Source organism: Gastrolobium bilobum, unplaced genomic scaffold, assembly GCF_033153095.1.
Source record: "Gastrolobium bilobum isolate Gb01-03AN ecotype WA unplaced genomic scaffold, APGP_CSIRO_Gbil_v1 utg4445, whole genome shotgun sequence".
Taxonomy (NCBI): Eukaryota; Viridiplantae; Streptophyta; class Magnoliopsida; order Fabales; family Fabaceae; genus Gastrolobium; species Gastrolobium bilobum.
This window is the reverse complement of record NW_026895940.1, coordinates 32,545-103,527: the sequence shown is the minus strand read 5'-3', so window position 1 is coordinate 103,527 and position 70,983 is coordinate 32,545. Positions and strand designations below refer to the sequence as shown.

At 35.5% G+C, this 70,983-nt stretch overlaps 5 protein-coding genes and 1 non-coding gene across 7 annotated transcripts; 4 read left to right on the top strand and 2 right to left on the bottom strand.

Moving 5' to 3' along the window:
- Nucleotides 1–19: 19 nt before the first annotated feature.
- Nucleotides 20–3,028, top strand: LOC133296888 (uncharacterized). The gene is made up of 4 exons (XM_061495937.1): nt 20–761; nt 857–1,288; nt 1,382–2,053; nt 2,141–3,028. The coding sequence occupies exons 3-4, from the start codon at nt 2,038–2,040 to the stop codon at nt 2,944–2,946; spliced, it is 822 nt and encodes a 273-aa protein (XP_061351921.1). The 5' UTR covers nt 20–761; nt 857–1,288; nt 1,382–2,037; the 3' UTR covers nt 2,947–3,028.
- A 23,651-nt stretch (nt 3,029–26,679) lies between these two features.
- LOC133296889 (uncharacterized) lies at nt 26,680–29,312 on the top strand. Its single transcript, XM_061495938.1, has 3 exons — nt 26,680–26,898; nt 27,392–27,736; nt 28,785–29,312. Exons 1-3 carry the CDS (start codon nt 26,680–26,682, stop codon nt 29,310–29,312), a joined length of 1,092 nt encoding a protein of 363 aa, XP_061351922.1.
- A 1,283-nt stretch (nt 29,313–30,595) lies between these two features.
- Nucleotides 30,596–34,750, top strand: LOC133296891 (histone-lysine N-methyltransferase ATXR4). Its single transcript, XM_061495941.1, has 7 exons — nt 30,596–30,970; nt 31,264–31,319; nt 31,878–32,004; nt 32,462–32,531; nt 32,643–32,822; nt 33,143–33,214; nt 34,407–34,750. Exons 1-7 carry the CDS (start codon nt 30,608–30,610, stop codon nt 34,523–34,525), a joined length of 987 nt encoding a protein of 328 aa, XP_061351925.1. The 5' UTR covers nt 30,596–30,607; the 3' UTR covers nt 34,526–34,750.
- A 5,489-nt stretch (nt 34,751–40,239) lies between these two features.
- Nucleotides 40,240–40,311, bottom strand: TRNAG-UCC (transfer RNA glycine (anticodon UCC)). Its single transcript has one exon. It is a non-coding gene; the product is annotated as a tRNA-Gly (tRNA).
- Nucleotides 40,312–41,287: 976 nt separating this feature from the next.
- On the top strand, nt 41,288–44,708 carry LOC133296893 (fatty acyl-CoA reductase 2, chloroplastic-like). The gene is made up of 9 exons (XM_061495942.1): nt 41,288–41,596; nt 41,913–42,016; nt 42,123–42,322; nt 42,426–42,526; nt 42,631–42,841; nt 43,499–43,660; nt 43,742–43,823; nt 43,964–44,361; nt 44,507–44,708. Exons 1-9 carry the CDS (start codon nt 41,347–41,349, stop codon nt 44,673–44,675), a joined length of 1,677 nt encoding a protein of 558 aa, XP_061351926.1. The 5' UTR covers nt 41,288–41,346; the 3' UTR covers nt 44,676–44,708.
- Nucleotides 44,709–53,118: 8,410 nt separating this feature from the next.
- On the bottom strand, nt 53,119–63,805 carry LOC133296890 (serine/threonine-protein phosphatase PP2A-4 catalytic subunit-like). Of its 2 annotated transcripts, XM_061495939.1 has the most exons (11): nt 63,568–63,805; nt 60,018–60,074; nt 59,238–59,321; nt 58,851–58,922; nt 57,958–58,029; nt 57,675–57,715; nt 56,121–56,187; nt 54,177–54,368; nt 53,975–54,064; nt 53,771–53,878; nt 53,122–53,664 (listed from the first exon to the last, which is right to left on the bottom strand). In XM_061495939.1, the coding sequence occupies exons 1-11, from the start codon at nt 63,661–63,663 to the stop codon at nt 53,599–53,601; spliced, it is 945 nt and encodes a 314-aa protein (XP_061351923.1). In that variant the 5' UTR covers nt 63,664–63,805; the 3' UTR covers nt 53,122–53,598. The 2 variants fall into 2 exon arrangements, with proteins under 2 accessions (XP_061351924.1, XP_061351923.1); XM_061495940.1 differs by lacking the exons at nt 59,238–59,321; nt 60,018–60,074 and having other exon boundaries at nt 53,119–53,664.
- Nucleotides 63,806–70,983: the final 7,178 nt, after the last annotated feature.

Genomic DNA, 70,983 nt, shown 5'->3' with positions numbered 1-70,983 from the left:
TTCAATTCACACCTCTTCTCTCACTCTTCATATCTCTCTTCTCCACCAATATTCCTTTATCTTTAATTTAGTATTTGAATTTTAGTTCTAATTCTATTTAAAAATGAGCTCAAATCCTGATTATGTTCGTGTTGTGTTATATTACAATGGTAGGAAGGTAGAAGGTCGACGAGGTGTCATATTCGAAGGTGAAAAAAGGCCGACACGTATCCAATGCAACACAACCATTGGCGAACTGCATCAGAGAATTCGGCAGAAGTTAAGTCTTCAAGACAACCAATGTATCACTGAGATCACGACAACGGTGTGGCAAGGTGATAAATACATTAGTTTGAAAGTGCTTGACGATGAAGACTTGGAGATGACAATGGAAGAATTTTGCAACCAGTCAAGGACAGATTTTCTAGAGTTGTATGTCGACATCGTCGCAACGGAGAATGCTCCCATACCGGTGAGGTCAGTTTATTTAAATTCTCCCCGTCTTCCAGCTTCTCCTGCCGCTCATGCGTCTCCAGTTGGTAACTTTTCTGAGGGAGATGAAAATGATCCGACTTGAGAAATGCACGACGAAGATGACAATGACGACGATGAAAATATGGCAATGGAAGAACATCTTCTGGCGGAGGATGCTAGTGCTTCAGAAGGAGATGAATCTCGTGAGATGGGTGCGTCTGAAATCCCAATATTCCATCAACCAGTCGTCGCGCAAATGCCGCAGTTGAATGACGTTGCGTCTGCTCCGTTTGGTATTCCACAAGAAGGTAATTGTTCCCATTTGTATACTGCGTGAATAAATTACTGATTTAATACCTGAATTAGTAAGTTCGTATTACAAAATTATACTCTGCAATTGCAGGTGACACAGATTTATTCCTTTTTGGGAAGGAATTCCGCATTATTGTTACATTGATTGGAGTTATCAGAGCGAACAAGAATCATGTACTGATGGTTCGGTGTCTGGATCGGCTTCAATACAAGGTCCGTGGCAATTGGGTGACACGTTATTTGTCGATCAAGAATTTGCGACAAAAAAAGATGTCCAAATGGCACTTAAGCACAACCTTATTAGGGAGCATCAAGAAGCCATTGTAATTGAGAGCACGCCTGCAAAGTTGTCCATGAAATGTTGTGCGTACGATCAAGGTTGTCTGTGGCGCGTAAGGGCGACCAAACCGGTGTTTCGTGAAAATTGGAAAATAACGAGATGGGGTGGAAAACACGAATGTGTGAATGAGCACATTTCCCAGGGTCATGCTCGATGTGGACGTTATTGCAGATCTCGTGATAGGTACCTTTTTGTATTTTGGAAGTGTGAATGAACACGAATGTGTAATTAAATTTGTTTGATGTTATCGAGGCACTGATATCCTCTTCAATGCAGGGATGATAAAGTCTGAACCATCTGTGTCAATCTCTTTGGTGCAAGAAAGGATAACTGCTAAATATGGCTTTCAAGTTTCCTACAGAAAGGCGTGGTATGCGAAGCAGAAAGCGATGGCAATTCTGTACGGTGATTGGGAGGAATCGTATGCTTTTTTACCAAGGTGGTGCAAATACATGCTTCGCTTTTCTCCAGGTTCATTTTATCATATACAAACTAATGATCTTTATGCCGAGGAGAGCTTAGTTTCTGGAAAAAGGGTTTTTCATCGCATTTTTTGGACGTTTAGACAGTGTTGTGAGGCGTTCAAATTTGCCAAACCCGTCATACAAATTGATGGAACACATTTATATGGAAAGTACAAAGGGAAATTGTTGGTGGCCACAGCCCAAGATGGTAATAATGAATGTTTACCGATCGCATTTGCCATCGTAGAAGGCGAAACCTTGGAAGCATGGGATTATTTTCTCGTTAATATTCGTGTTCATGTGACTACGATGTCAAACATATGTTTGATATCCGATCGACATCGAAGCATAATATCTGCTGTGGAAAATAACCCTACTTGGCAGCCGCCAAATGCGTATCACGTATTCTGTAATCGTCATATTGCAAGCAACTTCAATCAAAAGTTTTGAAATGAAGATTTGAAGCGGATGTTAAAGAATTTAGGTATACGATATTGACTGAATGCGTAATTATTTCTTTCCATTATAACTGTCAATTTATGTTTAATTCATTCATGTCCAATTTGTGCAGGTTATACTCCAGCAATGGTTGATTTTGAAAGGAATCTTGCGAGTTTCCGTGAAAGTAGTCCTCAAATTGTTGAGTGGATTGATGCGATTCCTAAGGAAAAGTGGTCGCGTGCCTACGATATTGAAGGACGGAGGTACGGTCATATGACAACAAATTTGGCTGAATCTGTCAATAGGGTTTTGAAGGGGGCCAGAAATATGCCTATAACAGCATTGGTTAAGCATATATATAGTAGATTGGTTGCATATTTTGTTGAGAAAGGAACAAATGCTCTTGCACAACTTCAATCAGCTCATCATCACTCCAAACATGTTGTTGAATTGGTCAAGAAGAACCAGGTAGATGCAACAGGCCACCACGTTCGTGCATACAATGTTGAACATACTGTATTCGAGGTTGACGCAGGTTGGGAGCGTTCATATTCTGTCAACCTCCCACAGAGATACTGTCAGTGTGGAAAGTTTAAGGCCTTTAAGTATCTGTGTAGTCACGTCGTTGCTGCTGCGTTAAGTGTTAGGCAGAGTGTGTTCACTTACGTTGACGACGTCTTCTTGATAACTAACTTGGTCGAGGCTTATTCTTTTCCGTGGGAGCCAATCGGAAACGAGGAAGCAATACCTGAAATTAGTGGTGCAAAGATTATTCCTGATTCTACTATGTTGCGTGCAAAAGGTCGTCCAAAGTCAACTCGCATCCGCAACGAGATGGATGAAGTTGAGACAAGCCAGAGCCGTATCAGGTGTGGACTTTGCAAGGAACGCGGCCATAATCGTCGGCGATGTCCAAGTCGTGGGAGAAACGACTGATTTGCATATTATGTCATTATTTTGTTGTTGGTTATGTTATTGCATGAATTGTAATGTTCGTTATGTTGGACTTTTTACTTTCCGTTTATGTATGTTTTTATTCTTGTATTATTAATTAACTGATGCTGTTAGTTACCGTAATATAAATGCGCAAAGGACGACAACCAAAACATAAATAATAATGCATAGTGAATAGTCTAAATAATATAATAATGTAGCGTCCACAAAATAACAACATGCTACACTCATAACTAATACAAAAGAATAAAATAATAACAATATGAAACAGTTCACAACATAGTGAATACTCAAAATGGCAATGAAACTACGACCATGGTGGCCATGGCCTATGTCGTGCATCCCTATCTGGCAGTATACGTCTGTCCCAGACTGGGTCACCCTGATGCTCCTGTGGACGTGGAGTGAGGAAGTCATCCATCGCCGCACGGATGAAATCATCTTATGGTCCTGCACTGCTGCCTGGCACATCAAAAGGGGTGTGTCCCTGACTGTGAGAATCTGTGGCTAGAGTCTCCCCATTGTCATGGCTCTCTGTAACAAGGCCTACAGAGCGATACAACTCCATCGTGTCCTCTACAGACCAAAAAGGGTAATCGGCATCAAGTCCCTGTGAATAGGGCTGGAAATCAGGATGGCGGATCCGCTCCTGCCATAGCCATCGGACTAGCCTGGAAAACTGGCTCTTGCCCGCTCATGTAAGGGTGCTCAGACGCCGCCTGACTAGGACCTGCCGCATACTGCGATCCGTGATGATAAATCGGCTGTGACCCGTATACGCCGCCTGACTAGGACCTAACTAGGAATAGCACCGGTAGGTGGGCCCCTTGTGGCTTCCCACGCCTAGTCTTAATCTTTCTTACATGCTCAGTATTCCACACTCGCTGTGAAATATGACATTTATGCGTCCTCTTACGAAGGACCTCCCACCTGTACGGCCCAGGTATGATCCACATGCTGTGATCGATGGGCTCTACATCCGAATCAGATCCCGAAGAAGATGATGACTCAGCCATTATCCTCAACTAACTACAAAGTTATGCACTCCCGCATTAATAACATCATACATACGAAATTTACAAAGTCTCTAACACTATTTGTAAATCACTAATTAATATGCTAAACCCTAATACATAATTAAAAATCGGTAATAATAATAACTACGTAATAATAATATTACTATATCATTACAACATTCATAGCATGACACAAAATTTCTAAGTGACTATCCTAATGATCCAGGTCTCTAATATACAATCAATCCTAACATGTATTACTAACTAGCATTGTAATTTAAATGTATACATATGAGGTATTATGACCTTACCTACGTTGGCAGAGCTTCGCTACGAATCGCGGTTAAAGAGAGGTTAGAGAGAGGTTGAAGAGAGGTTAGAGAGGTAAATGGGTAAGGAGTGAAAAAAGAAAAGTAAGGTATATATAGGTTGCACATGAGACGCCCCTTTGGGCGTCACATGTGACGCCCAAAGAAGGCGTCTCATTGTGCAACAGATGTGTAATTTTTAACAAAATAACATTAAATGCGTAATTATTTTAATTAATTACATTATTTTAATTTTTTTGCCTAGGATGCGCATAGAAAGAGATGAGTGCGAAGTTGCCAGCTGTGAATGTTGAGTGGGCATTGACGGAACTAATTTGTGCACAACCACGAGATCTGTATGTGGGAAATGTGTAGTGGCTCTTACAAGACGTGCATCGTGTTTAAGTCACGCACGCCTCTCATTAGAAATAGAATATGTATTAGGAATCTTGTATTTACTTTCACTATATTAATGCAAAATTGGCAAGGATTTGCTCGTTTTAGTGTTGTTTATGGTTAGCACATACATGCTGAGTGTATAAATATATGGAGCCTATTGGAAAGTTCGAGGTACAGATGCATGCATTTTTCTATTGCTAACGTTGTTTTAGAACAATTTGTATCTCAGATAAATGAAATCATTGATTAAGCTAATTTTGGATTGATTTATTCTTTTTCATCCAAATTCACGGTAACTAAGAAATTACAATTTTGTATATGGGAAGTAGCACTTTCTTTTTGTATTTCCACATGTTTGGGTTTGCTTAGAGTGAGAATGAGGTGACCAGTCTTTCATTTTATCTATTTCTATTGCTTTTACTATTTATTTCTCTCATTTCTGGATCGTAAAATCTATTCAATGCTGTGGAGGACACAGCCTACCATGGCAATACTTTAAAAAAAAAAAAAAAAAAAAACATAAAACAAAAGTTCTGGCCAAACTAATTTTACCAATTACCAGTATGACGCTAATAAGTACCATAGTTGAGTAATAAAACAAACGTGTCTAAAATAATGCTATGCCACGGTTGTTGAAATCGTGGTTGCATTGATTAGCCAGGGTTTTTTTGGCAGTTGGCTACGATTTAAAACGTCACTAATCTCCGCTTCATAAAGTTCGACACTTGTGCCTAAAAATAAAATAAAGAGTAAATATCTTTTTTGGTCCTCAGCAAATTTCATGATGCTCGCTTTAATCCCTAGCAAATAAAAAGGTCCATCGTGGTTCTTAAGAAATTCAAAGTGGACCTATTTTAGTCCTTTTAGGGACTAATATGGGTCTTTTTTGAATTTGTGAGGGACCACGATTTCAACTAAATAGGTCCATTTTGAATTTCTTAGGGACCACGATGGGATTTTTTATTTGCTAGGGACTAAAACGGATGACGTGAAATTTGCTGAGGACCAAAAAGAGTATTTACTTTAAAATAAAATTAGACATTATTTATTAGGAAAAAATTCACCAATGCCCCTGTGATTTACTCCAGAATCACTTGTGCCCCTGTGATTTTTTTTCGATCACATATGCCCCTGTGCTTTGTAAAAACTAAGAAACCACAGGGGCATATGTGATAAGAAAAAACCACAGGAACATAAGTGATTCTAGAGTAAACCACAAGGGCATTGGTGAACTTTTCCCTATTTATTATTAAAAAATTAGAAAAAGTTAAAATTTCATCTTAATGTAACTGACAAAGGTGATTCATAATAGGGGTTTTAGTTTGTCATTTAACATGACAAGAAAAACTTTTCTACCCACATAATATTTTGTGGGGCCTACACTTTTTAAAGCAAAAAAAAAAAAAAAATAAGACACGCAAAATAAATCTCTATAACATTACACAATCACTTTTCCTACAACATAACTCTTATAAAATCCTTCATAATATTCTAAAATACCCAAATAATTTTATTCATTTGACAAAACTACTCAAAGAAATATTCAAAGAACAAGTCTCCAATACAAAAGTACAAGGAACTTAGAAACTAGGGCCTGTTTGATTGTGTTTTGGTTTTTTTGTTCTTAAAACTGTTTTGTAGAATAATTATGAAAACAGTTGTTTTCTATATTTTTTGTTTTAAAAGTTAAAAACCAAAACAAAAACAACTCAGACATGTTCTCTAAATTTGATTCTAAAAACAAAAAAATAGTTACAGTTTTTTAATTTTTTTTTTACAAAACAGGCTTACCAAACGAGTTTTTTTTGTTTTTTTGTTCTGAAAACTAAAAAACTATTTTTAAAAACAGTAACCAAACAGAGCCTAATTGATGCTCTCTAGAATGATACTCTCAAAGGAGCCTTAGCTTCTAAACCTCTTACCTTGTTTGAATGATACTCTCTAGAATAATGCTATTTGATGATTAAGATCTTCCACATGTTGAGTCAAGATGCGCTCTCAGATTTTTACGCTACATCTTCAGAAACTTAGGGTGTGCATGACAACTTTCCCAGAATCAATTTTTTTTAATTTTGGCTCCCGGGAGCAGAAATGGATAGAAAATTCATTTGATAAAATCGGTTTATTTTTTTGTTCCCGGGATGAACTGGCTTAATTTTTGTGCTGAGGAACAGAATAAAGAATCAAAAAATTTCTGTTTTTTGTTCTCGGGCACAAAATGAGAAACATTTATCTCTCTCAATTACTCTCCACCGCTACCATTATCACCACCGCCACCACCATCCCAACACGACCACCGCCACCATCGTCGCACCACCACCACCATCATTACCACCACCACCACTATCGCTACCACCATCATCGTAGCCACTGCCATCACCACCACCACCACTACTACCGCCATCGCCGCCGCCACTATGTCATCACTGTCACCATTGTCACAGTCACTATTGTCACCACTACTACACTATCGCCTCCGCCACCACCATGTCATTATCATCACCATTGTCACATTCACTGTCGTCACCACCACCACTACCGTCGTTGCCGCAACTATGCCACCATTACCACCACTGTCGCTGTCACCACCACCATTATCACGCAATTGCCACCGCCACCACATGTCATCACCATTACCACCACTACTGCCACCACCATCGCTGCGGCCACTGCTGTCACAACCACCACCACCTCTACATCACTGCCACCGCCACCACCACCACCACCATTATCACTAACATCACTGCCACCATCGTCGCAACCACTACCATCACCACCACTACCATGCCACTATTACCACCACCACTGCCGTCACTGCCACCGCCACCACCATCACCACCACCAACAAGACGCCACCACCATCACCACCACCACCACCATTACTACCGCCATCGCCGCCACCACCACCACACCGTATGAAAAGAAAAGTGATGATTTGAAAAAAAATTATGCTTAATAGAAATATCTTTTATTCTATTATTTGTTATGTTATCAAATGTAATTCTCATTCTCGGAATAAAAATGAAACATGTTATCAAACACATTTTTTTTCTAAGCAACTGTTCCAGAATACAGAAATAAAAAAGAATTATTTCTTTTCAGAAATAATACTAGAGAACAGAATGGTTGTCATGCACACCCTTAGAAACTAGGAAATTAAACACGTCTTTTTTGTGCACTTCTTGTAATAACTTCAAGAAATTGGAGTGGCGATAACTTAAAACACCCTTCACAAAATGGGATTGGAGCAATTTCAGTAGCTCAGCCAGATAATTATAAACAATAATATCGAATCACGATTAATAGGCCTTTTCACCATAATAATACAAAATGAGAAAAATTTTATTTAATAAATTTAAAATTTAAATATTTGATCAAAATAATATAGGAAAATGCACATGGAATGTATTTTTTTCTAAGACGCACGTAGAAAAGATGCTTGATTTATGCATTGGCAAAGCCATGCATTATCATAGGACGGGTGCTATAAATAATACATGGAGATGTACATTCGCATGGAATGATATGTAACTTATACATTACATAACAAACACACGTTCACTTATGCGCTTGCACTATTTTAGTAAAACATTTAAATTTTGAATCAATTTGTTAAAATCTTTCTTATTTTACATTAAATGAATCAAAAGGCTAATTCAAAACGTGGATCGTATTCTTGAGATATATAGTCGTAACTAATGTGAAATTTATAAGGCCTTGGGCACTCTCACCTTTTGAGCTAGCTTTTGAGGTGGTGTATCCCAAAGTTCTTTACATGGTATCAGAGCCTCATCGTTCTCCACTTTTTCTTGTGGAGTTTTTTAGCACATGTAGGCTGAACTTGTTGTATTGTCCACTCTTCAAGCCTATGGGTGTAAATGGGCTGGGCTTTGGCCTTCTTGGCCCAAGCCTACGTAAAAAAAAAAATAGCTTATCTGGCATACTGGCCAATTAAAGTCTTTATTTGTAGGCCAAGTCCGGCCTATTTTTAAAAATAAGAAAGCCTGAAACATGGCCTACAGGCCTTGTAGGCCTCCCACTGTAGATACTAAGCAAACAAAATAATTGTATAGAGCAAAAAAAGTTCCATTCATGCATGCACCACTACTTCTCATAAGAAAAAAAAAATGACAAAAAAGAAAGAGTCAACATAATACCCAGCTCTAGAATGTATATCATAGAGGAATAGAGTCAAAGAAATGGGAAAAATAAGAAAAATATAATTATTGGGTGTTGAAATAAAGTCTACAAGAGAATGTCATTCATCTAAAAATCTTTAAACCACCATCAAGACAAAGGAAAGAAAAGACGAAGCCGAGAGTGAGAAGCGGCGGTGCACATAAAAATTAGGATTGGTATTGGTACTTTGCCACATAAAATACATATTATTATTTTATTTTATTTTAATAAATTAAATAGGTCAGCCTACAAGGCTTTAGGCCAAGCTTGACAAAATTGGCATATAGCCTATGGCCTATTTGTTAAAAAACCTTTCTTATAAGCCTAAGCATACTCTACTTTCTCTGAAAGGCCGGGCTAGGTCAGACTCAATGTAAGCCGGGTTGTAGGCTGGACTGGCTAGCCTGACCCATTTAGACCCCTATTCAAGCCCAATGGGCTCTTGTGTGAGGAGGGGACGTGTTGAGATATATAGTTCCACATTGGTTGTATGTGCAACTAATGTGAAGTTTATAAGGCCTTGGACACTCTCACCTTTTGAGTTAGTTTTTGAGGTGGTGTATCTCAAGGTCCTTTACACGTATCTTTTCACATTGTGATTTTGAGTTCAGAACAATATTAGTAGCTCAATTGGATAATTATAAATGATATTATGAATTAGTAACTCAATTTGTGAATCGTTATGACACTAGTACCTGGATCAACTTGCCAAGATGAAGCACAAGGTTACACTTGGTTGATGCAAACCTTATGCGCGGACCAATACTGAGGCAAAAACCCGGTAAACTTTGGTGTTAGCTCATGTCTCTCTCTTTTTCTTTTTTCTTTTTGATAAAAAAAACACCAAAATGCATTTTTGAGTTCTTCAAACGAAAATATTTTTAAAATTAGGAGTCTCAATTAATTCATAAGAAGTTTTTATTTGTGAAATTCAGAATCTTATTAAATTAGAGAAGTAGATTTTCTAGATTTGAATATTTATCTACTTATTTTTATCAAATAATTTTAATCTTACTGAAAAAAAAAATCAATAGAAAAATTCGTGTACAATTAAAAAAATTAAAGATGTCGTATCCAAAAAAATAAAATAGTGAGAAAGATGAGACAAAATTAGATTTGTTGTGGGCCATAGATAAGAAAAAACTCTGTTGTCATGTACTAACTACTCAAAGTCTCTTTCAGTTCCAGCTAGTAGGTGAAACTACTTGATGCAAAATTATATGGAAAGTAGGTTTTCAGGAAAATGCAGAAGTTTTCTGTTATATTATCATTCTTCAATAATCAAAAAGTCTTCCTTCACATCCTTCTAACCAGCCTTTTAAAAGCAATACAAAAAGTAACTGACGACAAAGGACCATCATTGGTCTTAAAAACTGATACAAAACGGAAATAACCATAAGCAAAACATAAAGTCATGCAAACTGAAACGTCTGCAATTATTAAAATTCATAAAAAGATTTAAAACTGAAACGTCTGCAATTATAATAATTTATGGTGACCTTAAGTGCATCATCCTCTCCCACTAGGAAAAGATTCGCCCTCGAATCTGCAACGTCTTCAGGTGGTAATCCAGGCGGCAACTCTTCTGGTACAATATCTCCAAATTTCCTAATTAAGATTAGGACTTGGAAATGCAATTCTTTGACATGCTTGGTATATTCATTTGTAGTTTGGATCAATGATCGCATCTGTGATCCGTCATAGGAAAACTTTGTCTGATGTACCAGCAAGTCCCGCCCTTGACGATGGCCAATTAAACTTTTACCAAAAACTAGATCTTTATCTCCATGGAGCATAAGGTTGTTATGCTCGTTGTCCCCAAATTCATAATACTGCTTGCAAACTAAAGACTTCTTGGATGAAGGATCATTCTGCATGATATCTTTGGGTAGAACTTCATCTTTGTCAGAGATATTAGAATTTCTAATAACTGACTTCCCATCGGAATCACTACAAGAGATTTCTTTCACCTCTGGATTCTCGTCGTCTTGCTCCCAATCATACTTATCATAGATAGGGAACTTGTCATAAATTGGAGCATCCATAACAGGATTCTCATCATCTTGCTCTTCATCATATTCATCATAGATTGGGACCTTCTGGTCTTCTGTCAAGTCTATGATGTCAAAGACCTTTTCGACGGTGTGTGACTCGTCGATAAACTCATCTGGATGAGTGGTGCCTTCGAATTCCGGGATCTCAATCATCACCTCAATATTAGCAAAAAAGGATTGATTTCCAGGTTGACTTCGTCCTCGTCGCTCCTGGTTCCGGTTCCATAATCTCCTTTCCTCCTCATGAAATGATCTTTCAGATTCTCATCCTTCATCTGACTCGTGCAACTGTGCCTCTGCAAGCAGTTGTTTGAGTTCTTGGATCCGTCTGTCCTTTTCCTCAATTTCAGCATCTCTCGCATCAGTATAATAATCACCATCGGTAGGTTGACCGCGTCTGCCGCCACGACCTCTTCGTCCATGACCACGACCACGACCTTCGCGACTTTCCTGCTCAGCCATCTTTAAGGCAACCTGAGCTCTGATACCAAATGATGCAAAATTATATGGAAAGTAGGCTTTCAGGAAAATGCAGAAGTTTTCTGCTATATTATCATTCTTCAATAATCAAAAAGTCTTCCTTTACATCCTTCTAACCAGCCTTTTAAAAGCAATACAAAAAGTAACTGACGACAAAGGACCATCAATGGTCTTAAAAACTGATACAAAACGGAAATAACCATAAACAAAACATAAAGTCATGCAAACTGAAACGTCTGCAATTATTAAAATTCATAAAAAGCTTTAAAACTGAAACGTCTGCAATTATAATAATTTATGGTGACTTAAGTGCATCACTACTTAGTAATTTTTCATTGACTAATGCAGAATAAAAAATCCTTCACTTAATCAAAACTTTCTCTTAGTCCCATATCAAAAGAAAACATATAAACAATTAAACATCTTCCAGCCTGATATAATCATTTTGAGTTTTCTTCTTTTCTATGCCAATAAAGTTATGGGAAATTTTGATTAAAGGTAAAATCTACTTCGATGATTTTTATGCTTTGAAATAATTAATCTTTGATTATCGGTCGAGAAATGAAACTAAAAAAAAAAATATATATGCCAAATTAATATGCACCAATATCATGATTTTCTTTCTTTCTTCATTTATTTATTTTTCCTTTTTTTACCTTCTTAGTTTTTGCTTTTGAACATCATCTTCAACATTCAAATTCTTAACGATGATTGAATTTCCCCATTAAATATTGTAACCATCACGAGGGTCCCAATTGAAGAGGTTAATCTCTTAGCCAGAAATTTCCCAACGTTTTATTTTATTTTATTTCTATGAAAAGAAATCTCTTAACCAAACACTGAAGCAACAAACGGCATGTTCCCGGATTTATAGAGAACTACCAGAAAAGGCATTATTGCAAAATAGGAAAGGATGTGGACGTGTCAACTGCACTACATTGCCTTCCTTAAAAGCTCCTTCTCTGTATTCTATCATAAATACACATACGCCCCACTCCCCAGTTAAGAATCAGTACTCTCACCGTCCCACGCGCCTAGCTAGTAAAACAGTATAATTGTTTTTATGGGTTTGGGATCTTCTTATTTTTTCTTTCTTTCATCTTTTGTATTGTAAAAAAACCTAATAAATCCTAGATAAATATATTTTTGTATTTTTAATTTTAATATTAAAATAAAAATAAAAATAGAAAATATCCTAATATTTTATTATCATGAAAAACAATAAATATACTATGATTTTTTTGGCACATTGTGTATAATTAGCAAAATGGGTCAACTTATCCGTCTCATCCAAGAAAACACCAACACATTTTTTTTGGTTGAAAAATGTTGGACACGTTTTGAGATGCGGTTAATATTTTTTTACATATAGTTAACGCTCCGACAAGCATTCGACATTTGGTCAATGTTTTTTGACACTTTTTTTTAAAAATCTAAATTTTATTTTATTTTATATTTTTAACTAAACATAAAAAATTAATTTATAAATCAAATATTTTTTGTTACGGCATTTGACATTAAAAATTAATAAGGCATGAAAAATTATTGTTATTTTATATTTATATTATGGAATTTTAATATTTGATTATTTATATGACTTATTATGAGCTGCTATATTATTAAGTGTGAATTATATTATATATGTTTAAAGAGATAAGTTATTCTACCTACTCTTTTTTTGCCTACCATTCTTCAAAACCATTAGATCAGAATCGTAACTATCATTTATCTTTCTCTCTCTTTCTGAGATTCTGATCTAATGATGTTGGAGAGTAGTAGACAAAAATAGGCAAAAAAAAAAAAATGGTAAGTAGAATATCTTTTACCATATTAAAATATTATTTAATATCAAAAGTGCCCTAACGTGTCGGCGTATTGTGTCGTTTCTTATCTCATGTCCGATATCGGTGTCGTTGAAACATAGATTCCACCTCTGGATTCCGTAAAAAAAATAAAGTGGGATGTGTTAACTCCCTTTTTGCAAATGGATTAAAAATAGGGGAAAAAATCGCCACGTACTTTACTTTTTTATCACTTACATCTCTATCCTTTTTTCTTATCAATCATTCCTCTGTGATTTTTTTTCATCCAAATTTATTGTTAACACTATTAATAATTAAACTAATTTACCTATTTTATCCTTATTTTATGATTTGGAGTTTTGTCTATTAAAAATAAATTTGACTCTAAAATAATAAGATAATTAATAAAAATCAGTCTGAAGATACTAAGTCTTATACCAATTAAAATCAATGAAAAAATTACTCTTACGTTACATGTGATAACTTTTTCTCCTACATACTCTTCGATAACTGTGCCACTTTTTTCTTTTCTTTTCTTTTTATTTTTTAGATGGTAGAGCTCACAAATTTGTCTCTATGACATTAGATAACTTATCTCTTTTAACATGAGATTAATAAAACCCTAAAAGCAATCCCTCTTTGTTTATAAATTTATTAAATATATGTGACAAAACCGACAAGGTATTTGGATCACCGGAAAATTATAGTCTGGACGTAGTTTATCCAAGTTCTATAACTAATGCTGCATTTGGTTTAGATTTTAGTGAAATTACTTTTAAAAGAATTCATTTCAAAAGAATTTATTTTTATTTACAAATAATATATAGAAAAATAATTTAGAAGAATTAATTTTATTTAGTTGTATAAATTTTTAGGGTCAAATTTTATTTTTTATGCACAAAACTCCAAAACATAAAATAAGGGTAAAATTGGTAAGTTAACTCAATTATTAACTGTGTTATGTGAACTTGGATAAAACAAAATTTTATGGGATAATTGATAAGAAAAAAAGTATAGAAGTGCAAGTGATAAAAAAAATAAACCACGTGGGGTTTATGAATTGTTTCCTTAATTTATCATGTTATGTAATGACTTAACGGATCAATCCATTTAAAAATAATTTTTTTTGGAAAAATATTTATCATTTTAAATGACATAAAATTATGTCATTTTAAGAGAGAGATAAACACAAAATAAACAACAAATCACTCAAATATTTTAAAAAAGCAAACAAACCATATGTGAATTTAGAAAAATGATATCCTTTATGAATTTTTTTAAAACAATTTTTTTTTATGAATCGAGTCGGATCACCGGTTTTCATCAAAATCGGACTCGTTACATCGGTTCTAATACTTGACTAATCTGTTGTTTCTCCCCGACCGATTATATGATTAATTTTCTGAGAAAAAAGCACTTGATTGTTTGAATTCTATTTTCTAAAATCAGTTTTTTAATATTTAGAAAAAAACAAAAAAATATGTTTGATAATGTCTGTTTTGTAAAAATAGTTTTAAAGATTATAATTGTTTTTTAGTTTTTCTAATCAATTTTAAAAAATATATCTAAGCTATTTTTATTCTGTATTTTGATTTTTAACTTTCAAAATAAAAAATTCAAAAATACTTATTTTATTAATTATTAAAAAAAAGAAAAAATATTTGTCATTTTAAATGATATAACACTCTGTCTTTTTAAGAGAGAGACAGACACAGCAAAAAAATTATTTAAATTTTAAATTAAAAAAACCACCCACCTTCTCTCTTCCATGATTTTCATTTTTCTATGTTTATCTCTCTCTTAAAATGACATAACTTATATCGTTTAAAATGACAAACACTAAACTCATGTTGGGTTTTATAAGAGTTGAGTTGTAGGAAAAGTGATTGTGTAATGTTATAGAGATTCGTTTTGCGTGCCATAGTTTTTTTTTTTTTTTTGCTTCAAAAAGTGTGAGTCCACAAAATATTGTGTGTATAGGAAACTTTCTTGTGTCATGTGAAATAATAAATGCAAATCCCATATATGTTTTCTAACGCTTTTGTCATAAGTCATAACAAGTATAACTGGCAAAATGTTTCCTAACAGTCATATATATATTAGGGGTGTTCGCGGTCTGGATTGGATCGATTTTGGAAGCAAAAATCATCTGATCCAATCCCTTCAGTTTGACCATATAATCATCCATTCGGTTTGAATTAGATCGGTTTTCAGTTTTTAGAAAATCCTAAAATTTGTTTCATGCAGATAACATCTTTTATATATATATTGGCTTTGCAAAAAAAAAGAATGCATCAGTAAACGATAATATAGTTTTTTTTTTGAAGGGCGATGAGATATGAAGCTCTACGCAGATGAAATTTTGTTGATGAGATATGATTATGTTTTTTTTTTATTTAGTTGATGGGTTAATAGGTTTTGGGTTTGGAAATTTTTGAATTATGATTGGAGAAAGACCAAAGTAAGTAGAGGGGAATTAATATATTGGATCGGTTTTCATTAAGTAATCCGAAAACCGATCCAATCCAATTAAAAGTTACAGTTTTTTTTTTCGGTTTTCGATTTTTCGGTTTTCGATTTGTTAGATTATCGGTTTTTCGGTTCGGTTACCGCGATCTGGATTGGTTTAGATCGGTTGATGAACACTCCTAATATATATGTATCTCCTTTTGACGGTAGCACTAAATGCTTTCCTACATAAAATACCCCAACGCTTTTGTCCGTTTCAACACCAATAGAATGAAAGTAAGGTTTAGAGAGCGACATACCAAAGCCCCAAAGGCCTTAACCATTTTTGTGTGTGTATTTGGATTAGTGCTTGCAAAACTAATTTTAAATGAACTTGATTTATCAAATTAATTTTAGTTAGAAGTGTGATTGGGTGAATTGATTTATGATTGGAAACATTTATTTAGAAAGTAATTTTGAAATAATGAATGTTGTTTAGTGTTAAAAAAAGTAAGCTTTAATGTTTCTACACTGATATAAATAAGTTATCTATATTTACTTCCAAAATGACTCGTTTTGAATTAAAAGATTAAAAAATTATAATGAGAAAAATTATTATAATCCTAAAATAAATTATAATTATAAAAAACCTTGATTTTCACCTCAAAATAACGTCGTTTTGGGTTCAATATATATAACTTATTTATATTCACTGGAGAAAAAATGATTCCTAAAAATAATTACTTTTAGATGTATAATTGCCAAAAAGGGTATGAATTTATCTTTTGAGTTAAATAAAAAAAATTAAAATTTTTATAGTAATAAATTGATTAAATTGATGTTTTGATATTCTACAATTTAATTTTTATAGATGGTTAGTATAAATATTTTCTTACTGTTATCATCCAAATATAAATTATTTTTTATGCCTATTTTATCTATTCTTCTTCAAAGATATATTGTTTACAGGAGAATGTTATATTTACAAACTTTTTATTTATAAACTCTTATAAATTAAATTGTGTCTTACCACTAAGACACTTTTGAGTGAAGTCTTACCAATAAGATATAGTGTAGTTTATAAAAAAAATGTTAATATAACTCTCCTCTTAATTACATAATCAAATTCATTAAATGAAATATCATTACAAGATGGGTGACAGTATAAAATCGTTTTATTGACAGTGTACCAAAATAAAATTAAGAATTTATGAAGCTCTATTTATTTAAATATTATTAAAAAGGTAATGAAATATTAAATTATAAGAATATTTTGTTAATATATATACACTCGAGCAACTTTTTCTGGTTACAAAAGTAATAGAAAGTTACCAGGATTGTGCCCAAACTTAGTGTTATCTCAAATGTTGTTAAACGTAAACCATTTTTTTAACAGAAAAATATTTCTACAGTTAATGTAGATAAATTATATGTATTTACTTTTAAAATGATGTTGTTTTGGGATTGAAAATTAAAAAATTTAAATATAAAGACTATAATAATCCTGAAATAAATTAAAATTACAAAAACACTATAATTTCTGTCTAAAAACAACATCGTATTGAATTTACTGTAGATAACTTATCTGTGTTAACTACAAAAAAAACCAACCTTTTTTTTAAGGGGAAAATGTGTGTCATTGTAAAGGATGTAAAGTTGTGTCATTTTAAGAGAGAGAAAGAAATAGATAAAGGAAGAGAAAGAGTTGATAAAATAAAAAAAAAAGATGTGGGTCCACCTCTTTGTGAGAGTAAAAGGATATAAGTTGTGTCATTTAAAATAATAAACATTTTCCCCTTTTTTTTAATGATAATGGGTTTTGAATGGTTTCAACATGAAAACCAAACATGTCACGTATTGTTAAAAAGAATCCTCCTTGTCTGTTTTAATTAAATGCAAACAACGGGTGAAGATAGCTAGTAAAGATTTTTTTCTTCTTTTTTTTTCTATTAATTTATTATCGAAAACTCAATTAATTTAATCAGACATTGAGAAATACAATATAAAAATTATTAATTGAATTTCATTTAATCACTTAAATTTATAAGTTGAATTAATTTTTTACATGATATTAAAATTTTGGTGATTAGGTGACTATGAGCTTAATTCTCAACTTCCGTATTTAATTAATAAATAAATAAATTTTTTTGATATAGATAGATAGGACCTATATATTATTAATCCTTTAAATCCAGTAAACTAATATAAAATTATTATGTGAGTGAGTTTTATATAATTTATTAAAATCACTCAAACATCTTCATGTTGGGGTGTGTATCCTTCCTTTAGAGTGTTTTTGGTACAAGAGAAATATTTTGGTATTCGGGAATCACGATAACTGGAAATTGATAAGAAATTGAGTTTACCCGAAATGTTACTAAAAAAGTGTTTGGTTGGCCAAAATATTACCGAGAATATTGGGTAAAGATTACTGATTCCATGTTTGGTTTAGAAGGAAATATGACTTGGAATATGAGGTTATTTTACTTAAATGACCCCAGACTATTTTTACAAAAGATAATTGATAGACGTACGGTACATACCTACTAATTTGATGTGTGTTGGGGGTATTTTTGTCTCCAAAATATTTGATCTGCTTTCCCTTCCTGCTCGAATCATGAAAAACCATATAATTTTTGGTAATCACAACAGTAACTTTTCGTTGTAATTGACTTTATCGGTAAACCTTGGATATCTGGGAAATGGTTCTTGTTACTTCTACCAAACATGGTAATTGACATTTATCAAAGAAGGTTTACCAGTAATCTGTTTGATACCCTTGTACCAGTGGCGGACCTGTGTTGGGTCATCAACAAAAATTACAGGATCTAATTTAATCTCTTAAAAAAAAGTTAGTTCGTGATCCCTTTAAATTTCAAAATAGACCCATGTTAGTTCTTTTGATGAATTAATGTGGATCTTTTTGAATTTATGAGGACCATGATTTTGATTATCTATGTCTATTTTTGAATTCTAAGGAATCAGAGTAGACTTTTTTTTCCCTAAAAGATTAAATTGAGGCCCGTAATTTTTGTTGAAGACCCAAAATGTTCTATTGTAACAGTTTAGTTGACTATTGATTACTTTTTTTATATTAAGTTAAAGTTATTTTTTATATTCTTTTGTATTTTAATATATTTAAATTTTTCCTTAAATTTTTTTTACTTTATTCTAAATGTGCAGATATTAAAAAAAAAATTTAGGTCCGCTATTGCCTTGTACCAAACACATCCTTAATGTTGATGGCTAAACATAGGGATGTGCAAAATGTCCAAAAGATCCAAATCGAACCACATTTTAAAAATTGGTTTTTTATAAAAATTGGTTTTATGTAAAACCACTTTTTATATTTTATATCCGTTTAATTACCGATCCACAAAAAACAATTGGATATCCATTTGTTTTGATTTAAACCGTTTTTAGTGACGACGTGGGAGGTATCATCAACGTTAACATGTTAGTACATCATTTTGAACCCTAACTTCAATGTCTCATTTGAACTCTTTTCTGGTTCGACCATGAACCCTAACTTCTCTAGTTCTCTTCTTCGATTTTGAGGGGAAAATTCATCTCAATCCCAACCAAATTGGGGATTTTGCTTTGAAGGACCCTTCTTTGCTGATTCTTTTAAAATTTCCTTAAGACGAGGGAGGAAGAGGCGGTTGCGGAATCAGTTGCTCTGTTTCGCCATTATTGTTTTCACAAGAAGAACCACTAGACGGTGACGGCGGTGAAGAAGAAGACGGTCTCGGCGGCGGGTTGGGAACTCGAGGCCCGCGAGATCTGACGAAAATGGTTAGAACTGAGTCAGTGGAATCGGAGAGTTCCTCCGAGTTAGAGCGCGAGTGACGTGGCCTTTCAGCTTCTGCAACATCTCTTTTCAAATCTGCAACTTCAATGTGCTTCAGGTTAATGGTTCCATGATCTGACGCCGTTTTCTAAAAGCTTTTGATGAGATTGGACCTCACAGAAACCTCCACAATCCCCTAGAACCTCTGCAAAGAAGAAAAGTGCTCGTGCACGTGATCGTTACTCTCCAATGACTCTGTTTTGTTGATACCACAATACGACGCAGTTTTCTTCAGCTCTTCTATCTCATCAATTAAGAATATCACAAGTAGCTACTGTTATTTTAAATTAAGAGTAAAAACTCCTGCGATTTAGTTTTCATAGTGTTTTAAAAATTAATTTGATTCTCAAAAGAATAGTGACGTTAACTTAGTCTTCGGATGAATGATTTTGCATGAAAATAATTTAGTCATTAAAAGCCAACAGTGTTCATCTTTATTGCGATAACTTGATTTTAATATAATAACATTATTAATACCAATATTCATTAAAAAAAATTTGTTATAAAACCGATTTTAATCTTGATAACCGGTTCGTGGTTCATAACCGGTTTTGATTTAAAACCGATTTTGAATTAAAACCGGTTTTAAATAGGTTTGGACAAATTAAAAATCGATTTTTTTTTAAAAAAAGTGGTTCGGTTTAAAATCCAAACCGTTTAAAAGTGGTTTGGTTCGGTTTTTGACAATAACCGAACCGAGCCGCTCCATGCACACCCTAGCTAAACATACATCTTTTTTATGGGCGCATGACTCAATGTCTGCACAACCATCTCAATGAATGCTTCATGCCTAATCATTAAAGAAGTTAGTTTCTAGAAGGTGTAGGGTTTCCTTCACCCTTTATATACACAAGAAATCTTTTTGTAAGAGAGTTAGTGATAAACCCTTGGTTTATAAGGTTTTAAAGCATGAATTAGCTTAATTTATGTGATTAAATGGATGGAAAAGAAGGTTAATGTCCTAGAAAGTCCTAAATACAAGTTCTGAAGCTTATGTTGAAAATTTACATTGTTCTTGTAGAAAAATGAAGCTCAAGAAGCAAAAAAGAGAAGGAAGAAGATTCTGAAGAATGGGAAAATTCTAAGTGTTGGGCGCCAAAACGGCCAAAGTCAAGAGTTTTAGCGCCCTGCTGCAAAATGAAGCCAAAAAGTGCTGGTGCTGAGCACTAAAACGCCCAAAGCAAACGTTTTAACGCTCTGCTGTTCACAAAGATGCTGGTGCTGAGCGCTAAAACGGTCAAGTAAAGCGTTTTAGTGCCCAGGACAGTTAAAAGTGGTTAGGCACCCGTCAAGTTGAGCGCTAAAACGTCCAACAATCAGAGTTTTAGCGCCCGTGTCGGTTTTTGGATGTTATTCAGTTAGAATTTGTAAACTATAAAAGGGGCAAAAGACCTTAATCCTAACAGATCCTATCATGTCCTATATATCTATTCTAATCTGACTTTTCCCATCACACTAGGAGATGGGATATCAGATCAGATCTTTCATAGATTTGATCCGACTCCTCATTCTCTCTGAACTTATAAATTCTTTAGGATTAGTTTTTGTATTTGTTAGTACATTTCTATGTAATTGTAATTGAAGATTGAAGACTCAACCATCATGACAATGGAGTTTGATCTTTCTTCTTCTCTTATTTATTCTTTAATTATGTCTGAGTAGAGTTCTTTGTAGTCTGATTCAATGGAACTCAAGTGTGAATTTATGAATGGTTAATTGAATATTTTGTTTATCTCTTATGTGATTGTATGAAGTTGTATTGATTAATTCTTTATATCAAGGGAATAGTGTAGAACAGGGATGTTTACATTGTTTCTGTAATTGACAACTTCATCATCAGTGTTCTAGTAGTCAAGAGATTGATGCTAGGATTCTGATGTGATCTTAAGATCTTAGTATTTAATGCATGTATTAAGAAGGGAATCACCAAGAGTTAGTGAGTTTTGAGTTCAACTGAGAACTAAGTAAAAATCCTCTTAAGAGAAGGTTGAATATGAAACCTCTTTAGAGAAGAACCTTGTAACCACCATTATTGGTGAAGTTTGAGTGTATCTCTAGTGTAACTAGAGAAGCTTAAAATTTGTTGTGTTCTCTCTCTTCTGCATTTTTTTATGTTTTCTGCGTGTTAGCCGACTTGGTGACTTCAGGGCGACCTCAAAGTCCAGAGCTTAGAGCTTGACGTGCCGACTTGAGATCTTGCTTCTGTGCTGATTGAGGGACATCGTCCCAATAGTGGTATCAGAGCTCGAGTTCAAATACTAAAATAAAACTGGCATTTTGAGGCGATTGTATTAGCATATTGAGGCGGTTCAAACCGCCTCTAATTGATTCAGTAGGTGGTTAATGAACTATCAGTGTTACCACCGTCGCGAGGAAATTTAGGGCAATTTTTATGAACCGCTGGAATAATCATCTCCAAACGACAATCTGAGACAGTTATTTTAACCGCCTCCAACAGATGTTCTGAGGCGGTTATAATAACAGCCTCTAACATGTATTTTGAGGCGGTTATTATAACCACCTTCAAATAACATGTGTGTGTGTGTATATATATATATATGGAAAGAGTATTTATACAGCCACTTTAGATAACATTATCTATAGCTATCCCTTTTTAACTAAGTCTGACCAGTAAGACATAATTATAACAATAAAGCTGTTCTTTTTTTCTCTCTCCTCAGACATTGTTGGCTGACGTGGCAGAGAGAGAAAATGCAAGTTTTATATCTTACTTGTGAGACTTAGTTAAAAAGGGATAGTTGTAGACAACCTTATCTAAAGTTGCTGTAGAAATATTTTTTCACACACACACACACACACACACACACACACACACACACACACACACACATATATATATATACATATATAAGGTCAGGATTATTTTACACCAGTGTAAGTTACACTATTAATCTTGTCTGTTAATCTCACTTATATCGAAGGGCTCAAATTTTTTAGATTTCATATAACATGAGAAGTATAAAACCCATTTATTTATATATATATATGGAAAAACTAGTATCGTGTTGCATGACAATCCTTATATAATGTTATAGAGACAACCATTGTGGTGTTCTGTCTAAGAGACAGAAGTGTCTAGCCAATGGCTAGTGGACTAGTATCTATGAATTAGATATCTTGAGGTAGCAAATCACTGTATACAACTATGATGCTGTTAGCCAAGGGTGTGTGTGCGCACACAGTGACAATATAACAATAAGAGAGAGAGAGAGATTACCTCATACTTGCGGGTTTTACCTTCTTTTTGTAGAGTTTACTATAAGGTATTAGAATTATGGGCTTCAAACTCCATAAGCCCAACTGTATCCTTGCATAGTTGTCACGCGTTTATCCTTTATTAGGCCTTTTAGGCGTATAAGCCTTATGCAGGTCCATAATAGTGGAGTTCACCATTTTTAAAATAAAAAGAAAAGAAAAGAAAATGCAGCACAAGTATCTATGTATGTGTAGGAAACTCAACTTTTGTCGTGCAACATGATAAATTTAAAATAGCGTATAAGCCTTATGTAGGTCTATAACAGTGGGGTTCACCATTTTTAAAATAAAAAGAAAAGAAAAGAAAATGCAACACAAGTATCTACGTATGTGTAGGAAACTCAACTTTTGTCTTGCAACATGATAAATTTTAAATATATATATATATATATATATATATATATATATATATATATATATAAAAGATCATTTGACATCAGTGTCAAATTTAAAGTTTGGCATCTCATCTGAGAGCCATTAGATCAAAAAAGATCAACAACTTTGATTTGCAAGCATGTGACACCATTGATCTTTTTTTATCTAACGGCTCTGAGATGAGGTGTCAAACTTTAATTTGACACCGGTGTCAAAAGATCATATCTCATATATATATAAAATTTCTAATATTGTATAAGATAAAATTATCTCATGCATATATAAAAAAAATGGATGAGACCCATTTATTTTCTCTCTCTCTTTTCTTTAAGGGTTTTATAAGAGTTATGTTGTAGGAAAAGTGATTGTGTAATGTTATAGAGATTCGTTTTGCGTTCCATAATTTTTCTTTTTTCTTCAAAAATGTGGGCCCACAAAATGTTGTGTGTGTAGGAAAGTTTGTTGTGTCATGTTAAATGACAAATGTAAATCCCTTTCTTTAATAGATCCTATTTATTCTTTTGTGTATTGCGTGTTGCATGAGATAATTTTATCTCATACAAAATGAGTAACTATATTCCCATATCTGAAAGTGCAAATGGTGGTCTTATATTTTTCAAGATAATATGTGTGCTCCTTAGTCTGATTTTGAGTATGTTTTCGATAATCAAGTACTTATCTTTGGTTGAAATATATGTAACATTTAAAATTCATTTTGACAATGTATTTTTTTTAAAAAATATTTCAATCGGTTCATTACTTCGTAACTAATTCGATTCAGGGCGGGTTCAGGATTAAGGCTTTAAACCCCTCCCAAAGGTGGTACTGAAAAGATTCGAATACATGCTCTCATCCCCACTTGCTTAGCTCTCATGCACCAACTAAGCTACCACCATTTAATTTGACAATGTATTTATTAATTGAATCTGCTCGTTTTCATCCTTCAAAAGCTGCCGCTTACATTTTTTAGTAGATTAATATATCATCTCAAGAGGAAGAAAAAGATAATGAAAATTTAACGAACGTTAGCAAATTGATTTATTCATTTTATTATAATGGCGTTAACCGGTGCCCAATTATATAATGATAAAACTCTCAAAGAGACACACAAATGAACACTAATTGGTACGTGTTATTTTAGGCTGAATTTATTTATTTATTTGGGAATCATGATTTTTGGAAATGTGATAGGAAAATGAGTTTTTCAGAAATATTACAAAAGTTTATTTATCGGCCAAAATATTTTCGAAAATATTGGGTTAATTTTTCGGATATTATGTTTGGTTATGTTTTTTTAGAAAAATTATTCCATGTTTTCCAATCGTCTGAAATTCCTGAAATACCATTCTCTGGATGATATTTTTTGGTGGTATTTTGGTTTAGAAAATAAGCTAATTCTGCAGCTTTTTGTTCCACTTCCCGCGGAGTCAAATTCTCGTCAATACGAGCCAAGGGAATGGCTCCCTGTCCTATGATTAAAATGAAATTCCGAAGAAATAACTTCCTCCGAAAATTTTTCTTCAATGTGCTACCAAATATGGGATTTTAGGAAACCCTCCATAAGTGGCGAAGCCGTGCTCCAATTTGAGCCCGGGCAAAAAATTATGTGTATTTTTTTTTTAATTTTAGTTATTTCATATATAATATATTTAAAATATATTAAATACAGAGAGCACTTGAGCAGATAACACTAAGAAGAGTTATAATTTTTATTAAATATTTTTAATTTTATTAAAAATATTTTTTTTATATAAGTAAAAATTGAACACATAACTTAATACAATTTACTCAAATCTTTCACCAAAAATATTTTAAGTTTTAGATAGGGCCAAATACAAATTGTAGCTCAGACCAAATTACAATTTTAACTAGGTCAAATTATAATTAATTATATAATTATATATAATAAATACAATTTATTAAAATTTAACCCAAACCGAAGCCACACCTAAAATACATGTGACTCCGCCACTGCCCATCATCTAAAGATAATCCTCACGCATTTTTTTTGTCCATATAAGGTGAGATACTGAGATTTGATATGGTTTTATTAAAAAGTTAAAATTTTGCAATTCAATTAATTTTGTAATTGTTGTTGTTTTTTTTTTTACACTTTTTGAAAAAAAAGGCTTTCCCCAAAAATTAGCCTCAGTTCAATTATAACTTATGATGCACGGACACTGAAACGAGACACGACACGACATGCCGACATGTTAATTCTAAAAAATAGCATATTTCAACACGTTGGGACACGTTTTGATATTAAATAATATTTTTAATATATATAATATAATTTATATTTAATAGATATAACAGTCCATAATAAGTCACATAACTAATCAAATATTCAAATTTTATAACATAAATATAAACAAAAATAATTTTTTCTTGTTAATTTTTCATGTCAAATTTCATAACAGAAAAAAATTAATTTATAAATGTTTTTTTAATTTTTAGTTAATAAAATAAAATTAAGACTAAAAAAACAAGGTGTCTGAGCATGTCTGAGCGTTGACCACGTGTCCGAAAAAATTGTCTACGTGTCGAAAAAATATGTCGAAGAGTTAACCGCGTGTCTCTAAATATTAACCGTATGTCGGAACGTGTCGAAATGTGTGCGTGTCGGATACACATGTCCGACACGCAAATTTTCAAAAAAAGCACGAGTCCGAGCTTTATAGATTATAACTTGGGTTTTAATTGGTCAAACTTCAAAGAAAAGTAAAAATTTATTTAGATTTTTACCTTTTTTATTTCGTTTTTCAACACCCAACCAAGCAAAACCTGCACTAAATCATGCTACCAACCACATGGTTTGAGTAAGTTATAATGTTACTATGAAATCAAAGGCTAAAGATTCCCAATAAGATCACTACACCATAGTAATGCAATCTAAAAGCTAAAAACGGTGGTCATGCTTCTATTTATTTTACATCCTCCTTCCATCTTAATAAAATATAGAATTTTTTTACGAATTTTTTTTAGTAAATATCTTTTTTAGTCTCTAATAAAAATTACGGTCCCTACTTTAATCTCTTATAAAAAAAATTAATCTCGAGATACCTAACAAATTCAAAGTGGACTCATTTAGTTGAGATCGTGGTCCCTCACAAATTCAAAAAAAACTCATATTAATCTCACTTTAAATTTCATAAGTACTAATCAACTATTTTTTTTTTTTTACAAAAGACTAAAGCGGGTAACGAAATTTTTTATTAGAAATAAAAAAAATATTTATTTATTTATTTTACTATCACTTAGTAGTTAGTACCACTCTAGTCATAAGGATTGGAATCTCAAAAAAATATCTTAAAAATTGGACCCTCAGCCCTTAGGGGTCACATCAATTCCATCTTTTTCCACTCCTTTCCCACCGTTTACCACACGCACCGATCCCGCGTGTGCTTAAACGACAAGACAACATAACAGAAGAGAGTCTATTCTATTCCATTGAAGAGTGTCTTTCCAAGCATTTTCCTCAGTTGCAACCTCTTTCTGTGTCTCAAAGTTTCAACAAGCAAAACTGAGATGGGAAAACTTGCACCATTATCAGAAGAACCAATCAATGAAGAAGATGAAGAAACCAATAACTCAAAGAAAGGCTTTCAGTCATGGAGGAATTGGAACTGGATCAAGACACACTTCACCCTTGTCTTCAACAAAAAGTCCAACCTCAAGATCCTCCTCAGTGTTCTGGGTTGCCCTCTCTTCCCTGTCCCTGTTCACCCCAAACTACCCTTCAATGAGGCAAGCTCTTCTGTTCTTCTATTTCTCTTTATCTCCCATTTCCACCATTTCCCTTTTCTAAATTCTATGTCACCATGCAAGTGAAAATAGTGCTATTGGAAACCTTTGCTGTATGCTATACTTTACAGGCACATATAAATTTTCTTACTTTAAAGTTGTTTCATGCGTCCTCATGTAAAGTTGTTTTGTAGAATCATGCTCATTTGCTTACTTTATTAACTATGGTTGAAATAATGTTCTTTCTTGATCAGAATAATTTATAAAGTTAGCTAAAAGTCTTAATATTAACGGGTATTTATTTAATCTCTTTCTTTATACATGGAAACTCTTTAATCTTTATGTACATATATGCCACCAAGGTTACCATGTGCATTTGATTACTTTAAAAATTGTGTTAGTTAAAATATAAAAGTTTATTTATTTATTTATTTTTTTTCTCTGGGGTGAGGCAGTTCAATAATGTGTTTTCTTCATTTGTGACAAGATGTTACAGTTGTCATCGTCGGCACAGTATATTATACAACACTTCACGGCGGCGACAGGGTGCAGGAAGTTGGAGGGGACAGTGAAAAATGTTTTTACTACGGGGAAAGTGGCAATGGTTGTGGTGGATGAGTTAAAATCCACTGCTGGTGGTGGTGGTGGTTTTAATGGAGCTTCAGAAAGAGGGTGCTTTGTGATGTGGCAAATGGTTCCAGATAAGTGGCAGATGGAGCTAGTTGTTGGTGGTCAAAAGGTTCTTGCTGGTAGTAATGGAAACATTGCTTGGCGCCACACCCCTTGGCTTGGTGTGCACGCTGCTAAAGGTGGCGTGCGTCCTCTTCGCCGTGCTCTTCAGGCAAGTTCTTCTTCACCATTATCATCATCATCATGTTTTGTGTTAAATTTTCCAACCAATTGGGTGTTGTGTTTGTTATTGTTGTTGTTTTGGTTGAGCAAGCAAGGTTGGTTGGTGATAGTTGGTGGTATCTTTAAGATGTTCTTAATCTTTTGGATCTTTGTTCCAATTGACAGCTCGGTGTGATTATTAAGGAATAATGATGCTGTCTATGAAAATATGTTGGAATTTTCAAGTGTGATGAAGTCTACATTAGTTGGTAACGGGCTAACTAGAGTGAATATAAGTGGATGGACCTATTAACCCAACGCCTTAAGATTTTTAGCCTATTTTGTTGAGACATGGTGTCGGATCCACTTGATGCCGATGATCCCCTTTAGCCCATTGGTGGAGACATGATGTCAGATCCATTTGATGTCAGTGTTCTAATTTAACCCCCATTGGTGGTGGTCCCTTGGCATGGGCTCCCCCACCCCACTTGTCATTGTCACCCCATAATTATAACAAAAATTAAGTGTTAAGACCTAATCCCTAGCTCCATGAATTGGTGGGGTTCAGTTTTATGATATAAAATACTAGGAATGAACCCCATTTGTAATGTGTTGATGTGTTCTGGTGTTGTTTGAAAATTTAACATTTTTATAATGAGAGAATGAAATCAAATCTTAATTACACAGATATGTAATTGTTGTGAACTCCTAATCAAATATGTTTAAATAATCATAAATGCTGGTTAATGTCCATTTTAATTACTAAAAGGCTTCAATAATATGCTACCGGCCAATATAATGGATATTTGTTTACCTACTAAATGTCATTCATTTGTTTGATCTAACTACATTCCTGTGTTTCCTTTTCTTTATTTCTCAGCTTCCTCCACATATATGAATTGATCATCAACCATCATGTGTAATTTATTTTGACTTTAAACAAAACGCCTAAGATGACTAAAACATAAGAGTTAAATTTAATGTATACTCGTAAGTTTTTTTTTTATCAGTGATTTTGTTTATGTTACCTTAAATGACATTATGGTTGTACATTGTAGGGACTAGACCCTTTGGCAGTGTCTGCAGTATTCTGTGCTGCACAATACATGGGGGAGAAGCAAATCTCAGGCACAGATTGTTTTGTGTTGAAACTATCAGCAGATCAGAAGGACCTTGTTGAACGCAGTGATAACACAGCAGAGATGATTAAGCATGCTATATTTGGTTACTTTAGCCAAAGAAGTGGGCTTTTGGTGTACTTGGAAGACTCTTACCTAACAAGGATTCAAGTTCCAGGGACTAACCCCATGTACTGGGAAACCACAATGTCAACCAAAATTGAAGATTATAGAGCAGTGGATGGTGTGATGATTGCACATGCTGGTTCATCAACAGTGATGATTACCAGGTTTGGGGATAACATGAAGGCTGGACCAGCCATTACAAGGTTGCAAGAGTCATGGACTATTGATGATGTTGCATTCAATGTCCCAGGGTTGTCATTGGACTGTTTCATACCACCGCAGGAACTACATAAAGATTATCCAGATGAGGATTTAGATTGGAGATCACCCTTGCATAGATGATATGCAAACTTGTACTTGTTTAATGCCTTTTTTTTTAAAGGGGCTTAACAAATGGTTGATGCTAATTGTTACTTAACATGTATAATGCATTTGTTGTAATTGTAATATATTATTGCTCATTATGGGCCTAATAGATGGCATCTATTGATTGTTGAGTTTGTTCGGTACCTTTTGCTGATAAGAATTTAATCCATGTATGAAATTATTTCTTTCTTTTATATTTTTTATGCCACTTGGAAGTAGGTAAGTGATTAACAATTTAAGGGTTCAAGAAGATTCTATGATGCCAATTTTTTATAATTAGGTAAACCGGACCCGGGTAGAAAAAAAGGCTGACAATGATATGAGATTAATCTCAAGTCGAGCAATCGTGATAATTATCTAGCTTTGTCCCTAAAAGTTATATTTATAATTTAAATCTTTACTCTTTTGTCAATTCATCCATTCCGAAACTCCACTTAAACCAATCCTCATGATTCAAAAAGATTGTAAATTAGAACTTTCAACTCTTCGTTATAAATTTTTAATCAAATAATATTGCTAAAATATATATAAACACCATAGCCGAAATACATCATCAATTTATAATATTATCACATCATGTGAAGTAAATTGATCAATTGTGACAATTTTAATGATAATGTTGATAAAAGAGTCATGAGTATTCATTCTCCCATAACCAACCTTTTATCTCAAGAGTGTGAAACTTGGAATATATCAATTGTGACAATTTTAATGATAATGTTGATAAAAGAGTCATGAGTATTCATTCTCCCATAACCAACTCCTTATCTCAAGAGTGTGAAACTTGGAATATATCAATTGTGACAATTGTAATGACAATGTCTGCTGAGATAATTTGAGTAGTCCTTGTATAAATCAACAGTTACAAAAAGCACATTGATAAAGATAAAAGTAAGAGCAGCTGGCTATTATGACTTGGGATTATAGGGAATTAGGAATAGTTAAAACTCATTCGAGAGACGAGTGTTCCTTCCATCATCATACAAGGAATAGATTATTTTATGTATCATTTTTTTTTTTTTTTTTTTTTTTTTTGCCTATTTTTGCTTATTACTCTTCGATATCATTATATCAGAATCTTAATTAACATTTATCTTTTTCTCTCTTGTTAAGATTTTAATCTAACGGCGAGAATGATAAATAGACAGAAGAAAATATAATAAGTAGAATAAGATATCTGTAACTTAAAATATATATAAACAAAGGCTTAGGCATAACCTTCGAACACAATTTCTGGCAATTTAGATGAGCTAAAGAGACACGTAGAAAAAATGGCAGTGGCACTCTCAATCCGACACCGTTTGGCTTCACGCTTCATAACACCATTTCATCACTTCACATTCTCATTCTCCTTCACCACCGCCACCACCACCTCACCACCGCAACACCACCATCGCACAACTCCGCCGCCAATCCGAGTTGCCCTCACCGACTCAGTCGGCCGCGCCGTGTTCGCCACTCGGCCGATCGCTGCCGGAGATCTCATCCACACCGCCAAACCCGCCTTGTGCCACCCTTCTCCCTCCGCTGTCCACACCGTCTGCTACTCCTGCCTCGCTAAGCTCGCGAATCGCACCAACTCCGAACCTCAACGCGTGTCGTTTTGCAGCCAAGATTGCGAACGACGCTGCAAGGTGCGTTTCTCTCTGCATATCCATATTTGAAAACTTGTTATCTTTCGTGTTTTCAAAATTATTAGATTTCCAATCATTGATTAGTGGAATATGCCACATTTGATATCTAACTTACGGTCATAATTATATTTTCTACTTTTATTTATCTGGTAGGTATGTTCTCAACTTAGATACTTGTATCAACTAGTAATCTATGAGCATAAAATGTAATATGAGTTTTACAGTGAACAACATGTATTTTTGCTCCTCCGCAGCTATGTACTTACTTATTTTGATATATTGATATTATTTAGGAATATTACGATTTCGAGATGAAAGCAAATTGGACGGCTTTTGATGACTATTGCCGGTATGAAAGCTTGTTCTCAGGCATCAAAAGATTGTCATCTTCAATTGTGATGGGTTTCCAACAATCTCTTAAACCTCTCATGTGAACAAAGATTTATACATAATTTTGTTTCCTCGGTGTTAATGGGGAATAGAGTCTATCATGTTAAAATTTCACATGACCTGGTCACGTGAAATTTTTGTATATATCTCTATTCACATGCATTAAATAGATGGGGTTCACTTATCATTAATAAAAAAGAAATAGACACAAAAATTTTACATGACCAGGTCATGTGAGATTTTAACATAAGAGGATCCATTATTATGTTAATGGGACTACTTTTGCTCTTTCTCTTTGGTGTTTGAAACTTGATGTATTATTCATAATTGTCTAGAGCAGTTTCACTTGTCACAAATATACTTACTAAATTTCTAATTGATCTGAATGTGATGGATAGCCCAAATGATAAATTATTTAAACATTCATTGTTTGTTAACACTTAATACCTTGCTAATCATTTAAAATTTTATTATAACTAAATTATATCAGTGACAATTATCTGACCTCTTTGCAAAGGACCCATGGTTTGAAATATCCCTTTCTCGTAAAGCGGTTGGCTTGCATGGTCGTATCGGGAGTTGCTAGAAGTGACAGTCTTGACATACTTCAGCCTGCCAATTTGACACCTGAGATGATTTTAGAGGTGAGAGACTAAGAAGTTTATGATAATGATAATAAAATTTAGATAATAATTATATTGCTTGGCAGGTTTCTTCTTAAAACAATGAAAACCAAATTATGAATGGAAGTCAATCAGTTTTCCTGTAATGTTTGAATGAAGTTTCCTTTTTGCTAGTAGCTTTGTTTATGATTCTTTTAATTTAGGCTGTGCTTGGTATAAGTGAAATTGGAAGGCAGACAATGCAAAAGTGGAAAGTGTGTATAGACTTATATTATGTCCAACTAGGTTGCATTTTTCATCTGCCTTATCTCAGTTCTGCCTAGCACATTACTAGTGTTGAGGGGACAAGCTTTCTGCTAAATGGTTGCTTTTCATTAAACAGTTTTTTATGTTTAAAATATGATAAGCATTATGATTGTACAGCTTTGGCATCAGTATTTTACTGCTGTGATCTGTTATGCATGGGATCATTTTTCAGATGGAAGAGGAATTTGCCTTACTAAGGAATGCCTTCACAAAGACTCTGATTGCAGATGAACATATTGCTTGTATCCTCCTTGTGTCAGGAACATTTTGTATGAAGTAGATACACAGCACACACATACATAGAGAGAACAGAGAGATATAAGTTGAGAGACTACTTATCTTGACATTTCAAGTTTTAACCAGGCAATGGTACATTAGCGTTTTGGCACGAATTCGAATCAATGCATTTCGTATTGAGTTGGCTGGAGGACTATATGAAGATCTTCTTTCATCAGCAGTTGCATCTGTAGAAGCTGAAGCTGCTGTTGGAAATGCTGTGTATATACTTCCATCCTTCTACAATCATGATTGTGGTGAGTACAATTTCTTTTACCTTCCTCGATTTCTGTCATCAAAATGGGTCCTTTTCTCTTTTCCCTTCTTTGTGGTTGCTCCATCGAGATTTCTTTCTGGGGAAGATCTTTTAAATTATGCATAAAGCACAGATGACTGAAAACGAGAAAACTTCATTTTTAACAAATATTTGCATTCCATGTTTAGGAGAAGTTATAACTGAAAGGTTACACAGACACACAAGCGCACACGCATACACAGAGAGAGAGAGAGAGAGAGCTCACCTCCCTAAACCTTGTCTTTTTACCTTGAGAAGCAATCTAACTTATTGGTAATGCAGATCCTAATGCACACATTATATGGATAGATAATGCCGATGCAAAATTGAAGGCCCTCCGTGACATTGAAGAAGGTTTGTCCTAAATTGTATTTTATTTAATTAAATTTTTTTCCCCTTGTTATTCTGTAGGTTGACTCATCCAGCAATTAGTGCATTTGGTGATTGTTGAAGAAATTATGCTCAATGTGATCTATTAACACGTGACCGTTCATGGTTCTGAGATTTTTCTGATTACATATTGGAAGGCAATTTTGCCTATGTCATGTCATGTTTTGTTGCCAAACTTTATAGAGCTGGTCCAAAGCCTGGATATTAGAGGAGGTTTGTGTTAGGTAGTCGGCAGTCAACACAAACCTTTGTCAAATCAAATCTTTTATGACATCAATCGATGATAGAATACTTTATAGGTGTAACCATTAAAAAAGGGCTTTGCTCTAAATGATCTTACTAAAATTTGTTTTGAATTGTAATAGAGCCCATAGTGTTGATTGATCCATGTAGCCTGCGATGTCTAGTGAGTTAAGGCTTAATTGTTATTGTTCTTTTATATTTAAAGGCAATTTTGGTTGAAGAAAGAGAAAATATTAAAGGATATGTATTGAAAATATGTTATTTGCCAATCCTGAGAAGCAACCATAGAATCCAGTACCTGGCCTAAGATCTTATAGTATTTACTTTCCTTGCTTTTGCTAGTGAAATTTTCTTAGATTTGGCTCCTTCTAGGCTGTAGAAGTACAGTTTACTATCAAATGCCTCTGGAATGTCTTACATGAGATACAAAGTGTAAGTGCAAAGAAGAAAATTAATGTTCCATTAATGAAACAAAGGGAATCAGAAGTTAATTGTAATGAGCTTAAAGGACATATAAAAGTTTTGATTGACCACGCAACATGCCAATGTGGTTTATCTCATTATAGAATGTAGCTATTCAGCTATATATATAATATGTGATCATGCTAAGAAAGTTTAGTTTATTTTTTATCATCCTTGTGATTCATCAAAATTTTCAATGCATCCTTCATAGTTATTCTCCCATAAGGAAAAAAAAATTGTAGACTTGAATTAGGGAAAAGCAAGTGTTGTGAATTTGTGATTATGTTTTATTATTAGAAATAAAATGTCACTTTCAGTTTCTAAGATTTTATACTAGAGTGAAACAGTGTATAATAGTGGTCTTGGTGAGGAGCAACTGAGTTCTAGCTGATTTGAAATGCTTTCACGTAACTATCATTGATGGACTATAATTCTCTTTTGGTAACTGCAGGCGAAGAACTCAGAATCTGCTATATTGATGCCAGCCTGGACCGTGATGCTCGGCAAGAACTATTATTTGGAGGTTTTGGTTTTCAATGCAATTGTAGTAGGTGCTTACATGGCGATTAATTATCCTTCTCCCAAGATTTTCTCCTAGATTTTGCAATATTTAGTGGTTGTAACATTGAACTGGATTGCAAACAGTGACGAAGCTAGGTCTTTTCCCAACTTTCCTTGATCCCATTTTTTTAATCATTATTGGTACTTTCCTCCCATTGGAAAATTAGCCCCCAGTGAGTTATATGAGTTGCGTTTCTGGGAGTGAAGTATGGAACGAATACTAAGAATTCTCAACCCGGAAATATGGATTTTAGTTTGACATATTCCATTCTGTTTCGTGCATTAGTGAAGTTAGAAGACTTCCTTCAGAAATTACATTATCGTTTGTCATTGTTGAATTTTTCTGGAGGATTCCTATTCCACTGGCTGCATAGGCCTTGTGTATATCGAATTGCACAAGAATCAAGACTTACGGTAGTAAGGGCATTCAATTTTTCATTTTCTAACTACTGAACCAATAGCAGGAGCATATATTCTGGGCAACGGAGTAGGTATCCCTTACTAAAAAAAAAAGAAAAAAGAAAAGAAAAAGAAAAGTATATGAAAGGAAATTCAAATAGCCATAAAAATAGGGGTAATATAAATGAGTTATTTTTTTTTATCATATTTGATAAAAGATGAACCGAATGCTTGATATTTCGGTAGCACTGAATATTTTTCGGATCAAGAATTTTCTGTGTGGGTTCACTTCATCCACCAATGGCTCTGCGTGAAAAGACCAAGGCTGTCCGAGACCCAAACCAGCTTGTGGCCAAAATACATCAATAAGGTGAAAAAAAGACCCAACCAATATTCTATATGGGGAAGCCGGAAGGATATACTTATTATTAAAAAAGTTTACCACCTTTATAATCAACCTAATTACTATTGATCTCCGTCTGTAAATTATTGAATCGTATTTATTAATTAATTATTATTCCCAACAAAAATTTAACCGTTAGATTGACAAAAATTAACAGTGCTTAGATTGGTTGTAAAGATGGTGAATTTTTTCTGTGGTAAGTATATCCTGGTGATTCTATAACCGAAACCATGAACTTAAAAAGCTGGGTCTTAAACAGGCTACGTTGTGTAAAATTGCTCGTCTGCTGTGCCCAACATTGTGCCATACATATGTTTCCAATATGTATGCGTGTCCGTGGGAAATATCAAGTATAGCAAGATGAAAAAGTACCATATGCTATAATTTCGTACATAACTTTTCCTGGTTATGCTAGAATAATTTATTTTAGCCGTTAAAGTTAGTATTCATTGAATGATTATGTTATGACCCCCATCCTTACGGATAAATAACTTGCTTATGCACTTTTGTCATTTAAGAAATGGGATTAGAAGCAATAAACCAGTCAACTTAAATTGAAGATGGTTCGTGACAATAACAGATGTCAAGAATTGCACTTTAGTGTATTTTACATTATAAAAGGGAAAATTTTAAATATCCCTTTTAACTTAGTTTCCTGAATTTGATCTTCAAACTTAGAAAACGTGTCGTGATCTCTAAACTGTTTAGTGTGTATTTTCGCCCTTCCCTCTATTTTTTTTTTTTTTTAAACTTTAGCATAAATTGTCATGCTCAAATTATGTAAGCATTTTTTGCACCAAATTTCTCGATTAAAAAGTTTATTTAACTTTCTCAAACTTAGGGTCATTTTGGACTTTGGCTCTGAAACTAAAAAAACATAATTCCAACATCACAAATTATGTTAGATTGATGAAAAATAAACGGAAGAATGAGAATGAACATGTTAGAAAGTATAACAATAATGTTGTACATTTCAAAAACCAAAGTAATACAACCTTAAATTGAAGGAGGTAGACTTTTTCTCATAAAAAGTTTATTATCAATATTTGAAGAAGATAATGAGAAATCTAACAAAAATTGGGATGCCATCGCTCATGAATTATGAATGATAACTTGGACAATAATTAGAAAACTGTTAGAGAAAAGAGTTTGAAATTTTTATAATAATGAGAATGGGCATACATATTTCCAAGGAAGTGAAGGAATTCAAACACCACAAGCAACATATACTAAAAATAGTGCGATGCAAATAATAGAATAATATGTAAGATATAGGCTATGTTTGGATTGGTGGAAAGGGATGAGATGGAGGGGAATAATTGTTTAAAATGTAATAGAATGAATGGAAAATATGAAACATGATTAAATCTCGTTCCATTTCATACCTCTATATTTCTTCCCCAAAATTATAACTTTTACTATTTCATTCATTTCTTAAACAAAGGGCAACTTAATGCTATAAAGTTCCTATTATGCATAGGTTCGAGGAAGAACCAGACCCTTTGTGTGGTTCTATAATAGGCAACATTACTTTGCATTTGCAAGAGCCAAGAGTAGGGATGTGCAAAAAATCCAAAATAACCAAACCACTTTGAAATCCAATCCAAACTGCTCCATAAAAACCAGTTTATTAAAACAGTTTTCAAAACCAAACTGGATTTTATATTTTGGATATGGTTCAGTTTTGATTTTATTAAAACAGTTTGGATATCCTAATTAACTTATCCAAAACTAATCATAATTTGGAGCAAATTAAGTCTTCCCAAAGGCTTGGACAAAGAATGAGACTAATACCAAATGAAAATGGTAAAGCTTTTGCCCTCTACAATATTGTTCGCTAGAATATATGTACAACCCAGTTAGCTTATTTCCATTCAAAGCAGAAACCCAGTTCGCTAGAATATATGTACACGAGTTATATTCACCATGCTCGCAGTTTGTTTCATTCTTTTGGTTGTAGTAATGGTTAGTGCCTATGATGCACGGACACGAGACACGACACGACACGACACGCCGACATGTTAATTCTAAAAAATGTCATATTTGGACACGTTAGGACACGTTTTGATATTAAATAAATTTTTTAATATATATAATATAATTTATAGTTAATACATATAAGAGTCCATAATAAGTCATATAACCAATCAAATATTTAAATTTCATAACATAAATATAATTATAAATAATTTTTTGTACTTTGTTAATTTTTCATGTCAAATTTTATAACAGAAAAAAATTAATTAATAAATTATTTCTTTTATATTTAGTTAATAAAATAAAATTAAAATTAAAAAAAAAAAAACGTGTCCGAGCGTGTGCTAACGTTGACTGCGTGTCCTAAAAAGTTGACCGCGTGTCCGAAAAACGTGTCGGAGAGTTGACCGTGTGTCCCCAATTGTTGACCGCGTGTCGGACGCGTGTCCGAACGTGTTGACCGTGTCCGTGTCGGACACGTGTCCGACACGCAATTTTTTTTTCAAACCGCGTGTCCGTGCTTCGGTGGTTATTGCTCTCTCTCTCTCTCCATTTACCTAAAAAATTGACAGTAATGATAACTAGTCATAATCCATAATAAGCTACAAATTATCCATATGTGATTTTGATTTAAAATTAAATTTATTTAAATTTGTTTTTAAACAGGTTTTCATTTGAAACTAGTTTTGCATTGGATTTTATTTAAAACCGATTTTGAACCACAAATGAGTTTTGAATTGGTTTTTTTTTATTTAAAACCGGTTTTGAATTAAAATCGGAAGTAAAACCGATTTTAAATCAAAACCGGTTATTAACCATAAACTGGTTTTGAAATCTGTTTTAAACCGGTTTGGATATTTTAAAATTCGATTTTAAAAAAGAAAACCGGTTCGATTTGAAAACCAAACCGTTTAAAATCAGTTTAGTTCGGTTTTGTCAAAACCGGTTCATAACCGCTCCATGAACATCCCTAGCCAAGAGGTTGCTTACATGATTCAAATTTATAACTTCAAAGTCACATGGCGACTAGAGCTGTGCCAAGTCTCCCATTCCATTCACTTTTCAATCAAAGGAATGAAAACACATTCTATCACAAAATATCCAAACAATGGTATAATGATATTTTTCCACTCCATTTGTAAAGGGTGTGCATGACAACCATTATATTTCCTAGTACTGTTTCTGCAAAGAAACAATTCTTTTCTATTTCTGTTCCTTGGAACAGTTTCTGAGAAAAAAAATGTGTTTGATAACATTTTCTATTTTTATTCCGAGAATGAGAATTGTGTTTGATAACACAACAAATAATATAATAAAAATAATTCCTATTAAATATAAAAAAATTCTGGATCATCACTTTCCTTTCCATATGGTGTGGTTGTGGTGGTGGTGACGGCGAGTGACATGGTGGTGGTGGTAGCGGTACGGTAGTGGTGGTGGCAGTGACGTGGTGAAGATAGTGGTGGTGGTTGTGACGACAGTGGCTAGTAGAGGTGACGACAGTGGCTGCGACAGTGGTAGTGGATATGGTGGTTGGTGGCGGCAACAATGGTAGCAATGGCATGGTGGTGGTGGTTGTGAAGGCATCATGGTGGTGGTGGTGGCTGCGGCGGTGGTGGAAGGTGACAGTGGTGGTGGTGGTGGCGATGGCGTGGTGATGATAGTGGCGGGGGTGGTGTAATGGTGGTGATGGTGGCGGTGGTGACAGTAATGGTTGTGACGATGGTGGTGGTGGTGACAGTAGTGGCTGTGACGATGGTGGTAGTGGATGGTGACAGTAGTAGTGACGTCGTGGTGGTGGTGGTAGTGGTGGCGATGAGGGTGGTGGCAGTGGCGTGTGATGGCGATGGTGGCGGTGACGGTAGTGGTTGCGATGATGGTGGTGGTGGTTGATGGCGGTAGTGGAGGTGACGGTGACGGTGATAATGGTGGTGGCAATGGCGGCAGCGGTAGTTGTGGTGGTGGTGACGGTGGCATTGTGGTAGTGATGGGTGGAGGTGGTGGTAGTGGTGGCGGTGGCATCGTGGTGGTGAGGGGTGGTGACGACGGCACTAGTGGTACGATGGCGGCGACGACAATGATGGTGGCAGTAGTGTCGGGATTATGGTGGTAGTGGTGATGATGATGGTAGAGGTGGAGAGTGATTGAGAGAGATAAGTGTGTCTCATTTTGTACCCGGGAACAAAAAGCAGAAATTTTCTGATTCTTTTTTCTGTTCCCCAGCACAAAAATTAATCTGGTTCATCCCGGGAACAAAAAAATAAACCTGTTTTACCAAACGAGTTTCATATCCATTTATGTTCCCGGGAACAGAAATTAAAAAAAATTGATTCCGGAAAGGTTGTCATTCACACCCAAAGAACCACTTTAACCCAAAACCTTAAGGAGTTAAGGTGCTAGGTGAAGGCCTTTTTAACGATTTATATTATTCTCTAACACATCCCCTCACACAAGAGCCCTTTGGGTTTGAAGTGTGAATATTACACATGCCTAATTTTTTTTTATTTTTCTTGGTTTACCTTGTGTTTAGTTTAATTCCATTAGAAAGTGGAGGGCGGTAAGCATCGAACTCGTGACCTTGTGGTCAAGGAAGCTCTAATACCATGTAAAGAATCACTCCAACTCAAAACTTTAAAGTGTTAGGTAAGGGCCTTTTTAATGATTTATATTATTCTCTAACACCATATCATCACCTCTATTTCCATTTCATTCCATTCATATCCAAAAGTTCAGGAGAAATTTCATTTTGGAGGTTGTTAACTTTTTATGCTATTTAAATGTAATACCCGTGACTCATCCATATAAATTTTGGTGGTGAAAATTTGCTCCTCCCGTTATTCTATAAAATAAGTACTCATATGTTCCATATATGTTTTGGCAACATTGGAAAATCTCTTAATGGTATGCAAAGACAATTGCCAAAATTATTAAAAAAAATTGAATTTGCGTTTGCCGGGAGTCGAACCCGGGTCTATTGCTTGGAAGGCAATTATCCTAACCGTTGGACTACAAACGCTGGTTGAGGTAATGGTTGAATTTGATTATATCTAATTCTTATATTCCCCCTTGACTCTTTGAACAGAACATATAGTACTTTCTAATATATTATGTGCTTTTCTTCTCCAATATATCTCCTGATACTTCCCAGCTAGCCAAATTGGGGATAACTTCAAAGTGTTACATATGAATATCACATAGTTATGTACGCAAGTATAAGGTAATATATTTGATATTAAAATTATCTATAGTGCACTTAAATCTTCAATATATATACTTTTTTTCACATGTCACCAAATAATATTTACCCCATTTGACGTACCATTCTTACCATTGATCTATTCAACGCAATTAAAGAATAATAACCATTAGTATAGTCTAGCTGGCTAACCTGTATAAAAGGTGGCTAAACCCAAGTGCAGCTCAAGGGGAACCAGCAAGTGTCTCACACCCTTTCTTCCCCAATATTTTCTAGCAAAGAATAGAACACAGAAAACCATATCTTATCACCATGATGAATAATCAAACAAGTGAACGAAAGGGAGTTCCCTACATCTTAGCTTTAGTTGCCTTCATGTGAGGTGTGACAATGCGGCAAAAAGAGAGCTTGTTATGAGATATACTCTCACATTTCATAAAATAAATAAATAAATATTAAAAGTACCTAACACTCATCTCCTTCAACCTTAAATCCACTCTAACTTTCTTCTTACCTTCTCATTCTCTTTGTATCAAACCAACCAAACCCATCTTTTTATCTTATAAAGTTGAGTTTGTTTACTTGCTTTTCTTTTTGTTCATAAAGAAATTAGCTAAGGTTTCAAGTCAACAAATTTTAACTGCATCATCACCTTTAGTTACTAGTACCTTTTCTCTCTTGGAATTGGGTTCTCATTTTTCCCTGCTAGTCATGGGGGTCATGTCCATAAGTTATTCCTCAAGTTTACTTAGTAAACTCATCAGAGTACCTGAAAATAATGACTGGTACCCTACAAGGAGGAAGACCAATGTTGTGTATTGCCAGGGTGGTGGAAATGTTATCAAGTCCTCAAGCATGTCTTCTGTAATAACAGAAAGATCATCATTAGTTAGCACAGATCATGCTGCAACATTAATGGATGCAGGAAGTTTGGTCTTGTCACAAAATGGGAAAAGCCAGGCAGAGATTGTAGTGAAGGATTTGGTACCCTATGGTGGACCAACATCAACCACATTAATAGGATTGGAAGATGGAATAGGCATTGTCAAATTTCTAAGTGGGAAGAAGTTTTTTATTACTGGGGCAACTGGGTTTCTAGGAAAAGGTATATCTGTCTAAAGAGTATAATCATTTTTGTATATGCATCTTAAGTTTCCTCAATGCTTCCAATTGCTTTTAACTATGATATATAATGACATTTATTTAAAAAGAGGGCAAGCCTATGGTAAAGCTATTCCCTTGTGACTGAAAGGTCATGAGTTTGTATTCAAGAAATAGCCTCTTTGCAATTATGCAAGGGTAAAGCTGTTTACAAAATGTCTTCACCCCACCCTAGTTAGTCGGGATTTGATGAGAAGTGATTTTTTTATATATATATATATATATATATATATAATGACATTTATTTACTATTAATCCAGTTCTTATTGAGAAGATTCTAAGGACAGAACCTGATGTTGGAAAAATTTACCTTTTGATCAAGGCAAAGAATAAGCAAGCTGCAATGGAGAGATTGCAGAATGAAGTATGATTTTTTATGAAATTTTATTTTTCCAGCATGCATTTGTCAAATTTCATGGCTTCACTTACTTCCTGATCTTATATTAAAATTTTATTTGTGTTTGGTTTAGATCATAAACACAGAGCTTTTCAGATGCCTTAGACAAATCCATGGAAAATCATACCAAGCCTTTATGTTGAGCAAGCTAGTTCCTGTTTTAGGCAATATTTGTGAATCCAATCTTGGACTAGATGAAGATTTATGTGATGTTATTACAGAAGAGGTAGATGTAATTGTAAATTCTGCTGCTAATACAACATTTGATGAAAGGTTAGCCTCTAACTCTACCAAAAGCTTCTCCATCAATGATAAAAAATTTCCCATATTTTAATTTTTGAGTTACACAGTGTAATCATTTGACTAGTATGATCAGATATGATACTGCTATCAACATAAACACTAGAGGGCCATGCCGCCTTATGGGCATTGCAAAAAAGTGCAAGAAGCTTAAGCTCTTTCTGCATGTTTCAACAGGTAAAAAGATAAGGATAGGTTAAAAACTCAAATCCATGTGCTAAGTATGATTTATGATGTTTATAAAAAAATGTGAGAAAACTTTTGCTACTTGTAATGTGCAGCTTATGTCAATGGACAAAGGCAAGGTAGAATCATGGAAAGACCATTTAGCATTGGAGATTGCATAGCAAGAGAAAATTTTATAGCTGAAGTTCCACCAAAATACGTTCCCACATTGGACATTGAAGGAGAAATAAATCTGGTTTCAAATTACAAGGGAAATATTGAAGACAACTTACTAGCTCAAAAGATGAGGGAGATGGGTCTAGAGAGGTATTGGGTATCCTTATGTTTTAAATGACTCATTATTTATCCTTTTATTTCAATTTTTTTTTTTTTTTTTGTATGAAGATCAGGAAATATAGTAGATACAAAAAGATTCATCCTCCTATTTTGATTTCGATCTCACAAATTCTTGATGATTATTCAAATTTATTATCTAATTTGATTTAAATTTTTTACCAATAGCATGATACAAAAAAAAAGCAAGAGAGAGGCTGAAACTTAACTAAGAAAAAGTAATAAAATAAGACTTAATGGAACGGGAAATAAATTCACATACGATTAGTCTTAGACTAAAGGTGGAAAACTATTAGCATTGTGGAGAGGGAAATCACTTAATTCCACACGCCCTTTTTTCCATATTTATTTATGGGAAATGTACTTCTGTTGTCACTACAAAAGAAATTTTTTTCCAACAACACATAGAAAGTTAGGATATGCATGCGGATCCTGACTTTTTTCTTTTAAACCGGTGAGACTCACTTTTTCTGTGTCTGCTGCATCAGAAAAAGTGATGTAATGACAACAGAATTTTGGAACCCTTTATTTATTTAGGTTCATCTATTACGTATCCCAACTAATTTGGAATAAAGGTGATATTGATGTTAATGTCGATCTAATCTGATTTTAATTTATTTTGTTATATAGGGCCAGAAGATATGGGTGGCAGGATACTTATGTGTTCACAAAGGCTATGGGAGAAATGATGATTGACAAATTGAGGGAGGATATTCCAGTTGTTGTAATTAGACCCAGTGTTATTGAAAGCACTTTCAGTGAACCATTTCCAGGGTGGATGGAAGGAAATAGGTAAGTCACAACCTCATTTTCAAAAGAAAAAGAACTTAATTTGTATTATTAGAACTAACATTTTTTCTTTTTAACAACCAGGATGATGGATCCAATAGTTCTATGCTATGGGAAAGGGCAGCTAACAGGTTTCTTGGTAGACCCAAATGGAGTACTTGATGTGGTAAGTGACACTGAATAATTAAATAGTTTCACAAAATCCACTATCTTTTTAAAGTGAAAGAGAAGCAACCAATTCATAAATTCCATAGAATGGTTAATAATTCTCATACTAACAGTGGTTGATCACTTGCTATATCATAGGTCCCAGCTGACATGGTTGTTAATGCAACCTTGGCAGCAATGGCAAGGCATGGAGTGACCCAAAAGCCAGATATCAATGTGTACCAAATTGCTTCATCTGTTGTGAACCCTTTAGTCTTCCAAGACCTGGCAAGGTTGCTCTATGAACATTATAGTTCCTCACCATGCATTGACTCAGAGGGTAGGCCAATTCAAGTTCCATTGATGAAGTTGTTTAGCTCCACAGAAGAATTCTCTGGTCACCTATGGAGAGATGCTATTCAGAAAAGTGGCTTAACAGCTATGGCATCCTCAAAGGGGAAGATGTCTCAAAAACTTGAAAATATCTGCAGAAAATCAGTGGAGCAAGCAAAGTACTTGGCCAACATTTATGAACCATACACATTTTATAGTGGAAGGTTAGATACTCATTTTAACTTCACACTCTTCAACTAGTGGCAGCACTAGTGACTCAGGTTTGTAGGAAGCAAAAAATGAAAAAACAAATCATACATCTTATAAGGAATAAAATTACTGACTCAAAGACTGATAACTGTGATGCAGGTTTGATAACAGTAATACACAAAGATTGATGGAAAGCATGTCTGAAGAAGAAAAGAGGGTGTTTGGCTTTGATGTAAATGGCATAGATTGGAAAGATTATATAACCAATGTCCATATACCAGGTCTAAGGAGACATGTCATGAAGGGAAGAGGAATGGGTAGTCAGTGACTTAAATCTTGTGCTATGTAATCACTAGTCATATGCTGCAACAAACTGTAATAAAATATATACTTCTTTCCTTGAACCCTATAGAGTGTAGCAACAGCTACAAGGGTATCCTTCATTATCCATAATGTAATTTATTGATAATAATAATAATAATAATAATAATCAAATTTCTGTAATCCATTACTCTCTGGTTTTGCTTATTATATACAACTTTGCTTGGAATTTCCTTTGTCAAATACAGCCAGAATCAATGTACGTAGAGTGGTTTTTTCAGTTTCCAATGGGTTTATCAATTACTCTATTAGTGGCTCAAGCACGGTTGGATCCATATTGAGTGCGGCTTTTCCAAAATTATTTTTTCTATTCTTGGGCTCAAATTTGAGAACTCTAGTTTAAAAACTCATTACCATTTAAATAAGTAGTTGTTGGTTGGAGAGTAATTTTTTAGGAGAGAAAAATGTGGTAATTTTGTCAAACTTCAAAAGCAGTTTTTTATTATAAAATTTTCTTTTTTAGTTGCTTTCAATTCCCAATGCAAAAACCAGTGGAAGCAGTATGAAACAAGCTTGGAGTTAGATAAGTAAAGATAAATTATCTAAAGTAACATTAGTATCATCTTTCGGCAATGCTGGAAATCGACCACACACAAATCGAAAACAGAAAAGAAAAAGAGAGAGAGAGAGAGAATAGACACAACGATTTATCCTGGTTCACCCAATTTAGACTACGTCTAGCTTGTCTGTACTATATTCACCTCACCGCCACTCGTTATGAGTCACTCGGTTTACAAGGAAAATATAAATAGGATTAGAAAACCCTAACAACAGATATTTATGGGCCCAAGCCCAAACTGCTAAGGAAAATTACAATAAATCAGAGGCTACAACAGTACCTAGCCTCTACGGGCCCGGGGGCGCTGCCCCCCGGACCCCCGCCCGCTCACCTGGGAGCGGAATCCCAGTTGCCTTTCTGCTGACCCCGATAACTAGGGCCCTCATTAGCATGCGAAGTATGAGCCATACCCAACATTCTCCCACTTGGTGAATGCTTCGCATGTTTCTTCAATCCCAATGCAGCTGTACACCATTCAAACTTCTCTGAAGTCACTACCTTGGTCAGAAAATCAACATTGTTGACCTTTCTGTCAACCTTCTCCAGCAATACAACCTTGTCTTCAATCTTCTTTCTGATGAAGTGGTACTGTATGCCGATATGCTTGGTCCTCGCATGGAAACCTGGGTTCTTAGCCAAGAAAATTGCGCTCTGACTGTCACACCCAACGATCATCTCTCCTTGTGCAAAGCCAAGCTCTTTGCACAACCTCTGTAACCAAATAGCTTCCTTAACAGCATGTGTCAAGGCCATGTACTCAACCTCTGTAGTAGATAAAGCAACAGTGCTCTGCCTCTTACTCATCCAACTGATAGCTCTGCCGTATGATGAAACAACATATCCACTTGTAAACCTTTTACTATCAATGTCACCTCCCCAATCAGCATCCACAAAGCATCTCAGTTCTAACAATGTCTGTCCCCTTGAGCCCTTCACGCCTTCATAGCATAACTCAAGGTCAGACGTACCACGAAGATAGCGGAACACACGCTTCACAGCCGTCCAATGCTCATTTCCTGGCTTGGACATATACCTGCTCAATACTCCCACTGCTTGAGCAATATCAGGTCGAGTACAAATCATGGCATACATCAAACTCCCTACTGCACTAGCATAAGGAACTGACGCCATCTCCTCTTTTTCTTCTTCAGTCTTGGGACACTGGTCAGCCGATAACTTAGAACCAGTAGACATGGGAGTCAACACAGGCTTGCAGTCAGTCATCTTGAATTTCTTCAAAACATCCTCTATATACTTCCGCTGACCTAACCATAATCTTCCTTTGTCACGCTCCCTCTTAATCTACTTACCCAAGATCACATTTGCAGCGCCTAGATCTTTCATTTCAAACTGCTTTGCTAGCAGTCCTTTAACAGTGCTGATCATCTTCAAACTGTTTCCAACAAGTAACATGTCGTCAACATACAAAGTTAGAATAACAAAGTCACCTTCTAACCTTTTCACATAAACACAGTGATCAGCATCACAGCGGTCAAAGCCAAGCTTCAGCACATAAGTGTCAAACTTCATGTACCACATCCTCGGGGATTGCTTCAGGCCATACAGAGATTTATTCAGCTTGCAGACTAGCTCCTCTTTGCCTCTTGCAATGAACCCCTCTGGTTGCTTCATGAAAATAACCTCCTCCAAATCACCATGAAGAAAAGTCGTCTTCACATCCAGCCGCTCCACCTCTAGGTCATATGCAGCTACTACAGACAAAACCAGTCTTATGGAATTTAACTTTGCAACAGGTGAAAATACCTCACCATAATCAACCCCTTCTGTCTGTGGATATCCCTTTGCAACCAATCGAGCCTTGTAGCGCTCAATCTCCCCATTGGCACCAACCTTCTTCTTGAACACCCACTTGCAACCAATTGCTTTTCGGTCTGCAGGTAGATTCACCAAACTCCAAGTTTAATTTTTCATCAGAGACTTCATCTCTTTTTTCATAGCTTCCTCCCATTGTTTGGCATCCTCCGAGCTCCTCGCATGTTTTACAGTGCTCGGATCATCACCTGTAATACTAAATGCACAAACATCATCACTAGCACACAGGATATAATTTTCAGGTGTATACCTCTCAAATGGTCTTCTTTCCCTCGTGGATCTCCTCAGCACCGATGCTTCAACCTCAGCCTCGGTTTCAGAAAATTCATCTTCTACCTCATTATATTCAGCAGCTTCCGAATTCAAATTTCCCAATTCAACCTGTGAGTTTACTGTATCCTCTTTCAAACCCACATCCAACTCCACCGTCTGTAGCTTTTCAGGAGCTTCAGGAAAAATCTGATTCAACTTAGATTCTCTGAATACAACGTCTCTGCTGTAAGTTACACTTCTAGTATCCGGATTCCATAACTTATAACCTTTGACGCCAACCTTGTACCCAATAAAGATACACTTTTCAGATTTACTGTCATGTTTGCTTCTTTTCTCCTTGGGTACGTGCATATAAGCTTCACAGCCAAACACTCTGACATGAGATACGTCTGGCCTTTTTCCATACAGTGCTTCATACAGAGTCTTCTCCTTCAAAGCCGATGTAGGAGATCTGTTCTTCAGATAACAAGCAGTAGCCACTGCCTCTGCCCAAAACTCAGCTGCCAAGCCTGCACCGCTCAGCATACTCCGTGCTTTCTCCATGAGAGATCGATTCAACCTCTCTGCCATCCCATTCTGTTGAGGTGAGTAGGGCGTAGTCTTCTGTCTTACAATCCCATTGCTCGCACAAAACTGGTCAAATTTTGTTGAACAGAACTCCCCTCCATTGTCAGTTCTCAGCACCTTGATTTTTAGATCAAACTGATTTTCCACCAAAGCTTTAAACTCGCGGAACTTATCGAACACTTCATCCTTGATGCACAAGAAATATAACCATACATGTCTTGAAAAATCATTAGTAAAAGAAACATAATACCTTGATTTTCCATGTGATGCTACAGGTGTGGGACCAAACACGTCGCTGTGTATCAGGTCCAGAATCCCCTCAGCTCTTCCTCCTATGGAATCAAAAGATACCCAATTTTGCTTCCCTTGCAGGCAATGCTCGCAAAATCCAAACCCCATAGAGCAACTCGGAATTCCATCCACCAGCTTCCTTGATGTTAGAGTCTCCAGACCTTTTCCTCTAATATGCCCCAGCCTCCTATGCCATAACATAGCAGTGTCCTCTTCCGCCTGTTCTGAAACATAGCTTTTACCACTGAATACTGTGCTACCCAGCAGTTTCCACAATTTACCATGACGCTCTCCTCTTGCAATAACCAAAGCTCCTCAAGTCAGCTTGCAAGAATACTTGTCACTGCTAAAATTAATACCAGCATCTGTCATACTACCAACGAAGATCAGATTTCTGGTAAGCCCCGGAATATGCATCACACCCGGCAGATTCTTGACTGTCCCGTCACTCATCTTCAGCTTTACCTTCCCACGCCCCACAATTGCATGAGTCGTGTCATCTCTCATTCTAACTGTACCGCCAGAATACGATTCATAGGTGCAGAACCACTCCCTATGAGGTGTTATATGAAACGATGCTCTAGTGTCAATAATCCAGTCATTACAGTCACTATGACTGTCAAATGCCATGTACAGGTCCCCTGTACTTTCATCATCATCCTTCTTTGTACCCGAAGCAGAAGATTGTGAATCATCTCGCTTCTCAGGACCTACACTTTTACTTTTGCAATTCCTTCTCAGATGTTCAACCTGTTTGCACCTCTAGCACCTCATTTCAGATTTATCAGATTTATCACGGGACTTTGACCGTCCCCTCGATCTTCCTCTGTGACCAGACTTTGATCTGTCACCACTCCTCCCTCTAGCAACCAGAGCCTCATTGCTGGTACCTTCAGAACCTACCCTTCTCATCTCCTCAGATAATAAGGCAGCAACAACCGTCTCGAACGACAGTTTATTAACACCAGTACCAATTGACACAATGATGTGCTCCCAAGAGTTGGGCAGCGAACACAACAAGGTGCAAGATTTATCTTCCTCATCCTGATTGATGTCTATAGAAGAAAGTTGTGCACAAATAGTATTAAATTCATTTAAATGAGCAGAGAAAGCATCACCTTCGATCATCCGCAGATTATACAGCCTCCTTCGCAGGAACAGCTTGTTCACGAGTGACTTGCTCTAATAGAGACCTCCCAGCTTCATCCAGAGATCCTTCGCAGTCTTCTCAGAAGTTATGTTCACCAGAACGTTATCCGCTAGGCATAACCAGATCAGGCTTTGCGCCTTTCGATCGTCTCTGGTTCACGCCTTCAACTCCTTCGACTCGCCTTCACCTGACGTTTCATCACCAACAGGTTTTGTCGGTACCGATGGCTTATCATCTTCGATCACGTGCCACACGTCCCTGTCAACGAGCAGAGCCTCCATCTTCAGCTTCCATAACTCGAACCCTTTTCCTCCGAACTTTTCAACCTCGACCCGTGATTGGCCAGTCGACATCCTCTCCAGATCAATTTCGCAGTTTTATCTATGCCAAGAAAAAAAACCCAAATCGTGAAACCCCAATCTGTCACAGGAACCCTGGTCGCAGAACCAAAGCTCTTGATACCAAATGTTGGAAATCGACCACACACAAATCGAAAACAGAAAAGAAAGAGAGAGAGAGAGAATAGACACAGCGATTTACCCTGGTTCACCCAATTTAGGCTACGTCCAGCTCGTCTGTACTATATTCACCTCACCGTCACTCGTTACAAGTCACTCGGTTTATAAGGAAAATATAAATAGGATTAGAAAATCCTAACAACAGCTATTCATGGGCCCAAGCCCAAACTGCTAAGAAAATTACAATAAATCAAAGGCTATAACAGTACCTAGCCTCTACGGGCCTGGGGGCGCTGCCCCCCGGTCCCCCGCCCGCTCACCTGGGAGCGGAATCCCAGTTGCCTTTCTACTAACCCCGATAACTAGGGCCCCATCAGCATGCGAAGTATGAGCCATACCCAACAGGCAAGAGTATAGGGTGTTGTAGCTCTGCAGATGTATTTCGGCAAGAGTAATAACAAGAATAATTAATATGTAAAATATGTCTCTTCAATAATAACGAGAGATATTTATAAATAGTGAAGATTCCGCAATCATAAAAGAGAGTATAATCATTTCTACCCTTGTAGGCCCCACTATATGAGAAAAGTATTCTCACCTAGTACATGAGGTACATGTACAAGATAATGTGATCAAGCATGGTGAGATAATATTTGTATCACTTTAGAAATGGAAGGGTGTAATTAACTCCTCTAATCAGTCTTAGGGGCTAACCCAACGAATTGTCCTGTGTAGCCGGTCCATGAATAATGCTTTCACAGACTTGGATTCAAATGCACCATGGCCGACTTAAAACAATACACCAACTTGAATTAGAATCAAGTTCTTCCCTAAGACTTGTTTTGTAGTCCTCAAATATTAATTAAAAATACCAAGAGCTAGAGCTATTCTCACCTTTTTGGTTTTTTTTTTTATTGGGATAGGATATTGTAACAACCAATTAGTGTTACTACCAATCAATTTCACCGTTAGATCGATTATGTTGATCCAACGGTTATATTTATTTATGATTCCCCATATTTAACGTGAAAGCATTAAATATGAAAAATCATAACCATACAAAGGTGAAAATAAATATAAAGTATTAAATATGGAAAATCATAATCATACAAAGTTGAAAATAAATATAGCCAATGGATCAACATAATCGATCTAACAGTGAAATTGATTGGTAATAACATTGGTAGTAACACTAATTGATTGTTACAATATTTTCCCCCTTTTTGATTTACTATTTTTTTTATTTGTTATAATACACTGCTTTGTGGGATCTTTACGGTAGGTTGAAGTACACCGAAGAAGATAGAGTATGTTAGAATTGCTTCTAAAGATTTACAAGTATTTAGACTCCAAATGGAAAGAATTTTTTATGCTCGGATCATCATTGATTGGATGGTCTCTTTGTGAAAATGGAGAGGGTGAAAAGAGAAAGAGAAAAAATAACCGAGATAAAAAGGAAAAGGAAAAATTGGTCTTGTGAGAGAGAATACCGAGTTTTGAGTGTTTGGTTTGGACCTTAAAAAATATCCCCAAATGAGAGAGTACGGGTAGTAAAATCACCTATTCCCAAATCTCTATCCCAGTCTCATCTTAAGGAGCACTTTATTGATGCATCAGATGTACCATACATCTTTCCAAAAATAATAAAAATTTGAAATTTGATAAAAAAATACTTAAAAAGATATGGATTAAAAGTAAAGAAAATTTTCTCTTTTTAGTAAAAATATGTACCCAAGTTGTTAATTGTAATTTGGTTTGATTTCCAAAATTGTGTCTTTGACAAGCGATATGTGGCTTCACTATGAACTCTTAACGAGATTGATTTTGTATGGGACATGTCTTTTCCCTTGTCTAAACTTCTATCTTAAAATATATATATATATATATATATATATATATATATATATATTGTTCGCCTCATATCATCTTGAGCTTTCTGTTTTCACAGTCGTATGGCTTATCGCTGAACTACTTTACTTTGCAAGGTGGCAAATGTGGGATCTAGTTTCCTTCAATCACTTAACCCTTTATGGAATCAACAGGTTGCGGAGCTAGATTCCTGTTTACTTCTGACCAGTTATCCTATATTTGCTTTTCTCTTGTTTATTAGTGTTATGTAGTAATAAATCTTAAATTTTTCCGTTGAGGTTATTTGCAAAAGCTTTTGTTGCAGCATGAAGCTTTTGATGCTGATGCCCAAACAAGATTTCTTCAGTATGAAGGCCTAGCTTGGTCTGCCATCCCTTTTTCCATTCACGAGCTTGTGATACTGAGATATGTGTGGTATCTCATCAACTAGTTCGAAAGAAATGCGTCTTTATGGAAATCAAATTTTTTTATCTCCATAGATAATAGTATAATACCATCCGGTGATATCAACTTTTAAGGATAGTTAAATTTTACCAAACTACAACATAGAGACATGTTGGAAGATAAAATTCCTTCATCTAATACTAATTTCTCAGTCCTTCCTAATTGCTTTCCCATTATTTTCCACAAAATGCCGCATCGAACACCTATTCCTTTCAATCTATGCCAAAAGAAAAAAACATGTAATACGAATTCTGCTGACCGAATAATTTGCCTTCTAATTCAAATCTAGTTTTTCTGCAAGGTTTATCGTGCTTGTTTCTTTCAATTTACATAATTTAGAAAAAAGAAAAAAGAAATAAAAAAATTCCCAATTCATTTAGGGATTAAAATTTAGGAAAAATGTATGTCATTTTAAAGGATGTAAAGTTATATCATTTTAAAAGAGATAGAAAGAAATAGATAAAGGAGGAGAGAGAGTTGACAAAAAAAATAAAGATGTGAATCTCACCTCTTTGTGAGAGTAAAAGAATATAAATTGTGTCATTTAAAAAGATATACATTTTTCCCTAAAATTTAAAACCCAATGTTGAGCAAATAAAAAGAACATTGCGCAATAAAATAAACTTCGAAATTCCACATTTGCCGCAAAAGAAAGTAGGTTACTAGGTTCAAAGTTCAAACTATCAAAGGGGTAGAAAAGAAATCCACACAGGAGATCAGCACTAACCTGAACAGCTGAGGGAAGATAATTGGTTACCAACTTTGATATTGAAGATGGTAGATAGTGATATACGTAGACTAAATTTTTGGAGATATACACAACAGCATTGAAGTCAACATGCAAGAAAAAATCCTTAGATTCCCCTTTGTCCTTCCCAACTATTGAATTTGACCAACTAAAAACAAGTTTGACGAGTTTATATATACTTTTCATAGGCTATCTCAGGTCAAATGATAAACACCTATGAGCTCTGAATAATGAAATTGAACATAATTAGCAAGAACAAAACTGAATCACTACTAATATTTTCATGGAACTTTTACTAAAAATTGATAAGACATTGCAAAGTAAATCACAAACGAGATATAAAATCCCAGTCATTGCTTCTAAAGACGGGGAAAACAAGAACAAAAAAATATCCACATCTTGCTGGAATAATACAGATTCTGACATTGCTATCATCTAGACAACTTCTCCGACAGGGTGTCCAGCAAGTTCTTGAGCAGTTGAGCGTCACAAAAAACGGAATGTTTACTGCCCCTATTATACATCAAAGCAGGCTTGGCCAACCACCAAAAATGTTTGTAGTGTACATTCATGGATTTAAGTGCTTACAGCAATCTCATCAACGAGGGTGCACAACTACCTGACATTAGTGCAGAATGTGATGAAACTGTGATAGCAGTATGATATGCAACAGCAACATCATAAGAAGTAATCAGGTGTTCTCCGGGTGACGTCAGGTTCTCCTCTCCTGGGAGCAGGTTCAAACTGCAAAAAACATTTCAAATTTATGCAGAGTTGGTCAAAGGAACATGACTAAATATTTTACCATGCAGTACAGGAGCAAATTATATTGGACGACATAGGAGGAGACCTGGATAAATGTGTGGCCCTTGGAATCATCAACCTCCAAAATGGAAGCCATGTTCCCACATCGATAACAGTAGTTAGGAGCACTAAAAATGGTAACCACCTTCTGTTCCTGTTTCAACAAAACAATGGACATATCGAAAAACTTGACTTCCATAATTCCAAAGCAAACAAGACAAAAAGATCATTCTTTGAGAAGGTCAATTACATGAGCCCAGTTAAATCCATCCATAACCAGCTGATGAGCTCTAGCAATCAACTTAAGCTTGTTTGTGTGATTGAATTGTTCAGATATATCCTGGAAGAAATAATGTAAACTTGAATTGCAAAAAATACAATAGCCAATCTCTCAATGCTTCAAAAATAACATATTCAACAACGTAGAGTTCAGAAACTAAAATTTTGGTCACCTGGCCAAAAGTATACCCTGCACCCCGAGGAGAAATTCCCCAGCCACATCTGTCATCTGGGTCAGACCACAACAGATCACACATGGGCCCTTCATGAGGAACCTCTTGAACACGATCAAAGTTCCTTATGTTATCAAGGGTCTCAATTGAAGGTGATAGTCCACCATGCAAACAAAATATTTCGGATTCAACCTGGAAGGGACTATATTAAATTAGATTCTTTCTTGTTCATCATTACGGCCAGAATAAGACCATCATTTCATTATAATGAAAATGAACTGCCATTAAACTAGTCCCAAACTATAAACAAACTGAACAAACTTGAGCATATTATATTCACTACTCCTCAAGTTCAGTAGAATGACAAGGTCATCACGTCTTGCTTTGAAAATGATGGTACCAAGATTTGTATAAGGTAATAAAAATGGAGCACAGCTCCTACAAGACTCAATCACAGAAACCCAGCAACTGACACAATTCTGTAACAACAGCAATACAAAAAAATAGGAAATAAGCAAACCAGAGATGCACAATTACAATGGAAAAGATATTCAAGACATCAAACAATAACCCCAAAGAAGACTAATGACCAGCTAAAGAGAATCCCCCATCAAGTGCTTTCAGTTCCACATAAGCGTCATACTTGCCCATCTCCCTTTTCCCCCTTTCATTCCCCCTATATCCCCCTTCACTTCCTCCCCTCCGAATCTTCTATTCCACTTCCACCGAGGTCCCCTTCCCCATTCGTTGCCAGCCACGTGTCACTCATTGTAACTAACTCCCCTCCCTTTCCCTCCTTTGCCTCTTAGTTGTTATTTCCCCTTGTTTCCTTATTGCTGTTATTCCCAATTTCTCCTCTCATTTGGGCTGTCCTCCTGCGTTGGTAAACCTCTTTAAAAGGCTTAATAGGCCCATCAGAAAACTACAAAGACCTCCTCTAAATGGCAGAAATGTCAAAGCACTAATTCATATCTGGAAACATAATACAACTAGGGGTGATAAATAAACCAGGGGCCTTTGACTCGGCTCGTGAAGTCTTGAGCTTATATGCCTAAAATTGGTTGTTGGAACCAGGCTTGAACTTGTATAAAAGCTCGTTTAATAAAAAAGCCTTAGACTTCAATTCAAAAGCTCGACCTTAAAGCTCGACCTAGTATATTAATTTTTTTTTTTATTTTATATTTTATATTTTTTATACTACTTGTAATAGCCTTCTCTCTCTCCTCAATCCACTTCACCCTATTTTATTGGTTAAACAGACTTTTTGAATGATTTTATTTTATATTATGTTGTTTGGATATACATTGAATTTGTTAATGTTTATGGAATTACTAGTACTGTTGATTGTACATTCTGTTAGGATAAATTTTTATTGTCTTATTCTTTTTAAACAGGCTAAATCAAGCTTTCATTTTTTGTAAATAAGTCAAGCCACAGGCCGATAATTATATTCATAACAGGTAACAGGCTTGATCAGACTGACACATTTAAATATAGGCTTAGCCTTTTAAGACCAAAGCTCGGCTCGGCTCGGCCCGTTAACACCTCTAAATACAACCCTATCTAGTGCTTACAAAGACTACATTAATTTGATAAAATCTACCATATTATATCTTAGTCCATTATCTCACTCTGTTGCCCCTCCAATATTTTACTTTCTGAATAGAACACAGAAATTCAGGTTAGTTTAAAATTTATAAATGGGTACTGCTCAAATAAAACACAACACAACACAATATATACACACAGTTGTTCAAACCCCAGAACAAAGGGGGATAGTGTTAATATTTTGCTTAATCTAGGAAAAAGAATGTGATTTACTCAACAAATTCCACCTTCAATTTACAAAATAACTGACATGTAGCTTATTCTCAATATATATTGCCCTTTCCACCACTAAAAATCAGAAATGAAATGCATAAATGGAAAAAAAAATGTGCTAACCAATGCAGTCAATGGAAAGAAATCAAAAAGGTCTGTAAAGATCTTCCAAACATTAGCATTACCATACCTGCAAAATAAACAATCGTAAGAAAGAATTATCATGAGCTTTAAAAAAGAAATAAGGAATTAGATAAATCAGTAAGATAACAGCTATGATCAACTGATTTGTAGTCATAATATTGAGCCTATCAAAAAATTAAATCCAGATCAAGCCAAGCTGCATCTCTATCTAGATCCAATTACATATGATATTTGTTAGAATTTATTAAGTTTATTAGTCTTAGTGTAGCCAATCCCACTAACACTAAGACTAATAACGCTAATATATTCTAAAAATACTAATAAAACCACATCTCTTAACTTGTTATAATTCATATAGACGAGTGTGTGTATCACCTTTAAAGTTCAAACTCAATCTCAAATCTAAATATTAATGCCTTCACTGAACATAAGGAATATTATTGAGTTAAATTTATTTTTTAAACAGGCCACTGCATGTAGTCAGCATCATAACATTATCAAATCAATTAATACATCACCAGATCCACTTCAGATACAGAGGAAGTAACATAAAAAATCATATATGTTCAAAACACAAAAGTTCATAATGGTAGTAGCCATTTCGGTATTTGATAATATAACACAAACACATAATGAGAGCAAGGCCCATGAAGGAAAGATTGGCAGAGATCACATCACATCACATGCATCCTCAATCCTCTCCTCAAAAAGCAGCATTTCATGTCTTTGTTATTTTGAGCAGCATTCCCTTTTAAGGGATTATTTATTTAAATTTATATTATTTTCCCAAATGAAAACTGGATAGACATCCTGATGTTCTCGGTGATTCAGTCTGCAATATTGGATCCAACAAAATATCCTTGCTTATTATCTTCTCTCCCAGTTTCATTTTGGACGGTACTTCTGCATTTTGAATAGAACTACATATTCTTTACCCATGTTAGCAAGAACAAGACATTGTAAATCAGTAATATAGTGTATACAATTTCAACAGCGTAACTACTGATACAACGAGATGTTGCCACATCCATCAATATCAAAATCTAAGATCTCAAAACCGAGAATCTGGAATCAAATGGGTTATATAAAGCGTCAAATCAATGGAAAATTCAGATGATCACCACAAGGTTCTAGTTCACTTCATTTAAGGATACTAACTAAACAAAATCTGATGTTAAAATTATAAAAAAGAATATTGTAGGTGTTGAGATATATAGTTCCACATTGGTTGTATGAGCAACTAATGTCCTTTATAAGGCCTTGGGCACTCCCACCCTTTGAGCTTAAGCTTTTGAGGTGGTGTATCCCAAGGTTCTTTACATGATAAAGAAAAATGGTTTCCCAAACAGTCTATATAGTATGTATCTTAACACAAGTTTGTGACACCACCATAATGTTCATAACAAATTTGTACAATATTAACAGAACTTTAATTGAAAAAATTGCAAAATTATAAGAATACAAATCGTCTTTAGACGAAAGTATAGCCTGTTTTTTCCATTAGGACCTTAAATGACGGGAGTGAAAACTCACTTTCTTAAGCATTCATCGTAAAATCCATATACTTGAGTGATCTGTGCACACAAAAAATGATAAAGGAAAAATTAGCTCAAAAACAAATATACGAGTCTTAAAATCAAAGCCTGAACAGTTAGCAACAACAATTTGTTATACAACTATAAAGCCTCCAAGACAAGCTAATTTTTGTGGCATTAAGTAATGCAAGTACTAAAAACTCAGGAAAATAAGTGCCATAAGGGACCTCAGAAAACATAAGAATAATAACTTTGAACGCAAGATAAATGCCAACATATACCTGACGGCTTTCATGGTTTCCCCTGAGAATAGTAATTCGCTGAGAATACCGTACTTTCAGTGCCACAAGAAGCTGGATAGAATAACTAATTAGTACTTCTGACATATGATACAACAATTTCAAGCCAAGGGAAATCAAATAAATATACATCTAATTTCACCATCATTCAGTTATCTAAGAGACAATCACAGCATAAAAAATATCCAGATTCCAGAAAAAAAATTGCAATCCTCTAGATAAGCATGTTGATACTAACAGAAAGATATTTAATATACATCATTATTATTTAATACACTTAGATGTTTCAACCTTCAATGATATCAGAAGTCAAAATGCCTATCCTGAAACAACTATCAGATATACAACCCCAAATTCACAATATATTAATTTCAGGTTTGAGATTTCATCAGAATATGAAATTCTCAAATCCTGACAATGCCCAAAAATCTCAGCAATAACCTCTGCCTGGTATTCACATGTTGAGAATTGGATGCTGACAAACTTATCTTGAAAATATAATTATAATATAATGCAACTTGTTTCTAATTTTTATCAACTGCAAACTTAATGAATCTAGCCATGTTGAAAAGCTGCAAACAAATGCTCTGCACATTCTAATTATATTTTCTTATTACGTTATAAAAAGAACGAAGTTATTTGCAATTTGGGGACAGTCCCATTTTCTATTTCACCCTAATAGCAAGACAAAACTTAAATGATGCTTACCCTCAGCCCACACTTTCATAGACTTCACTCACCCTAAAGCATGAATAACATAAAACGCAAGCTCCCAAAGAGGGTTTTTTTGGCTTTGGGGGGATGAGAATAGCAAAATTACAAAGTAACAACTATTAATAAGTGCAGAAAAGTAAGTTTATCTTTGCTGTACTTACTGTTACAGTTTCAACTGAATAATAACCCCGGTCCACATAATCACCCATAAACAAGTAATTAGTATCTGGACACTGTAAACAAAACACATATTTTTAGATTTCATATATAAATAATCACAAAAATAAATAAGATATCCACAAAAATCCTATTACAAAAAAATCATTTTGCAGAAGTAAAATGTTAGTAGACTTCAACATGATAATATTAGGGTTGCAGTGAATTCAATGAGTAGTTCCCCGATTATACCATTTACTCCACAATACCTTTGATGCACTTCAATCTTCAAAAGCTTTTTCTTTAGCAGGTCTCAATTAGTTAGTTAAGACATTCCCCAGCTGAAACAGAAGAATTGAATACAAAAAGAAAGTGATAATCAGAACTCATACCTTCCCTCCAATTCGAAATAGTTCAGCAAGATCATGAAACTGCCCATGAATATCGCCACAAATTGTCACAGGGCTTTTCACAGGCTGTGGTACAGGAGAGAGACAGAGAGAGAAAAATTAATGCTTTCTCTCTCAAAGAGAACAAACTTGCAATTAAAAGTCACACTGAGATACTGAGATGTATTGGCATTGGAAAACCGCTACATAGCACAGGCATTTTAAAAGGATTGGAAGATTTACTTCTTTATGCCATAAAAAAGGCATTAAAAGCAATAACATCAGACAAATGAACCCAAATAAGGGGGGAAACCAAAATAAATAAATAAGGGCCTATTTGATTGTGTTCTTCTTTTTGTTCTTAAAACTATTTTATAGAATAGTTAATGAAATAGGTGTTTTCTGTGTTTTGAAAGTTAAAAGTCAAAACACAAAACAAAAACAACTTAGACATGTTCTCTAAATTTGATTCTAAAAACTAAAAAACAAATAATTCTTAGAACTATTTTTACAAAACAGGCCTTATCAAACAGGTTTTTTTTTTGTTTTTTTGTTTTTTTTAAAATCAAAAAACTATTTTTGGAAACACAATTCAAACAGGCCCTAAATAAATCAAAATCCAACAACTCATTTCTGACTTCACAAAGGATTAATTTTCATGCAAAGCAAGCAAGCAGCAGATCAAAACATAGTGAAGCATGTGAGATCAATATCCACAGAAATAGGCAAAGGGCTCAATGAAATGTAAAAAAGAAATAAGAAGGCAGGAAGAAAGGGTTGCACCTGGACATTGCTTTCGTCCATTAAAATCTCCTTAGCCTTGTCACATAAAACTCTAACCTATAGGCAGAACAGAAAACAAGAGCATTAGTTTATTTTTATATTTACTTCTCCGAAAGATAATAATAGCAAAAGGAGGAAGAGATATTGGAGATAGCTTCACAAAAAAGGGTCATGACTGCTTTGTTAAAACAACCCAGAAAATAGAAAGAAAGAAAGAAAGACAATCAGCATAATATGATATTTCTAACTTGAATAAGTACCAAAGGGTACATAGGTCACAAAGGAAGCAATAAAATCTATTCATTTTCCCATCTCAAACTTTGAGAGATAAGATCTTTTGCAAAGATAAATAAATAAAGCAACACTGTTGATACAAAAGTGATTAAGGATGAACCAACATCAACATCACCCACAGTTATAAATAGCTAGTGTCAGCTGCTAGCAGGCGACCCCAAAAATGCTAGTGGTAAAGCAGGTAGCGGTATAACTGCTACAATGAAGTTCACATAAGTGCTATACTAAATTATACTACACATATATAAATGCTCAAAAATAAAATACTACCCAAAATTAAAGACATTCATTCATAATTACAGCCTTGCAGGAAATACTGGAGCTGAACAGAGAGCAAGAAATTTCGGGAAGATACTTGGTAATATGAAAAATATGTTTATTTGACAGCTTGTGATAAATTACAGGTGGAGGATGAGTCCAGCATTACCTTCCCATAAGGTATTGGTCGGTGAAAAGAGAGGAACTCATCTTACAGGCTAATTGTGTGTTGTTAACAACATTGATGAGTAGGTCGCTGGAAAACAGAGGACATAATTCACTGATGTTGATGGGTTGTCAAAAACAGAGTCGAAGAAAGGAGTGAGTGGACACACCGGAAAATGAGTGGACTTGCTAGAAAATCACCGAAAATGAGTCACAAGGGTGGAGAGTGGCAAAAGGGTCATCATTGAGAAGGTGGCATACCAGATAGCGTTTGCAATTTAAAGAATGGGTAAAAGTTAGATTATTTTCATTCCTTCACCGTAGTGCCATGATTGCGTCGCTATGACCATGATTTGCTACCTGCAATTTTGGCTCCAACGGCCACTATTGCAAACCATTGCATCGCATGACAGAAGTATTGGCTAGGTGTCGCTACCCACACCTGTAGCGGTATAGTTTGCGAAAGCAGTTTATTACCGAAACTTACTTGAGAAAAAGTAGTAAAACAATACTTAATGAAATGAAAAATAAATTATTGTACAATTTGTCATAGGAAGAAGTGGAGAAAAGTCATTAGGATTGTCGGTAGATTATTTCCCAAATACCCCTTTTTAGTCCTTTGTACCTAGATTTATTTATTTACTTTCTCTGTTATTTATTTCTCCTCCCGAATACAGTTGATTCATGCCACCCTTTTCTTGAATCCTCTTCCCACTCCTCCACTACCCATTAATTAATACCATCCACAATAAATGAGATAACTAATCAAAATTTAATAAAATTCATTTTAAAATTCAAAATCAGGATAACAAAACCAGAAAACCCCATTTAATGGAATTTAATTAAATTTCATAACATTACTTTTAATTTTTTTCTCTTTTGTCTTTTATTTTACCATAACATCAATCTTAAATCTCTCATAATCACATGCATGAAGGAACAACCCTCCTGTCTCATCTCTCTCTGTCTTGTTTCTCTATCTAAAAGCACTGCAAGAATGCAGAAATGGCTGCTGAGGCGAGTTCTCTGATATGGGTTTTATGAGGTGGCCACACCGCCAGTGAGGGGTGGGCTTGCCAGTTCAGACAAGAAAAAGAGCAGAGTCAAGAGAAAGAGAAAGAGAGAGCTAAATAGGGTTCGAAATAGTCGTAATGGCAACATATCAGAAAAAATGGGTCAAAAGTCAATACTTCCCCCCTTAAATTATACATGAGACACTGCACACACAAGGACAAAGAGGGGATCCACCCTTCCTTCACTGTAGTGTAGTGGAGCAATTTGCCATGATTGCAGTCGCTACTCCAAATCGTAGCATTGCAGAGTGGAAATTACAAATGGGGACCACAACGCCGTTATAGCAGCGCAATAGCACACAATCGATAACTTATAGAGCCAGGACAAATTTAAGTGGATAACTCTTACTAAGTTTACCACCAATCTGCAATATATACTAGAAATTACCTCATCTTTCCAAATAATTTAGGGAACTAGCAACAGTTCATGAAAATTCTGATTCAGTGTAAGATAGCTTGAATGACAGACAGGCGGCCCAGTGCCCAAGGCTCCCACCATTTTGGGCTCCAAAGAGGATTGGATATATGCAACTTACCTCTAAGAGCAGAGATTATGTTTCCATGACCACCTGGTCACATGATCACAAGGGAGAAACCTTAAGGTTGATCCAAAGCCTTGCCCCCTCTCACAGTTTGAAATACACATAATCCTCCATTTTTTAAACTAGGTTGTCAGTAGCGGCCCGTAGCGCTGCTAAACCGCTACCGTAGCGGGTAGCGGCAGTCGGCCGCTACAAACCGCGACGCTACGCGACATTGGCCGTAGCGGAATGTAGCGGCGGAACGTAGCAGCAATACCTCTACCCGCTACACCCGCTACCCCGCTACACCACTCCCATGTTGGAATTTGATGAAGAATCCGAAGATGATGATGATTTTCTTTATTAGTTCACTTCTTGTACTTGACTATTTGACAATTTTATTGTTCAGTTGTGTTTAGTTTTGGATCCTTCCTTTATGTTCCTTGTATTTGACATTGATTGTGGAATTATGTGTTTGATTTTGTGTGACTTCTTATGTTTGAGCATTAATACTAAAAGCGGTATTGCCTTGTTTCTTGACTGTTAGTATAATATATGTAGAATTAATACTTCACGGTAGCGGTAATACCGCTATCTGCTACACCGCTATACCATTTTCGGGGTCGGCGGCTACTGGCCGCTAACTGCTATTGACAACTATGTTTTTAAATGTCAAACCTGCCAAATGCGTAACATCTCTCTTTGTAACCTTTAGCAGAAGGTCGTAACAATCTCCTCCTGACCTAGTGAAGCCATTTGTAACATACCACATACCATAATTCACCGTCTATAAAGAAAAACTCCATCAAACTTCATTAGAATTGAGGAGTCGATGTAACCCTATACGGCCATATGACTATAACCAATTCCAAACAAGCTTACAGAAAGCTACTTTTATAGCTGAAAATGAAAATCTGTTATTTTGTTGGGAACAATGTCCATTTCTATATAAAAAATAAATAAAAATTCATCGTCATAATTGATCCACATCAAGTAAGACTCGAGCTACTACTCCATATTTCACGTGGTTTTCGATTCGAGCCTTATAATGATCCTGTTCTCAGCGATTTAAAAACAAAAAAGCAAGAAGAAGAAATAATAATAATAATAATAATAATAATAATAATAATAATAAGCTAAAAATTAACCACTACATAGACACAAATCAAGGTTAATTCCGTATCTACGTGGCGTAGAAACAAGCAGATCGTAATGATTGATATGAAAGGAAATGGAAACCTGTTGCTCAGAGAGTGGCTTGCACTGCATGAGCTGTGAGATCTGCTCGTCAAGATCGAGGGTGGATTCCTCCGATGGCAAGGAATTGACGCCCATGTTGCTCGCTCCTCAATTTGATTAGGGGAAAACCCTAACCCTAGATGAAGATTGATTTTCTCCGGTGAGGTCGAAGTGCAGAAAGCACAGTGAGGAGTGAGTGGACGGAAATAAGAGGAAACAGAAGATGGAGTCTAACGTAAATATAGTTGCTTTGCACGATGCTATTAATTACTAAATTTTTTTATATAATAAAAGGGAACAGATCCCTCTCCAAAAAAAAAAATTTGAAATTTTTTACAAATTACACTATGTTCTCTCCGGAAGAATACAGTGTAATCAGTGTTCTCCTAGAGGAACAGTGTAGTTTATAAAAATTGATAAACAAAAAAGTTTGTAAATATAACCTGTCCCTAATAAAATAAAGTATTTTAAAGATATATAATATTGCATTTTTTTTAAATTAATTTAGTTTTTAACATAAAATTTAAAGGGAGGTTATAGTTATTATCTCTGTTTCTTACTACCTCTTACTATTAAATCTTAACCGTTGATTTCCGTCAATCTAACGATTATAATTTATTGGGTCATACTTATTAATTAATTATTGATTTTTAATAAATTACAATCGTTAGATCGAAAGAAATCAACGGTTAAGATTTAGTAGTAAGAGGTAGTAAAAAAAAGAAGTAGTAAATATAATCTCTCTCAAATTTAATATATATATATATATATATATATATATATATATGAAAAACAAGGAAAGTGATTTAGTTTCCTCTAGACACTTCGAAATTTGTGTTTTTATATTTTATTTTATTTTAAATAAAATAATGATGGGCTCCACTGGTTTCTATCTGTGTAGCATGACGGGACTCATGTCCTTCAATATGACGATTGTTTGACCCATTAACAAGAAGAACATAGAAGGAAAAGAGAGGAAACTAAGACAAGGAGAAACACTTTTCCAAAAAAAAAAAATAAGACAAGGAGAAAGAAAGATAACTTTTCATTGTCTCTTGTACATGTGTTGATTTATAAACTCTCACCATATATTATAAGTTACAAAGGAAAAGAATTAATAATTATGAGGAGTTACAATTTGAAATAATATCTGTGAGAGTCATAGACATCCACATAATTATATTATTTATAACATTTTCTCTTGAATGTCCATTAAAATTATGTACCTCGTTAAAATCTTACTAGAAAAAAATCCTATGGGAAAAAAATCCTAGTGAAGAAAAAAAATATACATTTCTAATAATATGTTTCGCATGTTGCCTCATTAAAAATCATACCAAGAAAACCCAATGGAGCAAAACTTTGGTGAGGGGAAAGAGAGTGCAACACATATTTTACTCCCGTGATTATAATATCATTTAGTCTACAAATTATAGTCTTATAGATCAGCTTCTCAAAATTTGAATTAGGTTATGTCTGCCAAATTATCTCTTGTATAAATTTGTTGAACGCGTTTTGTTTCCACTTGTGATCGAAATCTTGTTTGGGATCTGCCTTTGTGTGGTTCAGTAAATAACTTGTATTGTTATTATTCTAGTATCTTTGTGCTGGAGAAGAGTATAATCCTGCTAATAGACTTACAAACAAGAAAGGAAAAATGTGAGAATAAAATGGGAGAGGATATGGGGTTAGAAAGTTGAACATCCACTTTATTAATATTTTCATAGCTCCCCTGGACGTTTACCCTTTATTATACGCTAATAAGATTGCCTCCTTAAAAATCTTCCCAAGAAAAATTCAATGTGATAAAAACTTGGTGAAGGAAAAGAAAGTGCAATTCTTATAACTCTCCCTCTGAATATTTATTGTGGTTATTGTAACACCCCGTGTATACTTGTTTGTTAACATGTCATCGTATTAAGCTACGCTTAATTTAAAAATGTGAAATATCTTTTTCTTTTCAATTATGACGTCATTATCCATTACCAACTTGATTACTTAATCATTTTCAAAACATCGCCTGTATGTAAAATACAATAAAACATCTAACTGAAATACCTCATAAATATATAATAAATGTGTCTCTGTCTCTAGTCACGGAACTACAACACGTAGACCGGACAACATCTTGATAGTTCATACAACTCAACTACAACATACTAACATCAATGTGGCATGGACAAATCTCATGCTCACTAAATAAGGCAACAAAGCCCAACAACATCTCAACTCAATAATCATCAAAAGTACAGTAAACATAAACAACATCCAATATCCAGTCATGTCAGCATACATCATATATCAATCAACTAAGCTCCGGCCTCCTGCCGTTAGAGGTCTTGTAACACCCCGTGTATACCCGGTTTGTTAACATGTCATCGTATTAAGCTATGCTTAATTAAAAATGCGGAATATCTTTTTCTTTTCAATTATGACGTCATTATCATTACCAAGTTGAATTACTTAATTCATTTCGAAAACATCGCCTTTATGTGAATTGCAATAAAACATATAACTGAAATACCTTATTAAAATATAAGATAAATGTGTCTCTAGTCACGAAACTACAACACGTAGACCGGACAACAGCCTGATAGTTTATACAACTCAACATCAACATACTAATATCAATGTGGCATGGACAAACCCCATGCTCACCAAATAAGGCAACAAGCCCAACAACGTCTCAACTCAATAATCATCAAAAGTACAAAAAACATAAACAGCATCAAATATCTAGTAATGTCATCATACATCATATATCACTCAACTAAGCTCCGACCTCCTGCCGCCAGAGGTCTCAACCCCTAGGTTACCTGAACCTCAAATAAGCGCTCCAAATGTGGGGTGAGATCTCTAAACAGAAATCTCAGTAAGACAAGGGGTCCTCAAGGATCTTCCACCCCAAGCTCACTTACATGTGCAATATAAGTTCTAAAAATAGATAACAATATAAGGTTGGTTGGTTCTTTGCACCAAGGACACTACTTGGAGCTCCCACCACCAAGGAAAAGGCTCCCTCCTCACCAAGTCAAGAAGTCAGCACCTCAACACAGAGAAAACAACACCTTCAACTCGAAAATGGCTGGCCCTCACCCTCACAAGACACTCCACTAAGTGTTTGCCAAGTTTAGAAGGAAGAATCAATGAGAAAGAGGTAACTTGGGAGTTTTTCATGCAAAGGAGAACAAGGAATGAAGGTGGCAGCCAAAGCACCCAAAAACTCTACGTAGCACGCAGCCAAAATGACCTAGAAATCTGTGCTTCTAGTATTTATAGCCTCATTGAGTCGAAATCGCACTGTATTAGCGTTAATAGCTACGCTTAACATTTTAAATCCCAAACTTAGGATTCTGAACCTACTCATTTTTCTAAGATTTGTCATATTTTTATTTTATTTTTCGCAGCACCTTTCCGGTACGCGCTTTCACATAACCAGTATCAGTTCTGGCACCAGTTCTCATTATTTTAACTTGAAACTTGAAATCACAATCCTATATATTATTCTAGGAATATTCATGCACTTATTATAATTTTTCGGGATACTTCATCGGTACGCATTTATACCGAGGAGCAGAATCAGTATCTGCACTTTTCGTTAGAAAAGCGACTTTCAACATTATTAATCATTTACCATAATTATTCAAGCCTTCTCATAATTATTAGGGTCAATTATGGAATTATATCATTAGTTTCATAAATATTTAATTAAATTCCTTAGTTAACGGTGCAGGTTCTTTACATTTACCCCACCTTTTTAGGATTTTGCCCTCAAAATCAGAATATAACAGTCTCGAAAATCGGGATACTGCCGGAGAAGCTCATCCTCTCGCTCCCAGGAACACTCCTCAGGAGTTCTTCCTGACCATTGCACTTTGACCATCAGAATGATCTTGTTCCTCAGCTTCTTCTCGCCTCGATCGAGAATCTTGAGTGGTCCGATGGGAGTCTTTAGGTTCTCCCGAACCTCCACATCATCCGGTTGCACCACGTGCGAAGGGTCCGCTATGTACCTCCGAAGCTGAGACACGTGAAACTCGTCGTGGATGTTGGCCAAGTTCGGAGGCAAGGCAGGCCGATAGGCAACAAGTTCTACTCTACCAAAGATTTGGTATGGCCCAATAAATCGCGGGCTCAGCTTCCTCACTCTAAGTGCCCGTCCAACACTGGTGACATGTGAAAGTCTCACAAACACGTGCCCACCCTCACTGAACTCCAGTGCACGATGCTTGACATTGTAGTAACTCTTCTAACGATTCTGCGCCTGCTTCAGCTTTTTCCTGATAATCTGGATCTGTAGGGTGGTATCTTGCACGAAGTCCAAGCCAAACAACTCACGATCCCCAACCTCAGACCAGCAGGTAGGAGTACGACACTTCCTACCATACAGTGCTTCGTAGGGTGCCATGCCAAGGCTAACATGGAAACTGTTGTTATACGAGAACTCAACCAATGGCAGGTACCTATCCCATGCTGAACCCTGCTCCAACGTGCAAGCCCTCAACATGTCCTCCAAGGTCTGGATGGTCCGCTCAGTCTGTCCATCAGTCTGAGGGTGATAGGTTGTACTCAGTCTCAACTGAGTCCCAAAAGCTCCCTGCAGTGCCTCCCAGAATCGAGATGTGAACTTCGGGTCCCTATCACTGATGATACTCTCGGGCACCCTGTGAAGCCTCACGATCTCGCAAACATACAGTTTGGCCAACTGCTCTGTAGTGAAGCTCACCTTTACCGGAAGAAAGTGGGAGACGTTGTCAATCTGTCCACAATGACCCATATCGAGTCACAGCCAACCTGAGTCTTCGGCAAACCCACCACGAAGTCCATGGAAATGCTCTCCCATTTCCATTCCGAAATCTCAAGAGGTTGAAGCTTACCATACGGCCTCTGGTGTTCTATCTTCACCTTCTGGAAAATCAAACACTTGGACACATAAACATCAATGTCCTTCTTCATGCCCGGCCACCAGAAATTTCTCTTCAGGTCTTGATACATCTTTGTCGCACCAGGGTGGACAATAGGGGTGTTCGCGGTCTGGATTGGATCGGTTTTGGAAGCAAAAATCATCCGATCCAATTCCTTCGGTTTGATTATATAATCATCCATTCAGTTTCGATTTTTTTCAAATCTGATCCGATCCAATTTTTTTCGGTTTGGATTGGATCGCATTTTGGTTTTTTGAAAATCCTAAAAAAAATTATATATATTAGCTTTGTAAATTTATTTTTTTTGAAATACAAAAGCATTAGTAAACTATAATATAGTTTTCTTTTTTTGGCAATGAGATATGAAGCTCTACAAAGATAAAATTTTGTTGATGAGATGTGACTAGATTTTTTCTTGGGTTTAGTTGATGGGTTAATGAGTTTTGGATTTAGAAATTTTTGGGCTATGATTGGGGAATGACCCAAGTAGGTAGAGGGAAATTAATATATTGGATCGGTTTTCATCAACCCATCCAAAAACCGATCCAATCCAATTAAAAATTGCGGTTTTTGTGCGGTTTTCTATTTTTCGATTTTCGGTTTATTCGGTTATCGGTTTTTCGGTTCAGTCACCGCAGTTTGAATCGGTTTAGATCGGTTGATGAACACACCTAGTGGACAGTAAATTGGCCTTTATGGGCCTCTTCCATAACCTATTCGGTCAAAGGACCTCGAGGAATCACGATCCTCTTTTGGTACATCAACAGTCCATCCTCATTCCAAGACACACCGTCTTGGTTCCTCACATAGTCTAGGCACTCTTTTTGCACCTGTGCCTCTTTAATCTTTTCTATAAGCTCATTAATAACCTCTGTTGTTTCCATCTCGAGAAGTGCACCCCAAATAGAGAGGTCACTGTCAGATCTCGAAACTTCTCAATGACATCAAAATTACCCATCATCAAACTGGATAGACTCACTGATTTTCGACTCAAAGCATCAGCTACCACATTGGCCTTGCCAGGATGGTACTTCAACTCGAAGTCGTTGTCCTTCAGAAACTCCATCCATCTCCTTTGCCTCATGTATAGCTCCTTCTGATCAAACAAGTACTTTAAACTCTTATGGTCACTAAACACAGCAAACTGCATGCCAAACAGATAATGCCTCCAAATCTTGAAAGCAAACACAATCGCAGCCAACTCCAAATCATGAGTCGGGTAGTTCTCCTCATGAGGTTTCAACTGCCTTGAAGCATAGGCAACAACTCTACCAGTCTGCATCAAAACACAACCCAGCCCCTTTCCAAAGGCATCACAGTAAAGCTCAAACTGCTCCTCAAGATCGGGAAGGATCAACACAGGTGAAGTATTCAATCTCTCCTTCAACTCTTGAAAGCACTCCTCACACTCGTGAGTTCACACAAATGGAGTCTCCTTCCGGGTAAGGCGAGTCAATGGAAGAACCATCATCGAGAATCCCTTGATGAACCTCAGGTAGTAACCTGCCAAACCCGAGAAACTCCTCACTTCAGTAACCGTCTTGGGCCTCTCCCAATCTAGCACGTCCTCAATCTTGTTAGGATCCACTGCAACTCCTTTTGCAAAAATAACATGCCCAAGGAACTTAACTGACTTGAGCTAGAACTCGTATTTCAAAGGCTTAGCATAAAGCTTTTTCTTCTTCAGCACTTGCGAAACAATCCTCAGGTGCTCCGCATGCTCCTTCTCCGTCTTGGAGTAAATCAAAATGTCGTCAATGAAGACGATCACAAACTGATCCAGGTACGGCTGGAAAATCCTGTTCATGTAATCCATAAATACTGCGGGCGCATTAGTGAGTCGAAACAGAATCACCAGATACTCAAAATGACCATATCTCAAACGAAACGCGGTCTTAGGGACATCCTCCGGCTTCACCCGAATCTGATGGTATCCGGACTGGAGATCAATCTTCGAATAAACGCAAGCACCCCTGAGTTGATCCAACAGATCATCAATACGAGGAACGAGATACTTGTTCTTGATCGTCACCTTGTTCAACTACCTATAGTCAGTGCACAATCGCATAGTCCCATCTTTGTTCTTCACAAAGATGACCGGTGCTCCCCAAGGAGACACACTCGGTCGAATGAAGTCTTTCGCTGAAAGATCCTCAATATGCTTTTTTAGCTCCGCCAACTCCGGTGGCGACATCCGATATGGAGCTAATGAAATATGCCTCACACCAGGCAACAAGTCAATGGAGAACTCGATCTCCCACTGTGGCAAAAACTCAGGAATCTCCTCAAGAAACACCTCGAGGAATTCCTCCACCACAGGAATACCAGTGATATCCTCCTATGTCCCATTCACCAAACCTCCCAACATAACATAACCGAATGCCCCTGCTCTTAAGGATCTTGTAGCCTGCAGCAATGAAATATATGGCGAGGAACTGGCTATGGAATCACACGGAGACATCACCACAAGCTTGGCACAACAATCAATTAT

Coding starts and splice junctions, on each gene's coding strand:
- LOC133296889 (XM_061495938.1), top strand. CDS start 26,680: ATGGGAAAACTTGCACCATTATCAGAAGAACCAATCAATGAAGAAGAT. Junction 26,899..27,391: donor CCAAACTACCCTTCAATGAG/GCAAGCTCTTCT, acceptor AAGATGTTACAG/TTGTCATCGTCGGCACAGTA. Junction 27,737..28,784: donor CTCTTCGCCGTGCTCTTCAG/GCAAGTTCTTCT, acceptor TGTACATTGTAG/GGACTAGACCCTTTGGCAGT.
- LOC133296891 (XM_061495941.1), top strand. CDS start 30,608: ATGGCAGTGGCACTCTCAATCCGACACCGTTTGGCTTCACGCTTCATA. Junction 32,005..32,461: donor CACCTGAGATGATTTTAGAG/GTGAGAGACTAA, acceptor ATCATTTTTCAG/ATGGAAGAGGAATTTGCCTT. Junction 33,215..34,406: donor CCTCCGTGACATTGAAGAAG/GTTTGTCCTAAA, acceptor TGGTAACTGCAG/GCGAAGAACTCAGAATCTGC.
- LOC133296893 (XM_061495942.1), top strand. CDS start 41,347: ATGTCTTCTGTAATAACAGAAAGATCATCATTAGTTAGCACAGATCAT. Junction 41,597..41,912: donor AACTGGGTTTCTAGGAAAAG/GTATATCTGTCT, acceptor CTATTAATCCAG/TTCTTATTGAGAAGATTCTA. Junction 42,323..42,425: donor AATACAACATTTGATGAAAG/GTTAGCCTCTAA, acceptor TAGTATGATCAG/ATATGATACTGCTATCAACA.
- LOC133296890 (XM_061495939.1), bottom strand. CDS start 63,663: ATGGGCGTCAATTCCTTGCCATCGGAGGAATCCACCCTCGATCTTGAC. Junction 54,369..56,120: donor TCTTTCCATTGACTGCATTG/GTTAGCACATTT, acceptor AGTCCCTTCCAG/GTTGAATCCGAAATATTTTG. Junction 53,665..53,770: donor AGGGCCACACATTTATCCAG/GTCTCCTCCTAT, acceptor TGTTTTTTGCAG/TTTGAACCTGCTCCCAGGAG.